Source organism: Pipra filicauda, unplaced genomic scaffold (genome assembly GCF_003945595.2).
Source record: "Pipra filicauda isolate LSUMZ 115617 unplaced genomic scaffold, ASM394559v2 scaffold67_size6003252_pilon, whole genome shotgun sequence".
Classification (NCBI taxonomy): domain Eukaryota; kingdom Metazoa; phylum Chordata; class Aves; order Passeriformes; family Pipridae; genus Pipra; species Pipra filicauda.
In genome coordinates, this window is record NW_024104842.1 from 5,652,356 (window position 1) to 5,724,444 (window position 72,089).

General features: G+C 36.1%; 1 protein-coding gene and 1 long non-coding RNA gene across 4 annotated transcripts in view; one reads left to right on the top strand and one right to left on the bottom strand.

Moving 5' to 3' along the window:
- The first annotated feature begins 6,040 nt into the window (after positions 1-6,040).
- HPGD (15-hydroxyprostaglandin dehydrogenase) lies at positions 6,041-30,430 on the top strand. Of its 3 annotated transcripts, XM_027741585.2 has the most exons (7): positions 6,041-6,201; positions 6,376-6,499; positions 10,307-10,413; positions 20,413-20,509; positions 26,612-26,688; positions 28,574-28,737; positions 29,805-30,430. In XM_027741585.2, exons 1-7 carry the CDS (start codon positions 6,109-6,111, stop codon positions 29,941-29,943), a joined length of 801 nt encoding a protein of 266 aa, XP_027597386.1. In that variant the 5' UTR covers positions 6,041-6,108; the 3' UTR covers positions 29,944-30,430. The 3 variants fall into 3 exon arrangements, with proteins under 3 accessions (XP_027597386.1, XP_027597388.1, XP_027597389.1); XM_027741587.2 differs by lacking the exon at positions 28,574-28,737 and having other exon boundaries at positions 6,061-6,201; positions 29,805-29,916; XM_027741588.2 differs by lacking the exons at positions 6,041-6,201; positions 10,307-10,413 and having other exon boundaries at positions 6,449-6,499.
- A 28,809-nt stretch (positions 30,431-59,239) lies between these two features.
- LOC113998636 overlaps positions 59,240-72,089 on the bottom strand; it is a 16,077-nt gene continuing 3,227 nt past the window's right edge. The window contains exons 2-3 of the long non-coding RNA XR_003544530.2: positions 67,545-67,717; positions 59,240-59,338 (exon numbers count right to left, since the gene is read on the bottom strand). This is a non-coding gene — a long non-coding RNA (uncharacterized LOC113998636). The remainder of the gene's footprint in view (positions 59,339-67,544; positions 67,718-72,089) is intronic.

A 72,089-nucleotide genomic window follows, 5' to 3' on the forward strand; every position in this document is an offset into this window, starting at 1 on the left:
AACATACATATAACAATCACTCTGCAGCACAAAATAGTCTGCCCCAGCTCAAAAAAAACTCTGTATGAGACAGATTTTTTTTCTAAAACAGAACATCCAGAAATTGATGTACCTAGATAGAGATGTGTATAGAAAAAAAAAAGGAAAGAGTCAAAACACTAGCTGGAAAGACAACTATCACCATCAGACCATACATAAAATTGGAAAGCAGAATAAGGAGGGCTCATTGGATTCATACCTCCCTGCTAATTCCTTATTTTTCAGAGTTGGAATGAGGGTTTTCTGAGATTTCTCTTTTTTTTTTGTAATATTCTTACTTTTAAGTGTTAAACTATAATAAAAAGCTTTTTTTCTCTCCTCAACTGGATATTACTCAAAGAAGGCTCATTAATAGTATTTATCAAATAAAATAATTAATCAGACTCTAGCATTTCAACAAATATCAAAACCCATGACTTTTATCTCTGTGGTTTTAATCCTGAAAGGAAGTAAACAAATCACTTGCACTAGAATTACACAGCTCTAAGAAACACAAGTTACTCTGCTGGGTGGCTGATCTGATTTTGATTGTTCACACTAGATTTTAAGAAGCCCTTCACAATTTGAGTGTAAGCCTACAACATTTTCTTTCCAAATGTGTAGATATTTGCACTGCTTGATGGGTTGATAATCAAATTAACAGAATAGACAGTCAGTCCTGCATACAGTGTGTTGCCAAAGTTGCAAGAGGCATGGGAGGGGTTCACATATTTTTGTTTCGTTTTTGCTGCCAGCTGCCATACTGCTGGGGTGTTTAAAGAGAGTGTCAAATACAGGGTTTTAAAGGTTCTCCTATAATTATATCAGATAGAGAAAGGGCAGGGCATAGCTTTAACAATGAATCCTTCCTTATTCATTAAGAGCCTGGCTCGAGCCTTGAGAAGTTTAACACCTTGCAGAACTGCCTTCCTTGCAAGGCCTCATGCTCATGTTCTCATTCTTCCAGCAGACTACAATTTTTTTAAATGTGTTATCTCAGGCATCAGATTAAACCCAAATTTCCTACCTTATCTAGTAAGTTTTTAAAATTTATTTTAATAGTAATGTTTATATCCTCATTGAGCATTGTGTTACATTAATTGCTCTGAGCTTTTATTTTTCCTTGAAAGCATTAAGTATCTACGGTGAAACACAAACAGCTTGTTGATCCTCAGTTATTTGATCTATATGCAGGACAATGGATGAAAACTTTACAATTGTGATGCCTAAGACACAGGCTGAATCAATATTCAGCATGACAGAAGGAATTTGGTCAAGGAAACACATGCTGGAGAGCTAGAAAGCCTCTCTGAATAGGTATCCAGGACAGGGTTCCTAAATCTTTTGTCCTTAGCTTCCTAGGCAGCTATTTTCTTCCCCTTTTCCCTAGATATCTGTTTACTACATTATTTTCTGTATTTCAAAACTCTTCTTTCAGTAGTAGTAGATACTTCCAAATGGACAGGAAACTCTCCCTCTTAGCATTCCTTCTCTAATATCAGTTGAAGGCAATCTAAAAACCAGTCATTGCGTCTCTTGCCTCTCATTTACTGTAACATCCTCCCACATGCTCTGACAAATCTTTTCACAAAAATTGTATACTTTTCAGATATTCTTAAGAATCAGGAAATTGCACTATATGAGTTTCTCATTCCCTTTTTTAATGTCCTCAGGGACTTCTCTTTACTAATTTATAACACAAAGTGGTCTAGTCTTCACTGTATGATCCTCATTAAGCTACTAAACCAAGCCTTTTTATTCTCATATACTGCTAAAGCATGAACTGTCATTTCTATTATGACAATAATACTAACCTCAATTTCTATTTCTTGTATTTAAAAAAAACCACCATATTGTGCTGTCTTCTATCCAGTCTGCTATTTTTGAAAAGACAGACAATCACAGGACTGTTTTAGTGTCTTACTCCAAATCTCACTATGGAAGTCTTGACATCTCAAGCATGTAGCATGAGCACCATAAAAGTAGATTTTTCGCAACTATTTTCTTGTACTCTACTCTGATGTATCCTGTTTTCACTTATTTTCGCCAAGTACATTACATTTTTGTGCATCTACTGCTGTTGTCCTGGATGAACAAAATAATTTAGCCAATCACCTACCATGAGCTGACATGATGTTGTGCTTTAAAAATTCATTTTGGCAAATCTCTGAGCCTGTTGTTCATTCAGTTTCTTGCCCTCTGAGTTAGTTAGATATTTCTGGCAACCAGTCTATGTCTTGAATTATTTTATATTATTTTATATTATTTACATATAATATCTGAAATAAAGCCTAGCTGCATAACCTCATCTTCTCATGCAGTAATTGATGCCTTTCAACTTAATACATGCAAAGAGATCACACAGAAATTTCATTATGAAAAAGCCTCTTGGACATGGAAAACTGTTTTATACTTGCTGAACACTTAAGTTTCTTGTTAAGGAAGGTTTGGTTACACCAGATTAAGTATGTGACCTGAAATCAGTTTTTTAATTACCCCATGCAAAGCTGGACATTTGTGTCATTTCTCTATCTTCATTTTCCACCTGTTCTTCTCAGTAGAAGCTGGGGAAATGCACTAAGCTACATACCAAAGTGCACATGCTACCTAACTGTGTTTGTATATCCTGCTATATGCATTGCCTGATAATCCATTCACAGGTATGATGTCACTTATTTAGTTTTCATAGCAACTTGGAAAATATCTTGCAGAGAATGAAGAGATGGTAACAAAAATGAGGCATGGGTTGCTTTTTTGAAAAACCATTTTTGAATGAACAGGACGGCATACGTCTCAGAGAGATCATATTCCTTTACAAAAACAGATTAAAACTACCTGGAGTCTCTTCCCACTTTGATGCCACTGTGTTCTATGAGGAACAGTGCAGCATAAACCATGGACTAAGTGAATGGAGGGAAATGGAAGAGAAAGCACCACAGACACGAAAGAAAAGCAAAAAAACCAGACATTTTGCTAGTGATTTCAGATAGTAGTTGTTTGTGATATGTTTGAGTCTAACTAATGTATTGGATAAGAACCCCTTAGGGCAAGTGTTAGTGCACATTTCATTTTGATGAAAAAAATCATAAATGTGGTAAGATTTGGTTTAACTCTACCATTGAATAATGCAACCTCACATTTTCTTAAATGAACATACCAGCTTAAATCAACATATCAGTACACAAAGAACAAGGTACCCAAAGCATATACTCAATCTTCTGTAAACTGGCCATTTAGGAAGACAGATTCTTTATAGTATGCTACTGTCTGCTGTGACAGTTCTTCCAACTTTTTATGTGAACTTGGGTACTTTTCTTCCTTAAGGATGGGCTATCTGAAAAGATGGACCATTGAAACACTGACAAATGGAAGTCCTCATGCTTTTAAGAAAGTTTTCCTGAAAATTGAATGAAAGGTTCAAAAACTGTCAATTTATGAACCACAGAAGAAAAATATTTCATAACTACCTCCCCCCTCAGATTTCACCAAGAAGACTGAGATGCTAACTCTGGATTTCTAACATGGCAAATGTCTACAAGGAGCTTTTTCCTGTGGACAGTGTTTTGTCCTTATTGCAAACTTGAGGCAGTAAAGGACTATGTTCCAACAAATTTCTTAAGAGTACCTGTAGTGAGTTGGCAACAAATCCAGTGTGGTTTGAATGAGAAGAGTGTACATATCTCTTACAGTCAAGCTAACTTTGCTGCCTGCAGGGGTAAGTCATCCTTCTATTACTTCTGCCTAGATCTGGAGGACTGGCACATACTGTTTTAGCTAGGAACACTGTGTCTTATTTCAAATATATTTTTCCAAATTTACTGGTATCAATGTGGAACCTTTTTTTCCGCCATCTTGCAAGATGTGTCATTTAGATTCTTGAATGGAATAATGGAAAGAACCTGTTCAGCAACAAAAACAGATTAGAACCCTGGTTTAGTTTATCACAATACTTCTAAACAATTTCAGTCTATGATACCCAGGACTATATTCAATCAAGCTGATCTTTGGGATGCAGACTTACAAGCTTTGTTTTATGGAAACAGTGTGTGCACTCAGATTTTAAAACATTCCAGAATCTCTAAAGAGTCCAGATTGTTCTTAACATTCATGCCAAACTATCAACAATTTAAGAAATGGTTGCCAAAGGTCATTCCAGCTACAGCTGTTTGGAAGTGCAAAGGGCTTTATTGATCTTTTCCCTTGCATAGCTCTTTAAAAAAATATTATTACATCACAGAAATAAAGACCATGACAGATGTTGATAATGACTTGGTCATAAGGGGTGGAGGAGAACAGGAAGGGGGAGCTAATCAGCTTTGGGTTGAGGGTGAAAGACTCCACTACAATGCTATTGTTAGGTCCCTGTGTGGTAATACTGCTCTCATGATGTGACTTTGACCTGGCACTGTACTTGTCTCCCAACAAATTAGGGAAGCTGGCTCAGCTGGTTGGGAAAGAAATCATTAGGCATGGCACTTTAGGTGGCACAAATTTCACAGCTCCAAAGCAATCTGGAGTCCTCCCAGAAACATGGGTATCATATTCAAACAACTCACTAACCCCAGAGGCCAGCTCTGACTGCTCTTATGAAGTACTGTGAATCATGATCTTTAGGAAAACTAAATGGCTGAGATCCAATTTAGCAGCTGGATTATATTAGTTCACATTTTTAAGGACAAAGGTTATAATAACAAGATCTTGCGTTACCCAATTGACTCAATTTACTCAATTAGGTAACATAGTTACCTTAATGGTTCTGTAATAGTTTGCTGGTGTTAGGAACAATGTAATTTCTTTCTTCTAGGTAATACAGAAGAGGAGAATTTCATAGATGAAGGCAGACTACTAGAAAATAGGCAGTTGGGATAAGAGAGAAGGCATGGTAGGCACACTGTTGCTGAGAAGTTAGGAGAAATGACAACAGACATTAATGATAGAGATGCAGTCTGAGTCAGAGTACTTCAGGGCCTTGAAAGCATAAGCGAGAAGTTTAAACCTGATACACCAGGCAAAAGAAAACAGAGAACACAAAAGACAAGTGTGTGTGTGTTAATACACACATGCACTTGCATGATGTACATGTTTAGAGAACTTAAGACTGAAACAATGGAATTTTTTTGCCTGCCCAACACTCCACAACATTGCATTTTCTATGGGACAACATTTGTGAATCTCATAACAGACTATTAAGCAAGAAAATTTATTTCAGCTTTCAGATTGTTAAGGTTGTTCTTATTTCTAATGTACAGTGATATACCTTGGTATTGAGAAATTTTAGTTGCATACAGTTCACATTAATGTAGCAGACAGAATCTGGCTTATAAACTGTAAAAGTGGTTAAAAACATTTTAAGGTATAAGCTACTTTATCCACAGACCTGCAAGTTTCTAGAAAGCACTTACCTTGATATGTCTAAAAACCATAACATTTAATGGATGCTTTTTCATGCAAATAGATTCTGCTTAGTAGCAGAATAAGAGGTAGAAGGCTGGTGGACTGTTTTGAAGTGTGAAAAAGAGCCCTATGTTTGTTTTTTTCGAGGCTGAACTCTTAATTCCTCACCCTGCTGCTCATGCAACTTGGGCCAACCAAAACTCACACAGCCCGAAGAGCTGCCAAGAGCCCTTATCAAAGCTTGTAGCAGCTTCTCACGCGATTTATGGAGTCTCAAATACTCTAATACACACACATGCATATCCCCCCCTCCACCGAGCGGAGCTGTAGCTGGGACCCGTTCTTGGGAAGACACAGCGAGCCGGTCCTCTCCGGAAAGTCCGGGAGTGAGAAGAGGGCATGAATCTGGTCTCCACTCTGGTTCTTGATCTCTGGGGTTCATCCAGGCACTCGGGAGAACGATTTAATGACCCGCTCCGCCCCTACTCCCCCCGCCCAGGCAGCTCCGGGCGGCTTTCGGTCACACGAGAAGGGAGTGGGGGGGAATGAGCCACAGCGGCGGCTCCCCCCTCACAGGAGGGGGAGGAGGAAAGGAGGGAGGGCAGGAGGGAGGGAGAAAGGAAAGCGGGCAGGTGACACCGCGCTGGGTTGCTCGGGCTCGGCGGGCGCGGGGCGGGCGGCAGGAGCGCGGCGGCCATGCACGTCAATGGGAAGGTGGCTCTGGTCACCGGCGGGGCGCAGGGCATCGGACGGGCTTTCGTACAGGCGCTGCTGGGCAAGGGCGCCAAGGTAAGTCTCGGGAAGCGCGCCATCCCTCCCCTTCCCTCCCCTCCCCTCTGCCTCCAGCCAGCACCCACGGGCGCGAGGTGGCGGCAGCCCCCGGGGCTCGGCTCGGCTCGGCGGGGGACCCGTCCTTCTGTCCATCCGCCCGCCCGCCACTCGTTTTCCTCCCTCCCCGCTCAGGTAGCCCTCCTGGACCGCAACTCCGAGGCCGGACAGGAGAGCAAGGCGGCTCTGGACGAACAGTTTGAAGCGCAGAGGACGGTGTTCATCCAGTGTGACGTGACGGATCAGGAGCAGCTGAAAGGTAGGGAAATTCAGCGCTGCGCTCCGGTGTAAAGCGCAGCGACCGGAGCGAGCCCGGTCTGCCGCACCGGTAAGAGTGCACCGAAAGGTTCTGGGGGACAGCCTGCTCCCGACCGCTTCTGACAGTGACTCAAAAAGGATTTGTTTCCGAACCTGCAGATGTGAAATATTACTACCACAATTTCACCCTTTTCCTTTGCACATGGGAAAGAAAAGCCAAAGAAATCCTTTCTATTGAGATTTTGTGTGTGATATTTTTGCATTAAAGCCTCTGTAGAAGATAATTGTTATTTTATGAGTAATATATATAAACTTTAAAGCTCAGACTTGGTTTTTATGAGGCTTCAGTACAGATTCCAAGCTGCATTCCCTCATAATAAATTCTGCGCTGTGTTGCAGTGCTTCTTCCATCCAGCACGCTTACTTTCATTGCATGCTGCCACAGCTGAAAGCAGAACTGCCACAGTTGAAAGCAAAAAATAGCGTGCTACTATACTGTGATGTTATCTGTGGGGTGATAACACCTCACAGACATTTTGCAGATGCAGGGAATGCAAGGAGCTTCCCTCATGAATGATTTGCACTTCTGTTTTCACTTAGTGAAACAGTGTACCCTACTGAGTTCCTAGAATATCATATAATGTTGATGCACACCCTTCACAATATTTCATAACAGGCACATCACTTCATCAAAGGTTCATTATTAAATGATACAATCATAGGTAGTGACTCAGATACAGATTTTGACATCCCTTTTTTCAGCACTCTTTCCCCAGATTAATTTCTGCCAAACTAGATGTGAATATTTTTAGTTCTGTTTTTGTTCGCTAAACTTCACTGGTCACTTTCTCAAGAGTGGTCATTGAGCATATCCATTCCTCTTTTAGAAAACATTACAGTTATTCCAGAATTCAGCGATATTGTTTACAGTTCCAAGCTAGCATGACTATGCCTAAGTCCATAGCTTTACAGGGCCTGTCTGTAAGAGAGATGCTGGACTTTAAATATGAGATCTTCTCTAATCAGCAAACAAAGTCTTTATCAGCTAGGTTGATTATTGACTGTTTCTCCAAGTGGGAGGAGTAACCTAGGAGCAAGAAAAAGCATCCTAGGGGTAGGAGTAACATCTGCTGTAGCAGTGTGCCTTCTCTCCCACTATTCCTCCTTTCTTTAGTGCCAGGGTAGTGCAGGACCAATAGGGTGTGAACTGGGAGCTGGAGTGAGCAGAATGGGTCAGGAAGGGAGGTGTTAGAACCAAATTAGTAGGAAAAGAGTAGGATTGGAATGGGCTCTCACAAACAGAAAGAGCAGCTGTTGTATATGCTTCTCTGATAATCATATTAATCCTGCTGTACATTTCTTACCATAAATTTGCAACCATGTCTTACAATCTTTTTGGGTTTCTGTGTTGGTTTTGGTTGTGTTTGTTGTTTGGGGGTTTTCTGACTGCTTTATTTTCAATTTTTTTCACTTGTAATTGTATGCTACTTCTTAATGAATTTAGATTAATTTCATACCTAGTATTTAAAGGTCTTATGGGATGAATGAAGCCCTGTATTTTATGTTAAAGGTCATGTGCATGAATGCAGCCTCTTTTTATAACTTTAGCCCTTACAGTAGGAAACAAGTCCCAATACTAGAACTTGTATCTGCAGGTACACAAGGCTTATGGGTAGGAAATCAGCTGCTTCATCTACTTTCAAGTCTTACCTGTACTCTCTTCTCTGGTGGTTCTTTCAGTCTCCTATAAAAGTCTTCTATTTTGTCCTACTTTTGAAAAATCACCATACATTTACTTTTGCTTTCCAAGGATATCTAAGAAGCTCCTCTATAACTGCTGTTTGTGCTTGGTTTCCACTGTTTTTCTTACTTTTCCTTTAAAATGGAAACTCCTCTTCATTTTTATTTCTTCACTCAGTGTTTCATATGATCATCTGCTTTTAATTTTTATGGTTCCATAAGCACTAACTAGCGTGCAATGTAAAGGAATTGTTCTACATTTGAAAAGGTAAAAACAAGTCAGCTTATACTGATGTGTGAGAACTTTACTAAGAATTTACAGTGAGTTTCTTCTTTTTGGGGATAGGTAAGAGATGGGATTACTGTAGACAAACTTTTACCAGAAATATTCCAAACATACATATGAAAACAGCTGAAAAGCATTTGGCTCTTTTCTCAATGGGTAAACTAGAAAACTACAGTCAGTCCGTGAATCTAATAAACAAATAATTAGCAAAATTACTATTATCCCTGGTGGGTTTTGAAGGCAAAAGATTCTATTAAGAATTCGGCTGATGAAAGATGTTATTTAGAGAAGGCCTAAGAGGGAATCATCCGGTTTCCAAAATTTGGAAGTTAATTGAGGACCCAAATGGTATTTATTTTACTCATTGAAATTAACTTAAATACTCAGTTCTGCTCGTAATAAAGCCAAAGGTTTCCATTTACCCTTGTTGATGCAGGATTGGTGAGATGAAAAGTGATTAAAGAGTTAAGTTGAGAAAAGAGAGAAAGAATTAGCAACAAACATAAGAAAAGCCAAAAAGGCAGACAGCCAAAGCTAGAGGATTTAGTAATATTACAATATTCTAGTATGGAATAAGAATATTAGAAAAATCTGTACAATAAAGGCAATTGGACAAATAAAACCATTTCCAAGTACAAGACAGTACTTCAACTGCTGTAAAAATATGTAGGTGTCTGAAAGCTGCTGCTATGCTCCTGAATAGCCAAATACTAAAGATCAGAGAATGAAGATGTTCCTGGGATCATCTTTCAGTGAAATAGTTTCATTAAGACCTATCAAGCATAATTTCAGTACACCTGAATCACTGTAGATTTTCAGTCAGTCATCAATGTTTTTTAAAATAATACTGTGGAGGTGGTGTCTTGGTTTACATAATAATAAATATTTAGTGATAAGAATCAAGGAAAAACCAAACAAGCTATATGTACATGTCAGATAATGTCTTTAGTCCTGGAAAATCTTAGTTTGGAATGAACATCTGGAAGTCATCTCATCCAACTACCCTGTCAAAGCAGAGGCAGGCTTGATGAGTTTGCTCCTCGCTATGACATCATCATGTTTTTCCACAGACATCTTTTATCTCAGTTCTAAACCTTGTCACCTGGGAGAACACAATGTCATTGTGGAAGTTTCCCAGTTCTTTATTTTGAAATTCTTTGGAAGACAGGTCACTACTTTTATCATGAAAATGAAGAAGATTTGAATTTGAGAAACAGATTATTAAAGTTAGCCGACAAGAAAGATGTATTACATTGTGTCCATAAATATATACATTTAAACAAGAATAATGATTAATTATTTGTATTTGAAACATTCATATTCATTATTCATTAAATAAAAATTGGACTGAATGAAGAAAATTATTCTGAACACATGAAGCTTTTTACTTTTCATTTAAAATAGATGGTGTCAAATCTTGAATTCGCTGTGTCAAACTGTTACAAATCAAGCTGTAAATCCTTAATTTACATAATTAGGGTGTCAAACATCCTATCTAATGTAAAATGTATAGATGATAAGAACTTTTATTAGCTCCTCTTATCAGACATCATAAAACTGAATGAAAAGGCAACTATGGTATCTTAATCCTTTCAGTTTCCCTGATTATGTCTAATATTAGTGCATATTAGATAAAGCATTTAACTGCATGTTGCTCATTAGTGGCTAAGAAAACAATGAAGACATTTTGATAGACTAATAAAGCATTAATTTGTACGCATGTACTTTTATGTCTTACTTTCCACAAATGCTAAGAAATTTCACCCTTGGATCTTCCTATAGATGCTTTCAAAAAAGTAATTGAACATTTTGGAAGGCTGGATATTGTGGTTAATAATGCTGGAGTGAACAATGAGAAGGACTGGGAAAGCACTATACAAACTAACTTGGTAAGCATTATCTCCTTTCACATGTTCATATTTAAAGCTGGAATACACCTAACAGCCTTGGCTTGTACAGACTGTGCCATATGACAGAGCATTAATTATCGGATTGGTAAGCACAGCTATTGAAACAATAACCATGTAACTGCATGTGTACTAACCAAAGAAAGGGTGTGTGGTGGGTCCTTTAAACTGTCTGAGACATGCAGCACTGCGTAGAATTACTCAGGCTATCTATCACCAGAAAACGTTCTCTTTCTATAAAACACAATGAAATTCTAAAGAGGAGTAACAATAGACTGCCAAAGCAGTAGAGCTGCATCCACAGCAGGCCCAGTCTCTTTATATGAAGGTTTTAGAACATTTTAGTTACTTGTGAGACTCAGCTGGCCTGCATTAGAGGATAAATTGCCATTTGCCGTTCAACCAAGAGCTCCACATTTTCTTCACCAACAAAGCAACCATATAATCTGAGCCATTTCACCATTGTCACTGGTAGAAGCACACCTCTTAAGAGCACTTACTTGTTAAAACCCAGTACGTTCAACGAGCTTGTAAAATTCATTTTTGAACAGACTATTACCAGTTCTTTGATATAAGAACCACAATATCTGTTTCTCAATTGAATTTTTTTTTTTAATTTAGAGTATATAGCTGGGACATCTAAGCTCCAAAGGAAAGACCAACTTTCTAGGTTAAAAAAATTCTGACCAGCTAGTATTCTACCACCTGTGAAGTCCTAATTCAATGGTGATTCAACAAGTCACCCCATGATCATACTTACTGTAAAGGAAGTAGCAAAAGGAAGCTTTGAAGAGTGAAATGTGAAGATTTCTCATTTGGAATTTGTCAGGCAACAAGAAAGCTCAGAATAAGAAAACTGAGTTTGTTTTTGTCAAAAATTTTGAGGACCAAACTACCTGTCTTTGAATCCTAATGTCTCCATGAAAACAAACTAACAAAACAACCCCAGGACAAGTAAGACAAACTGTATATGAGAGAAGTTACAGAAAAATTAATGTCAAAATAGGTATTTGGGAAAAAAAATTAGGTTTCATACCACCTTTCTCTTGACCTTTTATATCTGTCTATTCTTCACATATTCTTCAAGATTTAAGTACATGTATTTCTTCCTCCTTCTCTAATTTCTACAATGTGCTGAAAAATCAAACATCAGGAAACTTCATATTGTGAAGTAACAGTACTCTGTCATCCTCAGTGATATGCAATAACAATATCTATTAATACAGATCCCTTGAATTTGAAAGAAGACTTTATCTGTGTTCTAGACAACTTATTTCTCTCTATTTTTGTGCCTGGTTTTAACACAAGATATAAGTTACTGTAGACATCCATTCACCTATCAAATTTGCAAACACAGATAGTCATCACTAGAAAAAGCAAAGTCCATGTGGGAAACATATTTGATTGTCACCCACCTTACAGTTTAGCTCAAAAACTAAAGGCACTTCTGATCATGAAATCTTGAAGATATTTACTGTCTGGGTAAATAATGTGGTGTCTTAATAATTTTTCAGTGACAAGAGCTTCAAACAGAAGACATTGAGAACCTCCTGCTGTTTTGCAGACAACACCAAGTTGGGTGGGAGTGTTGATCTGCTGGAGGGTCTCTACAGAGGGATCTGGACAGGCTGGATAGATGAACCAAAGCCAAGTGTCTGGGGTGCAGTCAGGCAAAATGCCCAATCCTCACTTTGTTCTCAACAACCCCATGCAGAACTGCAGGCTGCAGGAAGCATGGATAGAAAGTAGCCCAACGGAAAAGGATCTGGGGGTGTTGGTTGACAGCCAACTGTTTGAACGTGAGCCAGCAGTGTGCCCAGGTGGCCAAGAAGGTCAATGGGCTTTTACCAGAAATGGTGTGACCAGCAGGAGCAGGGCAGTGACTCTCTCTCTGTATTTAGCACTAGTGAGGCTGCACATCAAATTCCATATTCAGTTTGAGCCCCTCAGTACCAGAAAGACATTGAGGTATTGGAGAATATCTGAAGAAGGGCAGCTAAGCTGGCAAAGGGTCTTATAAGGAGCAGCTAAGGGAGCTGGGGTTGTTTGGCCTGGAGGAAAGGAGTCTCAGGGGAGACCTTATCACTTTCTAAAACCACTTGAAAGGAGGTTGTGAGGTGAGGGTCAGCCTCTTCTTCCACGTTAGTGATAGGATGAGGAAATGGTTTGAAGTTGTGCCAGGGGAGGTTAGACTGGATCTTAGGAAACATTTCTTCACCAAAAGTGTTGTCAAGCATTGGAGCAGGCTGCCTAGGGAAGTGGTTGAGTCACCATCTCTGGAGGTATTTAAAAGACCTATAGATAGGGTGCTTGGGGTCACAGTTTAGTGGTGGCCTTGGCAACGCTGGGTTATCAGTTGGATTTGATGTTCTTAAAGGTCTTTTCCAACCTAAACAATTCTAGGATTCTCTTTTTTTTTCTTATTACAAGTGATTGAGCAAAAGCAGACCCTTGCTTCTTGTTGAAAGGAAAAAAATATGTCTGAAATACATGTTTTAAAAATGTCTCTATTTCCCTGATGTGGAATATTTTAAGTATTCTTTGTCTTATTCCTAAGAACAAGAATAATTGCTACAGTCACACATTGTGATACACATAATACACATATTTTTTATTTTAAAAAGGGAAAATAAGCCCTCTACATTCCAGTTGTTGTCTTAGTGATATCATTTATATATTGAAATGACAAATATTCCTTGCCCCAGTTTAAAGTACAAAGTACAAAAGTAGAGCAGTACAGAGCAAGATAAATCAGAACAAACACATCTGGGGTGTGTTCTTTATGGCTAAAACAGTTCACAGAACCGGTTGGTCTTCAAGAATATTTTTAAAGGAGTGTAAGGAAATTCTCTGCTAGTACTACTTGAGAAAGCATGAAGAACAGAAATGAAGAAGCAAGTTCAAAAACTGGGACTTAATTCGCAAGGAAAAAGAGGAAATAAAACACAATTCCTACTTGTATCCATTACAGTTTCCCGAGAGCAAGAAAAGACAACTTAATAAAGATGGGGATGGGGGGTAGAAGGATTATCAACTGCTAAAAAGGTATTTCTCTTGCAGCGTTTTCCACCATTTTGCTCCATTTTGTGCTAAACATCCATATTTTCATTACTTTATAAATATTTCTGTTACTTCCTTTTGTTAAGTATTCCAGAAATACCATCTATTTGTCACCTCAAAACTCCAAAGCTCGCAGTGTGAACTTGATCGATATCAGCTTAATCAACAGCCACTTCAACTGCTCATACCTGTACGAGTGTTCACTCCTGTTACTGTGGTGCAAAAGAAAAAATTCATACAGGAATTCCACTTTAAACAGATATTACCAGTGTAGTTTCAAGAGTTCACCACACACAGACATACTAATGCACAGAATAGCACAGGGGCATATGACACATACGTTCTTATCAAGAGTCCTACCTACAGCCCTCCAGTATAAGAATAGTGTTTATTGCATTCAACTTCATATGAACTTTTACCTTAGGGATCCAAAAATTTTATAATCTGACTTTTTTCTCTTCAAATCCCTAAAGCAAGAAAAGAGCCCACATCTTTATAAGCCTTGAAAATATATGTCAGTTAAACACAATTGGGTATTCTAAGAAATTTCGGTAATTTTATCTTGTGTTGATGATGTAGGCTTTCTGGAACCACTGTAATTAGAGTGACCACTATAACTACAATATCTTTTCTGTGTACAAATGCACTTAGCACATTTTATATTAAAGACAACTCCCCAAATTACATGCAGATTCCCTTTCTATGTTCATGTCACAGGTTTCTGAAAACTGACATAGCTTGCAGTATACAGTTCAATGTAGCAGGACTGGTATCACATTTTCTTGCATTTTAAGTATTACCTTAAACAAAAATTCAGAAGCACTTTATGTGACATTTTGACTACCTCCTTGTTTTATTATACCAAAAAAAATTAATTTTGTAGATATATTTAAACAAATTTCCCAAATGTAATTACACAGATTTATGAAAAAAATTGAATGCAAAATCACAACTATCTCCTGTTTTTGTGATGATTTTGTACACTTTAATACATTCTGGCAAAACTTTAAATTGCAGGCCAGAAATTGGGCACATCAAAAAAGAACCAGTCACATGGGATCCAATTATTTAAGCATTCCCCAGAAAGAAGTAGAATTCAAATGCCTTACTAGACAAAATGTAGCAATACCCAACAATTCCAAGATTTTACGTTTTTTACGGGTTTGCATAAGTTATTTCCATAAATGAGAGAGGTAACAATTTGCATAAATTTAGAAAAGTTACTAAAAGAAGTCTACCAAATTCATGGTTTGTCCCTGCAAAATATTTGGATTGGAACTATAGAGAAGATAATGCAACACTGTATATTTATGTGTGACTCCTTTCAATATAGCTCACGGTGCAATAAATGTTCCAGTAATTAGCAAACCTTGCAAAATCAGTTTGCTCATCAGTAAGGAAATTCCTCAAAAGGGCAGTTAATGTCTTGGCAGAAACCAGAAGGGTAACTAAGTAAACATCAGAAGTGATTAACTGAATTTATTTTTGGGACAAAGACTTCATGATCATCACAAGGCTGTTCCACTGTGCAAGCCATATAAAGGATCCCTTGGGAGCATGCTGCAATCTTCGTCTGGTCCATACACATTGCTTGCCTTTCCCAGTGTACCAGGAGAAATGACAAGGACTGAACTTTCATCCCAAAATAATGTCACCCAGACACATAGCTGGATTCAGCAGCTGGAAATAACCAGTGGATCCCACAACACAGACAAAAGCAAGCACTGTTTCTTAATGCCACCAAACAAACCAAAACAAACTGCTATCTGTAGAAGATAAAATGGTATATGTGACTGGTTTACCACGCTTGCCTTCTAAGACAACTAGAAATTCACTAGCTTAGTTGCCTATTCTTCAGCATAATTTTATATCAGGGGACCAAGTATCTATGGAGAGATGCAGCCAAAAAGAGACACTTCCTTTGAAATTAGTGACATGAGGGTCAATCCTCTAAGTGCATAAAGAAGCATATAGGTATAATTATTTTTGTTGTTCATATTGCATTAGGAAGGACACAGTGACCTACCTTAATCGCACAGTAAGTCAATGAACTTTTTAGCTTACAGTTTTAATGTATGTTTATAGCAACCACAGTTGAAGTACAACGAAAAGCAAATGTCTTTAAACTAAGAACTTAAGCCTAGCTATTCAAAATGCAATGCTATTCAAATGTCCTTCGCGAATAGAGGTGTGTGGAGTGGAAAGGGGGGAAGTAAAGAAAACTACCATAAAAAACCTAAAAGATAGTGTTTCACTCCAACCTTGTAAAAAAAAGCTATGGATTTGCAGCAAATGAACAAATCCTACTGCACGTTCCTTTCTCCTTTTTACCTCTCCCTCCTTAGACTTCTTGTTTTCCACAGTTTGAGCTGGAAATTCAAACTCAAGAGCCTCCAATTTCATTTCATAGAAATTAAATTAACCTCTACATAGCAATGCCAAGGGACTTGCATGCTTGCTACAACTTGTCTACTTCCTAGAAAACATACATTAAAAAAAATCAGTCCCACCTTTCTGTCCAATAGCAAAATGCTAAAATTTTCCATGGGTACCACTAGCAGCACTTAGTTTCAGACTTTTGAACTCTGTCTTACACAGTTTTCAAGGTACTTTAAATGTTTCCTTATAGATAGCCATCAATTTACAACATCACAGTATGAAAGGCAAATGATCTTGGGTCAAATTCCAGCTCTGTGCTAACCTGTTTTATGAAACCACAAGTCCATGGCTCTTTCATTTTTGTTCATTATCTCTAGCACTGAACTATGTTAGCTCAGGAACCTATATAAAATGTTAGGACTGATTACCTTTTTTTCCCTCAAAATTTCATATTGCTGTACCATCTTAATAGCAATACAGTACTTATCTTCAACACTGAAGGTGCTAATACATTTTCTCAGCATGAAATACTAGCATGCATAAGGAGACAGCAGAAGTATCAGACAGAGGTGGAAGGGAAACCTTATTAGATAGGTAAAACTCCTGTTAAATAGCAGAAACTGTGTCAGTTGGAACACCTGCCTTGAAACACTAGAAGAAAGCACTGTGTAGTAAGTTACCTTCAAAGAAATTGTCATTTGCAAAAGATGATGATTAATGATGTTCTGAGTACCATCACTGAAGAACCTTTTTTTCTTCTTTTTTTTTTTAAATGGATAAAGCTAGAATGGAATACAAAGTATGAAAACTGAGTTAGAGGTATAATGTTGGAATGCAAGAATTTGTACACATTGGCTGGCATTGGTTCCCAAAAGAGAAAAAAATGAATTAGTGCTCTATTGAAGACTTGGAGTCTAGTTAGAATCAGAGTTTCAATATATGTTTCCTTTAGAATGATACAATTAAAGCTATACAGCCCTGGGATACATAGAAATGTCAAGAATCAAGGATTTTTTTAAGTTTTATTTCTGACTTTGACACTGATACCTAAATTGCCATTTAAGAAATCATTAAATAAGTTAGCGATTATTGATATGATACTCTCAAAAGCAATTGCAAATGCTCAGAGTATTTGCATAATTATTTTACAATGTTTATCATGCTGTCAGATACCACTTTGAGTTTATTACTTTATAGTACTTCAGAAGGTCTGATCTCTACTTTAAATATGTAATTTATGAAAACTAATGCTCATATTATAACTTTATTGGAAAGAATCCTAAATTTTCCACTGGCACTTGAAGATTAAAATTGCCCTCTTGGGAGACCACTTAGACTTCTAGTGCACCTTGATGGCCTATCTTCATTATGTGCTATAGTAAAACACTGTATATCGGTAAGAAAATAAACAGCAGTGTTGCTAAATCACACAGTTTTCAACAGCTAGAAGGACAGTAATTTAGATTATTTTCTGATTTTAATGATACTAGTTTTCCATAGCCAGGGTCAAAAAAACTGTGTGAGATTCATCTGTCCTAACTCTTGGTTAACCTACATTTAATTACAAATCTGACAACTTTCATACTCTTTGTTCTTGACATGTTTATGAACAACATCCATTCCACTAAATGCAGCTTTAGACAAAGGAACTGTAAAAATTTCAGCTCTGAATTGCTTTCCTGTACAGTTTCTCAGCATATTTTTATCTTAAACCAAGTCAGACAATTTTTTTAATTAGGTAATTTTAAAATTAACTTTCCCAGAATTTCTATTTGCAACAGACAAGCTATGAATTATTGTTGGTTAAGAGCATGGAATTAAATTATTTTAGAAGTTCAATTAGAGAACTACACAATCTGAAGAGACCTTCAGTTTCTTTCAATTTATGGAAACGAAATGACAGACATTTTTAATCATATCCCAAACCCAGAAAACTGTGCCGAAAACACATAATTCTTTGCCCATCTCACTTTCTATTGCGTATTTCATGGTATAAGGAAGTAACAGATGATGATCTTTCTTTTAGAGTGCAGACTAATCATTCTGACGTCAACAATTAGGAATCCAAAGTCACATATGAGAGGAGGCCTGAGGCTGCAATTTGTGCACTTGCGAAGATGGATTTCATAACAAAACCAAAATCAAATGTGCTATTGTTCTTTGGAAAACAGTAATCCAAATACTGTTTTTCTTTGGGAAACCTCTTTCCCATTTGAGTGTTTGACACCCAGATATGAGCAGCCAGCTTCCCTTCATGAACTCAGCTGGATCAACAGGTTCAAATGGAAAGTGGCACTAAGTCTGCTAAGCACACATTGTTGACTTCCATAGTAAGTTCTGCCACCGCTGTCTTCCTTGGGAAACTATTGAGAGAATTTTCTCTCCTGGAGAGAGGTGGATTCTGGAAAGAGAATGGGAAATCTATCACGCAATACTTTTCATCTGAAGTGTCACCTCCTGAGTATGCAGACAGATAGGTTCTTCTCACCCTGGATATGAGGTTCAGAGTTTATCTATCTGCAGAATATAGTAATTCTTTACTTTACCAGCCTAAAGATCATAAATAGCCACTACGCCCAAAATCAGCCACACTCAATGAGGTATTTGCAAGGATTACAGGTAAGGACTACAAGGATATAGCAGGTGTAAGGGGCAATATCCAAAGGGAAGTCTGTCTTTATTCTGAAGACTACCTCTCACAATACCTTTGTGTAAAGGAGAACATGTTCCCAGCCACTTGAATAAATACTAAGTTAATGGATTCTAGAGAGAAAAAAAGAACAATACAGTAATTTTCATAAGAGAGTCAAGCAACCCACTTTTTTTCTTGTTTTATAATTGTAGTTTGTACAAGGACTAATCTAGCTCTATTATCTCTTGGAAGGCTGGAAGAATAGAAAAATCCTTAAGGAGCCCCAAGCTGCTTTCTTCTTCAATTGATTTATGTTCTCTGATCATCCTAAGTGGAATTCTCTTTTTCTGCTCAACAGGCTGAGCCACTGCTCCAGGGCATGACAGGACCTGCACCTGCTCTCATAGACAACATACATTAACCCCTTTCTTTCTAAAATATCTTTTGTACAACCCCTTTCTTTCTAAATATCTTCTGTACAGCCTATCATAAATATATATTAAAAAATACCACCCACCCTTAAGTCCAAATCTAATTTCAATTGAGGTGCCAGTTAGTTTATGATCAGAATAAGTATACCTTATGGCAACACTACTGGACATTAACAGTCTTGGGTTTAATAAATCAAATTTATATGTGACAATCAACATTAAACAGCACTAGATTACCTTTACAAGGGGATTTGCTACCTTCCATAACATGTAAGAGAAATCAGATTTACTTTGGTATGTTTCAAGACTGAACAACACTGAAGAGAATTTTGAAAAACAAAAAGTTTCTGTTAAAGCATCTGTTATAGCATCCTTTCGATAATAAGCAAAATATTTTTAAAAAATATGTTAGCTGAAACAAAACTTGCCAGGAGAGAAACAAAAAAAAGCTTTTCTATGCCGTAACACTGTTTCACTAAAGTTACTGTCTTCCAACAGGAGCCCTTGCTGCTCCCTTTCTCTTACTGTTTGTTTAAATCTCAGGTAAAGTGACTCACTCTCTGGGAGAAACTCTCTCTCATGATTCATCCAGGAGGCTGATAACCCCAGGCTTGTCTGAAGTTCAGTGAGAGGAATCCCAGCAGAATTTCTAACTGCATTAGGGATCAAAACCAGATTTTAAGGAATCAGGATTATATAGGTTTCAGAAATTTTCTTTTTCCTCAAAATACTTTCTTAAAAAAAAAAAATTGTAAAAGTCACATACTGCAACTAATATTAAGCTAACAACATTTCACATCTCTTAGAATGCTTTTTTACCTTATCTGTATTTGCCTGTTTGGGCTAATTTTCTTTTGAGAGGACTAGTAAAGCTCCCATAACTTTAGCCAGAAAATAATACAGATCTTTAATATCCTGGGACCAGAAATATATTCTTAATCTTAAAAACTGTAAACTTCTTGTGACTTGAGCCAAATGCAGTTTTAAGTGTTAATGTTATTTTCAGATACAGTCTGTACAGTTTTTTATTATGTATAACAGTGCGTCTCAACAAAAATTATGGGATATAGATCAGTTCATCTGCCGCTTACATTTTTAGATAAGGTGTGTATTTGATCTATAATTTACTTATTTAATTTCTTTCGTGTCTCTTATTTCACTTTGCAATATTTTAGTTTGATTATTGATATCTTCTTAAGAAAAATAAGTAAACTGCTATTACTTCTATTTATTGCAGTCCCACTTCTGAAGTTATGGAGTTGCAATACTGTGGAGTGTCTTTTGTGTTTATAATCTTCAAAGTATAAATAGGATCACTGGTAAAGCAATACAGGTTCTAAGCACCACAATAAAAGCAAGTTTCAGTTTGTAGGAGCACAATAGAAAGATACTTTGTATACCATAAATAATTCAGTAAGATATTTTAATAGTTTCAAATAATCTTTGAATATCTTTGATAATTCCTTCCCCTTATACCAGACATCTGTGATTAGAGGAACCTACCTTGGCCTAGAATACATGAGAAAAGGAAATGGAGGCAATGGAGGAGTAATCATTAATATCTCATCCTTGGCAGGTGAGAATATTTTCTGCAAAACGCTTCCTACTACTTTTTTTTCTAAAGTAAATGAATCATACTTATCAGTTGTATTTTTTCTTCTTTCTTATGGCTCTTCCCTGTTTATTTTTCCATGTTTATACTTATTTTGACCTGGTTTTCATCATAGCAACAGAAGCATATCAAATCACTACAACTTTCATTTGCTTTTTTAAGCATAGTTCAACAGAAAAATCAGTAATTTTCCTAACCTATTGGTCTCATATTTAAAATCTTGTGCATGATATAAATTCCTCCATTCAATTCCATAGGAGCACAGTTGTAGGAATATCTAAGACTAGACTGTATCTACTTTACTAACGAAGATTGTCATACACCATTCTGTTCCAAGTCCTCTCAAATGTGATCTACTTGAGCTTGAGAAGCCATAAAATTAACATATTTCACTGAGCTTAAGCAAGTGTTTTCTTTGCTCACTCTTTGTCTATGCTATAATTGTGTTTCAATTTATCAGCATAAAAATAGCATTATATGGGTCAGAGTTATTGCTGCTCAGTTGTGAGGCAGAATTCTGCACCACTTCCTGTGGTACACTCAATGTTGCAATGACTGGGTTCACAGCAAAAAAGCACAGCTGAAGGGGAAACTATATATGGACAATGATGTCATCTGACAACCTTCCTCAAAAAATGTGTGGGGAAGTACTTGCATTCTCTCTTTTTCGTTTGAAGAGTTTGTTCTCTCTTTCTACTGTTATACTGTCTGGGAAAAATAATATATATGCTAGTTTACACTTGGATTGTCAGAGCTTTCTTTGGTATCTGTGCAGGTTACCAAATTAGAGCAATTTTATTCCAAGATATTCCTATCTGTCTTAACAATGAAAAGCCATTTAAGAGCACTGGCCATAGTTACTGACTGTGGATAGGTGTGGATGTTCTAAGTATTAAATTCTCCTGTAAACCTTAGCTTTTGTGATAAAAAGTCTAGTTCACCCTATTAAGATAATGCATATGGATCTGGAGGATCTGACTTAATACATGCACATATCTCATACGGGTGAGAGGTTCTTTATTAAAAGCCTCCGTGTACTTTTAAGTCAGCATTTGTAATACTGCCTAACACATTGCCCACTGACACCTCTAAGTTTATCCCTATTGGCTCGAATGGACATTGTATGGGGATCAAATTAACCTGAAGGAACTGCTGTTGCAGTACAAGAGTTCATCAGCACAAGTAAAAGATTAAACATTTTCACAGGAACACTGGTGCTCAGGCAGTGCTTAAAAAAGGGCAGAGGTAGCAAGTAGTTTGATTCCTTTTCTAAATAGTCTCACATAAACACAAAATGACTTTGTTTTTAAGACCTAAAAGCTTGGCTGTTCTGTTTGTAAAGAGCTTGTAAGAGCTGTTTTAATTATTTGATTAAAATTTGCATTTATTTACTTAATTTTTTAACATTAACATTGTGCCATTATGATTGTGGGTATCTGACAAAACAAAGTGTTCTTTGTTTTGTTTTCTTTTACATGGCTTGTATTTAGGAATTGTTTCCAAGGGCATAAGAAGAAACACACTTTAAAAGCTAACATATACTAATATTTATTGCTTACTTATTTACTACTACTTGTGCTTTATGACTCTAATTCTCCTTTCCAGTTTGAAGGTCTAGGTCCTGTAGTTTATTCCATATATGAAAGGCAAACTGCCATTGGCTTGCTTACTATTCTTTTTCAGTGTTTTCTTAGGACTAGCTTCTGTTGATCACTAAATTTTTGAGTGGCTTTGATCCCCCCTGTGCAAGTTCTCTATAAGATGCAGACAGCAACTATTCCTGTGCCTTGATGAGCAACAAAAAGAATTGTATTTAGTGCTTACATAACATTCAATAATATTTGCTTTACACATTAATTAGTTTCCAGTTCTCCGCCATGGAAATTTTCCCAATGATTTGGACTAGGGACAGAATTAAGCCTTACAGTTTTACATTTTCAAACACCCATGGAACTACTTAAATGCTTCCTATGAAGTCGATGCTTAAAGTGTTCATTCAGCTGGATTAAAGCCAGTGTCCACCCTGTCTTTCCAGTACTGGGTCTTCCTTTCTTTAGTCTCTCCACAGGACAGGACTAGGTAAGAGAGGGAGGCAAATATGCAAGCACACGCAGCAAGCACTCAGCTGTGTCTCAGATCTATAAATCTGATTGTTATTGGATTTGTGTATTCATATCAAGAAGTAATGCTCCTAAACTGAAATAATGAGAAATGTATTTTACTTCTAACTTGGCCCCATAAAAAATAACTCTAATGACTGCAGGGTTTTGTACTGAAAAAATTATTTCAAATTTAAGGAGTAAAATGTTCTAAAATTTCTTCTGTAGGAAGCTACACATTACCTTTATTTTGTTTAATGGAATAGTTACAAGCAACAGAGAAACCATACAAAATTAAATTTAACTCAAGAGATTATTTACCTGATTAAATTTAACATTGTCTTCTACCTTGTGGTGGCTGGTACCTTACACTTTTTGCAAGTAAAGGGAGAAAGAAAGTCATGCATACACTTTTGTCTTGGTAGCTTTCATATTTTGAAGAAGGTATTTTATAAAACTGAATTTGTATCTGTCTGGATTCTAGCAGACAAAAAAACCTTCAGAGTTTTCATAGAGGCTTAGAAGTGGTAAAATTTTTAGCACATCACCAAGATTGAGAGGTTGTTTGATATGCAATGAATCTGGTCACCTTTCTGTTGTACAGTCATATAAGTGCTTTGATTGTACTCTACTTTGAGCACTCAGATTCCACAAGCAGCTCATTTGTCCTCCTTTTATATGGAAAGCTTCAGCCCAAAGAAATACTTAAAGTACCCATCATAGCAAACAGGCTTTAATAGGACCTGATTCTATATATATTACAAGAACAAAACTAAGAATATTGTTAACATCACTGAGTAAGGACTGTATCACAGTGGTACAGGGAAGCAGAAGTGCCAATGGCTGCACAACCGGGGCCTTAATTTCACAATCATGAAAGAGCTTCTGGTCCCTCCGCTTTATTAAAAGAAGGATACCGAGCAGAATCCAACACAATGAGGTTAAAAAATTTAGAAACTATTCCCTTGAGACTTCAGTTCACTATTAAAGGAATCATAGAAATGGCACAGCTTAGAATTTCTGCTAGGATTGCTGAGTGTCTTTTGTTTTGGCACTCAGGAGGACTGCTAGGATGTCATGAGGGTATACAGGGAAAAAATCAGAAGGGCCAAAGTCCAACTAAAAACTAAAAAGGTTAATAAATCTTATTCAAAGAGACTTGTTCAAACCTCTGAAGGCAATATGTGTTCAGCGGGAAAGTATAACTGGGGAAAAATGCTTAATTCTGTTTTCATCAAAGTTCTTCAGCAGACTGAAGGGAAATTTCAGTCTCAACAAAGCTTACTGATAACAATACAAACTTATTGATACAACTTTCCACCTCCAGTACTAATTTCTCAAGATGTGGATATTGAAACTATTGACCATGATAAATAAGGCATTGGAGTGAGAAGCCTGACACCATGTCTCCAATGGTAGAATGATCTTGCCACTCTAATAACAAGGGGACTAGAGTATAAGCAAGGGCAAGAGCTGTCTCTGTCAACCTGCCAGCAACTGAGAAAAATAAAAAAAGAGCAGTTAACACTGGTTTTGGTAAACCAAAGAGCATCTTGAGTCAACATGAAATCATTTGCAATTCACTGTGCAGCAACATCCAGAGAAAGAAAAACGTAGGCATAGCTGCCCCCCCTTGTTAGGAGAGATTAAAACACACATATATCACTTTCCAGAAGTACACTAACCCATCCATTTGAACACCCTCCCCTTCCTCCCCCCATTATTTTGTGCATAATGTTCTCCAGTCTGTTTCACAGCTGTTCTGCATTGCATAAGATAATTAAATATTCATGGAAGGAGCAAATAGAATCCAGATATTCTAACAAAAGGATGTCCTAAGTAATATGTTATGAACTCATCTTTTCTCACTGCTTGAATTGAGCAGGCTCAATATCACACAGTGGTTCATCACAAAATACTTGCTAAGAAAGTCCTTAGGACACATCACTAACAAGTTCAGCTCTTTCCAGTGCAGGGAAGTGGCTCAGAACTGGAAAGCCCACACCATGGTTCTCAGCACCAAACTCAGGAAGAAAAGTAAGACAGGGGCTGTCATTGTTTTGTGTGAGGGGTGCTAGGACTAGTCTTAGCTGCTTGGGCTGAAAATGAGTCAATTGATTATTTCTTCGTTCTCCACTTCAGCAAAAATAATAATTTCAATTAGAAAAGAACTGGCTTTTTAAAAAAAATTATTTGTTCCTCCCTTTCTGCTTAGTTATTCTTGCTGTCTTTGCCATTTAAGTCTTTGAACCTTATTACACTTCATTATTGTGAGCTGTGCCCTTCCTTTGTTTATTTCTTGACTTTGTTTCTCTTCCCTCTCAAGTAAAAAGTAATTTGCCTCACTGGGCTTAAAAAAATAAAAATAAAATTACCTCTAAATTCCTCCTCTGTGTCTCTCACTAAATTGTGTCAGTTTTATTTCTGTTTGCTGCAGCCTAATTGGAATTTTTTTTATCTAAAGCGTGTAAAAATACTTAAGAGTCTTTTTAAAAATAGTGTTATAATATTTCTAATGTGCTACTATTCCAATGCTTCCAATAATTTGAAGAATGGTGATGATCATCAAAATTCAACAAAAAGAGGAATATTAAGCCTGTGTTGTGATCACAACCCACAGGAGACAACACAAAAGCCATTTTCATAAAGTGAGTTCTCAAGCAGAAGTTTAACACATTAGTCCAAACTAAGCAAATAAATACAAGTTAAAGAGAACAACCAGCCACTAGGTTTAGTTCTTCACTTTGCACTATTGAACAGTGCTAATAACAGTCTTGATTTCACTGGATCACCAAGGTAGCATATAAACCAAGATAAAACCTTGAAACTTTCAGGTTCATAATTAGAACTTCGTGCTGTCTTAGAAAGTTTTTTTCTTTAGACAAAACAGATTCCAGAGCAAAGAGCCCATGCAAGTCTCTGGCAAACATATTTTTTCTGGCAAATCCATATTTAAAGCTGGGTAGTGAATTCCTCATCTCCACTGAGATAAGTCCCACCCCTTCTTGAATGTATCACTTAAAGATATGAAATATGAAAAATGAAAGTAACCATACTAGACGTGAGTTATTAATTGAGATGACTTCCAATAGAACCAAACACTAAGGCATCAAAATCACTATCCAGTTTTACAATGGCACATTAAGGAACACAGACTAATTTTATCCTCTAATTTTAGGACAGGCTGAAGTTTGCTATTCATAAGGACATAGCTTTCAGGTGAAACTACAGTATCCATATGGTCCAGTTCAGCTTTCATTGTACAGTGGAAATTGCTGGCATAATGGGCAGGAATGAATATGCACTCATGATCTGTCATTTCTTCTTGATTAGCTTCTTTGGCCATCAAACTCAGTCCTACTAGAACTAAGTTCTTAATTTTCCTTCAAAACCTCTGTTCTCTCTTCTTTTTCTATTATAAATAAAAATTTCTGCTCTCCCCCTCTCACCATCAAGATTCACAATGTTAGCAGTCATTTTTTATTTTGCTTCTCCTTTTCCCACACTTCCTCTCTGAAGTCACTGTAAATAAATGCAGGTGTCCAGTTCACATCAGCTAGGGTGTTAGAAATCAAAGCTTATTTAAAATACTTCACAACCTTTATATGCTTAAATACTTTACTAATTCATAGAACATGACTTAAAAATCTCATTCTTGAGTGTTTTCTTCCAGATCCTGTCCTCTCTTCTAAGTCATACTTCATAAATAAAACTTTTCCTCTTAAAAGTTACACTTTCTTTTATTTCTTTTATTACTGTTCTTTTGACTCTTTGTGTTTTTATCCAATATCTGTTCCCAGCCTGTCTCAGATTATAAAATATAATCTGCACATTTTTACTACTCTATTTTGTTGTATCTCTATAAATATATCATTTTTTTTTTACATTATATACCTATATGTGTGTTTAAGGTAATCATAAATGGGAGTTCTCAACATCTTTATTCAGCTATCTTTTTATTTTAAAGGACTCATGCCTGCTGCATTTCAACCTGTGTACTGTGCTACAAAGCATGGTGTAATTGGATTCACACGATCGATAGCAGTAAGTATGTGTTTTGGAAAAGAGTATCAGCAGCTCCTTCGGAACATGCTGAAGTTTTTCACATTCCTTCTTATAGCCACACAACTGGAATTAATTTTCTGAAAGGAAACAAAGTGTCTGAAGCAGTGGAGGTTCCCTCCTTTCACAAAGGCAATCCAAAGATGAAATAAGTATGGCGGCCGTGTGTTTATGACCGATTTGAGGTTTTGGGAGCATGGAAGAAAGATGTTGCAAAGTAATTTAAGGAGAGAGGGAGGAGCCCAAAAGCCAAATTCTAATCCAAGCTTTAAAAATTTTTTCAGAACCCCATCCCAGTCACTTAACATTTTGTTTTCCTTATTTGCCAGTCAGGTTGGTTACATTTTTTAATGATAAATAGGCACTAAAGTTTACAAAAGTGACTTGGACTCACCATTATTTATTCTTACTGAGTCTCAATACTCCAAAAAGGCAAAATGACACATTCAGGATGGGACATGTAAGATGACCATAAAGTAAGTCTCAGGCTCTGACTCCAAAACTTCCTAGTAAAATTGAACAAGCAGTGTAATAAAGTAACTTGGAGGGAGCAGATATGGTTACTTTCAATAGATTAATCTACTCATATAAGATTTCCAACCTGATTTCCAGAATTATTCACCTAAAATAATACTTTGGATATTTTATCCATATTTTATGCCCCCACAAATTTAACTTCTTTTTCAGATTAACCTTAAGAGAATAGTATGGATAAGTGTTTCATATACTACATTAAACACATCAAGAACCTGACACCTAGGCTTGCATTTTGTTTTTCTCATTATAAATATAGATTACACCATCTAAGTGCAAAAGTAAATTAGAGGAGACACTGTCTTTAAGTAACATAAGAATGTCAAGAATAAGAAGAATAATGAACATAGCGAACTACAGTATTTACCAGGGAAGGCAGTACAGCCTAATGTTGGGCTGGTCTGATACATAACATCTAGGACTTGATTTACTTTTCTCCCTCAGACCAAAAGGGCAGACTACCATACCATGAAAATGACATTGAGACTTGCATAATACCTGAAAGGATTCCTGTTAAATATTAAAATAAATAGAATGTAGCGTTAACATTTATGGTTATTCTTGAATATGTCATGTATAGTTCATAAGTTCTGTGCTAAGAAAGTTCATCCAGCATGCAACGCATGCCTGAATGCTGATCAGACTTCTCTGCTACATACACACTTTGGTAGAACCACAAATGAGGGCACAGAACAACTTGTGCGTCTTGCTTTCATCATGTTCCTGAACTACTTCCTGAAAAAACTAGTGCCTCTTTCCTGGAGTTCACAGGGACTTTCCTGTGGAGGTGCTCAGTGATAGCTTCATACATTGGCAGGGACAACAGAGCAACTGGAAAGGTTTAACATTACAGTTCTAGGCATAAAGACTAGATCCTATTTCTGTTGATGTAGCAAGGCAAATACAATCTTAGAGATACTGTTTCTTTATTGCAGAGTTTTATTTTAATAAAAAAGTTCATATATGCGGGAGGTTTTTTTTCTTGGTTTTGCTTAGAAGAGTTAACTCATCACCCTAGAATACTTTTAATGACATGCTAAGAGCACTAATAACAAAAAATATCAGGAAAAAACAGCTTCATGCAAATAAGAGTGTTGATTTCTTGTAGAATTGTTCTCCCAACAAAACAAACAGGTTTTTTCCTAGTAATCTAGTATGATTACTACAGGAAATGTGCTTCAAACTTAGTTTGAAACAAAACAATCAGTAGTAACAAAATCTGCTTACTAAGCAAGGCTGAAAAGTACTTAGTGTTAAATCTCATTATCTAAAAACTTACACAATACTGTCTCAAAATGTTGATGACAAACATCTAACCCTTTCTCTTTTCTAGTTAGCTGCTAATATGGACAACTATGGTGTAAGACTCAACACAATTTGTCCAGGATTTGTCAACACACCAATTCTTCAGTCCATAGATAAAGAAGAGAATATGGGACAATATTATTCATATAAGGATGAGATCAAAAATATGATGCAGTTCTATGGCGTGATGGAGTAAGTCAAGTCAGATACAGGCTTTTTCCCTTTTGTTCATGAGGAACAAAGACACACAATAGCACTTTTAGAAAAATTAAAATAAAAGGGAAATGCTGCCTCAGACAAAAGACTATCAAATGTGTTATCCTATAAACAAGGAAAAAAAGGAAGACATCTAAGGCTATTTTAACAGCACCACCCTCACAGTAATATATCCCCATATGCATTCCCAATTCCCAGCAAAATGCAAATCAAATTCCTAAGTTAAATACATTGTGTTTAGTTTTTAATAGACCTAGGCGTTCCCTCATAAATTTCTTTAATCAAACTTCTTGTGAGATACAAGGTATATAATTTGCATTGGATTTTCACAAAATTTGCCAGTGAAACAAGACAGAAGACCAAGAACTGAAAAAACTGGACTAAGTTCATAAAAGCACAGTAGCAGCCATTGTGCATCAGATCAAAGAGTTATCTGACCCATTACAGTATTGCCAACAAAGGCCAAAAGCAGACATCTCGGACAGCCTGTGAGAACAACACAAGCATAAAGTGGGTTTTTTTAACACTTTCTTAGTTTCTAACAATTGGCTGCTCAGATGCTTCTGCACAAAGGAAATGCTATGACTGTGTTGTTTCACCCATACTTTTCCATATGTAAAATACATTGCACCTATTGACCACAGCAAACTGCATGTGAAATTATCCTTATGCTAATTTGTATGTCAGTCCTGGTACAGAAACAGCAGAGCTGCAGATGATTGTGTAAGGATTACTTCTGTCCTTTTCCTGGCAGAGAAAACTTTGATAGGAAGTCCAGTAGCATTTGGATGTCCACAGGCGTTTATCAGAAACTAGAGCAAACAAATGATGATTTGTAAAGCAGCCACTTTACATGTATGTCCTGATTGAGGAGACTAAATATCTTTCCTGAAACACTCATACACCTCTGCTTTTCTTCAAAGTAAATTTGCTCAAACAAAAATTTGTTTAATTTTCAGGTTATATAGATTTACATTGAGTTTCTTTACTTGTCCTTTTCACATTTTATTATATCATGAATCTGAAATAACTTTTTTTTTCAGCCCATCAACAATTGCTGAGGGACTGATAACAATAATTGAAGATGATACTCTAAATGGAGAAGTAATGAAGATTACAGCATCCCAAGGGATTCATTTTCAGCAATACGGCCAAACACCTTTTCCATCATCAAAGAGATAAATAATTGTTTTGTGCTAATTACTCCTGGCTTTTCTTAAATATAAAAAGTTTTGAAAAGAGTAATTTTGGGGAAAAGGGTTAATGTTTTATCTAGAGCAGTAACAGTGTTCAAACGTTTGCTATAACAAAGGAATGGGCAAGAAAATCTGGTGTGGGAAGATGTTACCACTCTATTCTGATTATAAAAACACTAAGAAGATTATTTATTTAGTATAATAAACACACCGCTCTGAAGACTTTTTTTTTTGTTTAGTAATAGGAGCCACTTTTTTCATTCTGGTAGTTCTGATCTACAGACTCCAAGTGTATTTTGGTGGACCTGACTTATTTCTTAAAATTCTTTTCACTGTTGTGCCTACTTACATCTTCAATTCTTCAGACCAGGAATTCAATTCAGGAATCTAGCCCATAAGCTCTGTAAGGAGTTAAGAATTAAGAATTTACTTTTTCTTATGAAAATTAAGCAGAACAAGAGGCAAAATTCAAATTCCTCATATATATATACATATATATATGTATATGTATATATATATATATACATATATATATACATATATATAAGTATGTTCAAAATTAAAATTCCTGGTGTATATATGCACATATATATTAGTATGTTCCATATCATATAAGAAAGTACAGATTTTTATCTTCTTAGATTTTAGGTATTTATAAAATAATCTAGAAATATTTTTGTTTTCTTTTATATATATATATATTTGTGTGTTTGTGTGAATTTTCTCTCTCTGTATATAAAAGGATGAATACTTTGGCATTGTTTGAAATGTCTGCTTACTCATTAGATCATATTTTCCAAATGTTTAAATCTAATTTCTTTCCTGATTGATTAAAATATTAATTCAATCCTGAATAATCTGGGTCTTTTTCATGTTTTATACATGTCTGTTTTGGTTTCACAATACATATTCTGAGATGCAGCATGTCATATAGTGGCAATGAAAATAAAAATTGAGCTTCCTACCTCCTGAGCGCTACTGGACCTCCTGAATCCAGGTGAATCCCCAGCTACATTTATCCAACAAACCTAGGTACTCCATGGGTTACGTGCCTGACAAAAATAATTTTTTACATGGTAATTTAATTAGGTGATGACCTAAAAAGATTTAATAGCTCCTGAGAAAGCTAGAAAAAGTTAAAATTTACCCTTCTTAGGAGTACAGACTTTAATTTCACAGATCTTTTTTTCAGCATTGTATCTGAAATAGTGGAAATACTAGCACTTACCTTCTGTGAAGCTGGGGGGGAGAAGAAAAGAAACAGACACTCATACTTTGAATTACTCATTCTCCCATTTTTTTGGTTATGTTAGCACTATTTTTAAAGCCCATTTTGAATGCACACATGATGCTAGCCACACCTTTAACATCCCTGGCAGCATCTGCATATCCATCTGGACTGGAAAATACTATCTGATTTGATAGTATTAATTTCTACTTTTGTCTCAATAAAATGAGAGCATTTCTAATACGGGGCAGACTAGTGTAAAAGATGCGATGTAAACTTGAACTCAGCATGTGTTAGTTAGGTCCTAAAGCTGATAATTATATACCTCTGTATGTCTCCTTGTTAAGCAGTATTTCAAGATAGTTTATAAACAAGTGAAGGCTTAATAATAGTGATACTATATTCAAAACATGTAATGAGCAAACACCAGGCTAGGAGAGTAACTCAGCAGCTTCTCTTAGTAACACACCTCAAATAATGATGGGAATATCGTTGATGATATATTGCTGTCTTGACTGTTTCTGTTCATCTCTGCTCCTTGCTGCCCCAAAAGAAATATCTGTTAAATAGGGTGGGTTGACTTTCCCAAGGGATCCATGAAAGCACATGTAATTTAAGAATGTTAATAATAAGAGGCTAGAAGTCCAATATATGCTCCCTGGGAGAATCAAAAACAGAAAGATATGTAAAGTTAATTAGAGCTAATCACTTTAGACATTGCACAATTAATTTGTGATAATGCACTTGTAGAAAATTCTAATTCTATGAATCATCAGTATTCTAAGAGTAGATTCCATTTATGTGGTATATCAATAGTCACACAAGAAAATAACAGATTCATAAAATATACAATTTGACTCCAGGACACCTGGAAAATCTAAACCGGTATCTGGGAAACAATTTAAGTCACAACTTTTTGTATGTATAGGTCTTTTCTTCTGGTTTAATTTTGTAGCTCAAAAGACAGATGTTTTCAAATCAAAGCCATACAGAAAACTTCATGAAAGGCACATACTGCACTGATTTCCATTTGATAATCTGATAAGGAAGTCTCAGAATGCAATACATGCTCATTTGATCAAATAAACATTTAAACTAAAATAAATCTCAAATCTTTAGCACATCTGGAACTCACTGAAAGAAACACATACAATGAAGCAAAACCCTTGGTGCAAATTATAACGGAGAAAACCAGCCATCAAATTTCTACCTTTTAATTAAAAAGTGCCCCAAACCAAATATTACAGCTTTCCAGTTTCAGTTAGTCTGCATTTAAACACATCTGAGGGTTTTATCTGCACAGGAAGAACAAGTCCTACATATGTTTTGGAAGGGTTTCCTGTAAGACTTCCCCCCAACCTTTGGAAGTCTTCCAGTAAGAAAGAAAAAGAGCATATGTTTGATTTACAGAGAGAAACACCCAGAGAAGTAGTACGTAGAAAGATGAGTTAAAGGGAGAAAGTGAGTTTCATTTTTGCACAAAAATAGTTTTTAAACTTCATCTTAAGTTAAAAGTCTTGACATAATTCCAAGACTAAATTTATTTTGCCTGGGAGACCATAATTTTTAGAACAACTGTTCCAGTTTTGTAGGGAAAACACAGCCAAAAGGAAAAATAAATATTTTAAATGAGATACAATAATTGCCAAGAACATAAAATAACAAGTAATATTCTAGACTCAAATAATGATCATTATTTGGAATGAATACTCAATCCCATGTGACACGAGTTTACTTTTCAGTGGGTCCTTACAGTTTCAACTAAGATTTTTTTAAGGGTAAAGGATAAATATGACTAGTGAACTCCATCTTTTCAGTGCTTATGATCCTACACAAAAGTCCAAATCATAAGGCATTTCAAATGCTTTGTTACATGATAGTTTTACTTTATTTCTTTGTTTAATGCCTTGATTCAAGGCATTTAGAAGATAAATAACTACAATCATCAACATAATTATGTAGTAAATAAATTACATTATGTAGACATCAGAAGGACATGGAACTAAATTGTATTATGAGTATCATAAAAGCATATGGGTATTAATTTTATTATTGAGGGGGTGAGCCATGCAGTAACAAGTCCTACTTGTAGTTTCTTTAAATTAAGGAAGTCCTGATATGAGAGACTAGACTTTCCTCTTGTTTGGGACATAAGCTTTGCAAACAGTAAATCAAAAGTAAACTTTAATACATCCAAAATCTGATTTACTCTGAAATCTTGAATATGAGACTAATCTTTAAAGAAACAGCATTAGATGCTTAATGCTATGGCTTTTGGGCAGGATGAGACTCCTCTGAGAGATAATGATTTCCTTCCTCCAGTGTTGAACTCCTCTAAACTTTCTACACGCTGATGCTCCAGCTTGAACTTCCCTTTTAGCAAAGTCTATTTGCTTTGCATCAAGAGACGTTGACAGTTTTCAGCTCCAGAATGGGGCTGAATCCAGATGGTTCAATGAAAGTGAAGGATAGTACCATATGACTTGGATTTTTTTTCCCCTCCAGTACAGAAAGGAATAGTTTAATGTCAGGTCAAATTTTAAATTCTAGCTGAGAGAGACAGTAAATAAGAGTTTGTTCTTACTCTGAAGGGGACAGTAAACAGGAAGAGAACAGGTCAGGTAAAAATATATAAGAGGAAAAGAGGCTAAACCTGAAACATATTTAAAATAAGTAAATTAACCCCACTCTTTAAGTGGAAAACCATTACTATGAACTGTGGCCCAAATTTAAACCTCAATGTTTTTTGACTTGTATAGAGACAGTCTAACACAGTATTCTCAGGGACTCAGAAGATAAAATCAGGATCTTCACAATAAAAATTAACCTTAATGAAAAAAATCAATCTATTTCAAGCAATCATTCAGCAGTGAAGCATTTGCAACAGTTATATATACAGCTCCTTTTATTTTTCACAAGCTCTGTGCTAATTCACTGCTGGCACTTGCTGGGCAAATCTTACAGAGATTATTACTACTGCAGAGGTGGAATTGATTTCTTGCTACAAGAGTTGTGCTTTTTCAACTTTCAGTTTCATCAGAGGGTTCCTAGCCCTCCTGCTTTCACACAGAAAAGAAGCTACACAGGACTTGATGATCATCTGGTGACAGGTCTGACATCTGGTCCCGGAATTCTGGATGGTTGAAGGCTCTAGATTTAGCATCATGAAGCAGAGATTTATTGTAGTGACATCCAAGAAGAATGCAAAAGATCTGTCTATTCCCTTATATGTCACCCTGGCCACTCCTCTGCATCTTTCCCCTGGACTACCTTAAACACAAACATTTCAGCAGTGAATTACACTCCAGCTACACCAAAACACAGCTGTGCCTCTTCATCAGTCACTGAGGACATATTCACATAAGACATCACTGATTTCAGGCAAATCATAAGGCCAGTTTATTAGTTCCTATGATGCTCCATGTCACAGAAGTGGCTCAAGGTATCTCAGTAGTATTTTTGTCTCCACAATGAGACCTTTCCTCAGCAGCCACAATCTGGAGAAAGTCAAGAAAGAATAGGAAATCAGGCTCTCAGTTACACAGCTTTGAACTCTTTACTCTAGGACATGAGAAAAAGCACACTTCTGCTTGCTTTCAGAAAAAAAAAAAAGAAAACACAAAGACAACTTTTAGTGCACTTTCTCACAGTTGCAAACAAAACCCAAAGAAGAAAAGAGGAAATACAGATATTTCTGGAACACAGGAATGTAAAACTTCTCAGAAAAAATAGTTTTATTTTAGCTCATCTAGCCATTTCTATTTACATAAATGACTAACACTTCAGAATTTTGAACAGCATTTGACCTTGAAGACTTCTTTCTGCAATTAACACTACAAGCAGTTAACTTCAAATACATATGAACAGTGCAGTTCTCAAGAAAGACCCAGAGATGGGCAGAGAATACTGAACTCTCTGCTACTTATTCTGGAACAGTTCTTACAAAAATGAATAAGCTTCCTTATACAAAATCCTTCTGGCAATTTCACTTCAAAAAGATATAGTGTTCTTTTACGGAGCTTTTATCTTTCTGTGCATTTGTAAATACACTGCCCTCAGCAATGCTTACAAATTAGCTGACACTTATCAAAACTACTGCTGCAGTCTTGATTTAAGTGAGTTACTATACTTGGCATGTATTAATGTAAGGTTAGGGAAAATGCAGATAGCATTCTTTTGCCTATCTATCTATATATATACACATATACACATATCTTCACATATATGTATCTATATATCCACACACTCACAGACCACACATACAAAAAAAAATTATCATTTGTTCTAGAGCAACATTCACTATTTATGCATGTGCCTGAAGATAGTAACTTTTATAAAATTGTAAAGCATTATTTCTCAGTTTAACTCCCAAATCTGGTATCTGAAGTTCATGGAATATGCTTAAATCTGTATAAACTAGTAGGTTTTACCTAGTCTAAGTCTAATTTGCAATTTCATTTTTCTTCTCAGTTTCTGAAATATACCAAAATTAGATTTACTCTTTAATTTAAACACTCATACATTAGCTGATGTATAATCTTTGACATATTACGTATCCCTAAAATTCCACCTGTTGAGGTAAATCTATTGTCTTATCTGTTATAATTTCTTATATGTTATTTTATATATTATTATAGATAATCACAATCACTGAAATGTTTGCAATGCTACACACTGGACACTTCCCAGATATTTCAGGACATAGCCTTTAGAATCATAGAATCACTTAGGTTTGAAAAGACATTTAAGATCATTTAGTCCATCTCTGTGGAAGAATAAATTTACTTTTTTTCATATCTGTTTTCCTCCTGTTTAAACTGCTAGCATTATTAAGTTTTACTTGTAGAAGGGGAAAACAAAATTAAACAATAACCCCAAAACTCAAAGAAAACCCAGTTTTTCTTTGAAAGCTACCCATCTAAATAATAATGACAAGAAAAAGCGTAAAAGAACAGACATTGCTATTACATTTATTAAACAGAACCGTCCACTGAATATAACAGTGGGTTCTACTTAAAAAAGAACAACTGTGCTACAATGTGGCCAAAACAAAAAACATGATCACCTCTGTGACTGTGTTCCTTGGAAAACTAGAAAATATATCATCTGAGTAGTCTCATTATTACTTGTCATTTCCCATTTTGTTTAATATGTCAATCATTCAAAAAAAAACCCAAAAACAAATCACAAAACCAAACCACCCCCACAAAAAAAATCTCAAACATAGAACAAAAGGTTTCCATAAAGTATAAAGCTTGTGCTCCTCGACTGAACTGAAGACAAGTAGCCATATCTTGCAGTACAGATATTTGTCTATGACACACACATGGTGCAAACTCTCTGGCTGAAACAGTAAGGTTCATTTCTATGAATGACAGAGTCTGTATAAATAATGGTATGAATAGTAAGGTTGCTATTGGCCATTAATTTTCCCTCAATTTTTCATTGTACCATACTTTTGGAAAAATAACTATTTATACAGCTTAAGGACGAAAAATGGTCCAGTAATCACTCTACGCACTGAAATGAAATTCAAAATGAGAGTTTCTTAAAACATTTGACCATGAAAACACATTGGTAGCATAAATTAAAATACTACAGGGTACCAACAAAGATCTGTGGGGCAGATCTGTTTAACAGACATAGGGACTAAACCCATCTTAGACTTCGTTAATAGCGTTTTCAATTAGCAATAGCTTAAGCAATCATAGTCATTTAAATAAACTGAATGTGCTTCATTTCTGTAAATTTCAAGCCTTGGTGCTGCAATTACAACAAAGCATTTTTGTTCTCAAATTAAATGAAACTTTAGCAATGAAACATTCGTGATTTTGAGGAAACATCTGCATGCAAAGCAGTATTTGAAAATGCATGCTAAGCTTCAGGGAAAAGCTTAGATGTCATCAGCTTCAGTGAAACTGAACCAGCCTACAAGTCAGCTGAATCTGTGTTCAAGTCTCTGTGCTATAGACAAAAAATAAAGACATAGCATATAGCAATGAAGCATTAACTGCACTACCTGCATATAGGTCCTGAAGGTATGAAGTTTTTTTTCTTTGTCTAATTTTCCTGTGAAGACACCTTCTGTGAGCTGCATTAGCTGTATTAGTTTGTTAGCTCTTTGCCTCCAACTTCCCTTAATTTCTGGATATTCTGAGAAACATTCAGTTAAAAGTCATTTTTGGCCTAATGCAGAAAACTAAAGTTCATATCCAAAAGTATTGGGTCACAGCTTCCGAGCTGCGTAATTCTGGAGAAAATGCAGAAGAAATTGTTAACTTACATGGACTTGGGTACTAATGGTAAATGCTGCTCCAGATCATGTGACAAACTGTGAAGATTTGATAACAGTATTTGAAAATATGCATTAACTGAGTTCTTGTTCAATTTCTAAATGAAATGCTAATGTTAAACCAAATTGACTAAAAATACTCTTTCACTCCTCTGCAGGCATAGGTGATCAAGTCCTCAGTTCTAAAAGTCAAACAACATTCCAGAAGAAATGAAAAGAGAGAGAAAGAGCTGTCAATGTCTACATCTCTGTAAACAGGCAAATAACTGCTAATAAGCAGCATGACTATCCTGTCTTGGAACTTGGCTACCTCTATAATATTACAACTTTGAGGAAAAATCTGACCTGCAAAATCATTGTTATTTGTTTCTATTTACTTTACTTTTTTCTTCCATGTATTCTGGTAGGTTTTGTATATTTAAAGCATTTAGAATATATGAATAGGCATCTAATCACCTGTAAAGCAACTTAGACTACTGGATCCTCAATATTTGCCTGATATTCAAAATTAGGTTTGTGGATGATCAGAAGCTTTGACAGTGGTATTCGACACAGGAGCTGCAGTCTGACTTCCAAAGCAAAAATGTAAATTACAGTAATACAGAAAGCAAATGCATTTTGATTTGCAAATCTTTGTTTCAGATTTAGCAGCTACTCATGTCTGATTAAAACCCCGAGACTGAAATACAACTATTATAATAGGACTTCTAAAACCTAATTTTTCAACTCATTAGCAATTCATGTGTTTTGATCAAATTTTCACTCTCTAGTAATTCATTAAAGCATATCTTTGAAAGACAGTTGCATAAAAAGTTCTACAATTAGGCAGATTCAAACCAATTCAGTAGCTTTGTTTATAGGGCAGCTGCCAAAACTTGAGTCACTAAGTCAGCCTGTGACATGCCCGCTTGTATAACTTGTATTCTTTGGCAACATTTGAGGGGTTTGCATATCTCTTGTTGGATACATAACTCTACTCACATATCAAAAAATGAAATGGAGTGATAAATTTGTATAAAATTAGTTTTCAAACTGTACTCATTAAATCCAGCGGAGATCAGTGTATTTTTTTACATCCTGCACCACCCTCTTACTTGGTGGCCAAAGAAAGGGCAAAAACTTGAAGCTGGTAAATGGCAAACCTCTTGCCTTACATCACAATTTTGATTAAAAGAAAGCTTTAAAATCCACCAGGATACTATATCTTCTCTGATAGCAGAGGTTGGTAGATATACAAAAAGAACAAATGTAATGAATTCGTCACAAGCACCACCGACTTCAGCCTGCTGCATATCGATAGCCACCTCTGTGTGGAGAGAGAGAGCACATTCTCTCTCGCTCTTTCTCTCCATCTACTTAATTGAATTAGGGAAAGGACAGGTGAAAGAGTAATAAATTTCAAGCACATTTGTTAGCTTTTTAAGCTAAAATTGGATTCAATACTGAAATAATTGGTCTCCGCCATTCAGAAATCTGTTCCACTATTCTTCTGCAAATTTTATGCCTCTGAGAGTTGTTTCCTAACTAAATGGCTCAAGCAATAAACATTTTGGGAGTTGATTTGCTTTGCTTCCTTTAATGTCTAGAAAATGGTTAGGCTTTTTAAACCATCAGTTTTTAGCTCGATAACCGCATTTCAGTTCTGGATTAAAAGAGTCTCTGGTCATCAACAGTTACTTTTTTCCTCCTAAACAGGTTTATTTAGTGGAACAATCAACTCTTAACAATTTGATGACTCTGGCATCCTCTTCAGGTGGTATAATACAATCCAATTTCATAAGAGATTTCAAAGCTAGTCAGAGCTTGCTTAGCAGTTCCTATTTATCTTTCTCTGGAAAAGAAAGGAAATGTTTTGTTTGCTTTTTTGTCTTGTTTTCCCTTGAAGGATTCCAGTAGGCCAGTTTGAAATCCAGAATATTAATTACTTTATATACCATTACATCAACATGATCTGAAGGAAACAGATTTTTCTGAGTTTCCTGTTCTAAATGATGTGAGTTCAGATAGAACATTTGATAGTTGAGGACTGGGGCCTCTCTACATGCAATCAGTTCTTCCTTATCTAGTAAAGCATTGTTTTTAATTTCATGTTCTGTTAGTGCCAGGTTGAAACAAAATTACATTATTTTTCATAGTTGACCTTTCCACACCTACAACTTTACCTCTTTACACTTTGAGGTAGGGTGTCTGATGGTCAAGGATGAGAAGGAGAAATAAAAGTAGACATTAAGGAAGTGAATCTGTGGAGCCTGAGGTCACCTTAGAGGATACAGAATCAGTGTTTCTCCACTATCTAGAATCCGACTCGTATTGTGTAAGTTTTGCTTGAATTCTGGTGAAACACATTCATCAGATGACTAAACAGAGAAGAACTTGAAGAGGAACTTGTCACCCACTGGCTGGAGATGAGTACACAGCCTGAGAGGTGAAGTGTCAAAATTCCTATGAGGGAAGAACATGAACCAGTTCCAGTCAAGAGAATGAAAGGTAAGGAGGGAGACAAGAATCCACACAAGCTGCAGGAAAGCCTTGTCAGAGGTATCTCTTCTGGGACAGAGAGCTGCCTCTCTGCTTTAGGTCATCTATGATGTTTTAGGTCACCTAAACACTCTCATCTATGATCCATTTCCCATTAAAAGTTGGACTAGATGATTTTTCAATGTCTTTTCCAACCTTGCCTGTTCTGGGGTTGTGCACATTACTTTTTTAACACCCTCTATAAGGGCCATATTATGGCGCTCCTGGAACTAGTCATTTTCAGACCACCATAAAACCCCACAACCAGGCTGAACTTTAATTTGTTGACAAATAGTTTATATCAGATGGTGGCAAAATGGCATAAAGACCCATTGTAGAGTGTACAGCTAGGAATTTCCTTCCTAAAAAGAAATCGTTCTAGGCTTCGGGTCAGACGTAAAAGAAGGTCAAAATTACTTTATGGATGCGTAGTTTTTGGTTTCTCTTGAAATCACTGGGTGTGGCTGTAAAGTTCTACTTCCCATGCCAGATCCAGAGGTTTAAAAATTATACACAGAAGAATGGGCTTCGGGATTTTATCTTGTAACAAGTAATTGATAACAGCAGTGTTAATTGTAGTGTAATAGGAAGAAAAAAAAATACACAGAAACCTGAAACCAGTTGGGAGGCTGGCCACTGCCTGAAACAGCAAAGCTCTGCTTCCATGTGCACAATCTGATGAAGGAAGGGAAATATCTGTTTATAGTAGAAAAAAACCCCAGTGCTGCTGGCAACATGAGGGCACCTCACACAATATCTTCATTGTTTCTGAGTTACCCTTGATGGACAAAAATAAAACATCTAATTTAATAGAGAAAAAGAGGGGTTTTTTCTTAAACTGGCCTGGAATTGGCTGTGAAGAGGAGCTATCTAACACATCAAAGGGCTTCCTGGGCCATGATATGCTGTTACTTTAAGGAAACCCCAGACATGACAGATTGGGATGGAATGCTTGTACATTATTCCAACACCAACTCTGCCAAGGAGGAGGTCTGGGGTGTTTACTGCACCTGCTTTCCTCCCACCCTTTCTTGGATTATGTGTCAGCAGGAATTGATTAGCTGATCTGGAGTATGCAGCAAGTGCATCCCTCGCTGCTCCTAATTATACAGCAAATCATGGCAAAAAACCCCACATTTCCAAGCTTGGAAAGCAAGTTGGCAAAATGGATTGAAAGGCTAAGGAGGGAACTTAAACTCATAGGTCCCTGCTGCAGTGTTTACTGAGATATAGTAATATTTGGCTTTGCAAAAGCAGACAATTTTCAAGATGGAAGGCAAATTATAGAATCATAGAATCATTAAGGTTGGAAAGACCATCAAGATCATCAAGTCCAATATCAACCCAGCACCACCACCATGTTCACCATTAAACTATGTCCTCAGGTGACACATCCACATGTTATTTGAACACTTCCAGGGGTTGTGATTTCACCACTTTCCTAGGCAGCCTGTTCCAGTGCTTAACAACCATTTCAGTGAAGAAATTAAATGTGATTACTTTCGTAAGGCAGGATTCCTCACATAAAAACATCAAATTCTAAATTAGTAAAATATTCTCATACCTCTGATTTCCCTGTAATCCCCTATCTGTAAGAAAATATTTTTGTCTGCGCTATCCTCATGTTGAAAATGCTTTTAATACTTTCTTAGCATTAAGGGGAAAAACAGAAGTTTAATTTTATCCAAAAGATAAAAAATGTTTCATATGAAAATTTTAGCGTCAGTGATAAGTGCAATCCTGAATTTGTTTGATCTGTTTCAGACTACGAATATTAGATGCAGTTACTAATATTATTTCCTTTGCAGGAAAGCTGGGGACCTCAGAGCAAAATATTCTGTTTCAAAGCTAATGTGTGCTGTTTCACCACAGAAACCATTTCCAGTATTACTGGCCTTAACTCATACTGTTTGTTCTCAAGAATCCTTCTTGGAACTGAAACTCACCTTGACCCTGCATAACTAAGTGCTGCAACTACTCTATTGTGCAGGGGTAGCAATTTTCTTTTTTAACTAGTAACTGATACTCAAATATGATTTCTATTTTCTCATGAACACTAGTTGCCATACATTTATCATACTAAACTGCAAATGGATAAGCCTTCAATATACAATATATTTTAGAAGGAAAGAAACTGATTGGGTAAAGAGTTGAAAGATAATTTCTTTCTATTAATATTTAAAAACCTCTACGTAACAGCACACCACACCTTCCCTACTCTGTTGTAAACACTTGAAGTAGCCAGACAGGTTTTTGAAGGTCACATTGTATTATTATGGATGAAGTTCCATAAAAAGGCTGAATTACAATGTTTCTGCTATCATTTGTGGCAATATGTAGAAATAAACATGTGACCTGTACCACAGATGCTGTAATTTGTAAGTTTTTTCAAAAAGAAAACATATCTTATAATGTGCTTGATGGTTTGGGTCTTTTTCCAACTTACATAGAATCACTTCTACTACACAAGGCCCATGACAAAAAATGGAAAAAAGTATACCACCTTCTTTTTCTTGCATTAAAAAAAAGTGATGAAAGTAAGCTTATTGAAAAGCAACAGCTTTGGAGGACATGCTTAAATACAAAGATAGTACAGAAATTTAGGATGACAGGTTAAAAGGGAACAGAAAGTGCAATCAAGAACCTGCCTATACCCGTGCTGCCTCTGTTCCTTCTCTGCCAGACATTCATCCCATTTGGTCCTGTTACAGGCTTTCCCAATGAGTTGTTCCTGTAAACAAGTTAACTGCTGACAAGGTGCCACAGTAATCCAACAATCTTTGTATCTCACAATATGTGTGACAACTTTCAGAAGATTGAGCCAGTTCACATCACTAGAGAGCACTAACATCAGCACTGCTGTGAGATCATGGAGGTGCAAGGTTGACTAGCAAACCCACATCCTGATCATGCAGGAAGATGTTTATAAGTACATGACCAGGTTTGCATGTTTGTTTTTCTTTCATAGAAAAGAAAAGCCTACTGGATTAATTAAACACTTCATTTCCAAACTATACAATATACTTGTCAGTTTAGAGCTGCTGAAATTTTGAAGGAATTAATTTGAACATTTATAATTTTCTCTCTTTCAGCTCCAGTTTTTTTTCTCCTCCTTTTAGCTGTCTGCTGCTAGTTTGTTATTAAAAAAAAATAAATCTTTCATTTCTCTGCACTTATATGTTTTGAATCACAGGATTACATATATCACTAGTTTCCAAACAATTTGCTATTTCTGGTACTCTATGAAACCATTTTTAATAAATATGAATGTCTTCCCTCTCACTGAAACCTTGCACCAGCAAATGCTACAGAAGAATATGAAAGGTGTATGAATCAAATATAAAGAGAAGATGGAGAAACACATTGCAAGTAAAATGCCTTGTGAAATTCTTACTTTATAAGACATTTCTATGGGAAGTTTATTCTCAGAAGAAATAGTAGAGTGTAAAATCAGTAGCCCTAATTTAAGTTAAAAAGTGTTTCAGAAAAATTATATTAATTATAAGTCCTGACTTTCTGTTAAAAGGTTTGCAGACACAACCTTTATAGAGTGCGTATGGAAAACCAGGGAAAAAATTACGAAGTACTACATTGTTGACAGGCAGTGGCAGCCTCTCTTTGTCTTTGCCCAACAAGTTCTTCTCAAAGTCAGAACTAGAACAAGAAAAATGGTTAATATTTACAAGGAGCAGGTAATTCTGAACCTCTTCTCCTAGTTTTCTGCTAAAGCACACTTAAGTGCCTCTTTCATCCAGGAACTTGTTGGAACCTCTTACTCTGTCTTGGATCTATCAAACTACTGACATAGATAATAAACCTCTTTCTCAACATGCCCTTACTGAAGAAGAAGAACTTTCAGAAGCTAACAGCAGCTTCTGGCAAAGGCATTTAAAAATCAAACTAGAAAACAAAAAGTGAAAAATGGAGGTCATAATAAATAAAACTGAAATTCCAAATAACACCAAAAGTTACAATAGAAACATTTCACATTGTTTTCTGCTTTCATCTCTTACTCAGCTCTTGTTTTGACATAGCCTCTAAACATTTATATGGCTAATACCACAGCAAAACCAGAAGTCTTTCTCTTCCAGAGAAAACACCAAGAACCTCTTTTTTGGAAACACAGTTTTTGCTGAACATGGGTTATGTAGGTGAGCCTCTACTAGGAAAAGCAGCCTAGACTTAACTAAGTTTAATTTTTAAAATTAACTGCTTCAACTTAAATATTTTGCTTTCCTTGAGACAAAAACTGTAAATTGCAAACTTTTGTTCGCATACTGTTCAATGTAATTTCTAACCGCAAATGAAATGAAATATGCACTTGCATGCTTTTTTCCAGAGTCCACTCTATGATTTCTGGAATGCTAATTACTTCATAATTTTTCTCTGCCCTATCCATAATCCTGCTGGGGATCCAGACAGAGAGAAATTTAGGCAAAATTAAATAGATTGTAGAAAGCCCAGTTTTGGAATTGCATTCTGCACTGCTTTGTTATGTTTTACTACAGTTTCCCCTTCTCACATGAATGAAGCATATTCTTTATTTTCTATGCTTGATTGTGCAGAAATGAATGACTAAAATTTACAGTGGAGCACCTGAAACAGGGAAACATTAAAGATTAAGTCCTATCTTCAAAAAGTCTTTTACAGTTTTCCTTAATGGAGATAGCATTTTGTATGGTAAAATTCATATGGGCATTTGATGGCTATGGACTATTGAAACAAACTTTTGGGTTTGTTTCTGACTCTTTAACCAATTTATGTGTCCTTTTTATACAAATCAGAGCTGCGCATTGCACCTAGTGAGCATTTAGCGGAGAAACAAAATACTTTCTCTGGGAAACACTAAGAAATGAAACAACCTGCAAGATTACCACCAACATGACCCCCTTCTCAGCTACCACACAGAAGACTATTTCACTCTGTGTTGAAATGTCATATTCTAAGAACTTTGATTTGCAGATTGAATTTTGAAGGAAGAGTTCCTGTAATGTGCAAACTCTGTTTATCTCACCAAAACTTCATTTCTGTTTGTTCTGGAAGCTGCTTGTCTGAATTTAAAACGGAAGCTCTTGGTTTGCCCTCAGGGCTTAGTACAAACAAAGATTTGGGAAATAATTAATTTGAATGCAGAAGAAGTAGTAAGAGAAGAGTATTTACATGTAAATATCTTTTTTTAAAAAATTCAGAAAAAATCAGCGAACTGCAGGAAATATGCAACTGGGAAATGAGATGGCCAGATAAGCAACAAACTATATTTTTTTGCTTAACATGATACCAATTTGAATTTGCAAGTATTAACTGCGAAATGAAATATAACCGGAAAATGTAGTTGAGTCAAAAACCCAACAGCAAGATACGTAACTAAAATTTAGCATCAAAAGAGTATTTCTAAGTAATATATCTATAGAGAGAGTAAAGAGTATGTGTATAATATACAAACATGAATGTTAACAAAATTTCATGAGAAAGCAGTGAAAGTAGTGTTGGTTTAGCTGTAAATAAAAGCTGGTTAAAACTACTAATCATAGAAAAAAACCACTCATAGAGATAAACATAAAATGTGAATGCAGAGATAAACGTATATGCTATTTGATCTGTACTAAAGAAAAAGATAATGATCTGGACATTTTTTTTCATTTATTTATTGTCTCAGTGGGCTTAATTTGTTTCATATACATGGTGTTGGTTTGGGATTTTTAATCAACCCTGACAGTTCTCCAGTTAATTATTAAAATGCCTAAAGTTTCTGCTTTAGAAACTTTAGAACTTCTTGTAGCTGACATAATGGAAACAGAATTGAGGAGTTTCTAAGCCCTTCTATGAACATACTGTTCAGAGCATAAGAATAGGGACATCCTACCACATTATTTGACTGTTAAGAAAGGAAGTGCTGTTAAGAAGTTACATAATATCATCACAGATGTGGGTGTATTAGTGGTAAATTCCTAAGAAATTTAACAGTTAGGAGTTATGAATTCATATACATGCACCTCCATCCTATTGCCCAGACATCTATATGACCTTTCAGTATCTCCCAAGTACCATACCTACATTCGTCAGACTTTTATTTTGTTCCTATATTTAAAAAGGATCCAGGAGGAAAATTACTTCCTTGGTTTATGGCCACAAGTCAGAATAGCCCTGAGCCACATTGGTAATGACATTCCTTATCTGTCGCAATCTTGGCTTCCTTTTGTTTGCTGGGCTTTTTGGGAACACTTTGTATAGTAATTACTCTAATCTTGTTCTCTTTCCTAATACATTTCCACATTAAAAAAAAAATAAAAATGGAATGTAATGCAGGATAATTAATTTATACTGTTAGAAAGAAATCCAATAAACTGGGAAAATCTATCAATTTCAGTCACTGTAAAAAGGGCAGACCTGAGCACCAAAACTGACTACAGTCGGGCAGAAGACACAAATGGGAATATTCAGCAGCTGTTTCACAGTGTTTGGATTTTTTTAAACAGAAAAAGAGGGATCATAATTGTTATGAAATCCCTGAAAGTGAGACAGTAAAGTCTCTTGTGTTCCTTCCTTCTGCAGGGTCAAGAAAGAAAAAAGTTAGTGAAAAGAGGTAGTAAAAAAAATTACATATCTGAAATGCATGCAGTTTCTCCTGCACTTTTCTGGCACACAGGCTTTTCATTTAGTCTTTTTGGATGTTTTCTCCATTAAAACTACAAGCAATGTAGAGTGAAAGTATTTCTCCCTGATTTACGTAAACAGTGAATGTATCAGAGAGTACACAGGAATTGTCAAACTTCCATATCCTGTCTCTGATAGCAGTCACTATCACTGTAAGAAGAAAGCAAGTAAGGGTAACAAGATATCCTTATCAACATGGAAAGCTGTTCCCACCCTCTGAAACTGATTCATGTACAGAAGATAACTAGCCTCAAAACAACTGTAAAAAAAATATGAATAATCTTGCTACCTCTACAAAGTGGCAGTCTGTCCTTTAGTCATTTGGCTTTGATGTTACATAAAAATTCTTGACCTTCTAGTGTATTTCCAAGAGAACATCTCATTTCTCCATCACAGCACAAGATCCCATCTCATGCTCGGTTCTGTTGCCTAATGATAGACGACCGTTCTTTTTCCCAGCCAAAACACACACACTTCTAGCGCAGGATTGCCAGTGGCAGCATACAAAAACAAACTGTACCAGGCTTCTACTCTACAACCACCCTCAAGATATATCAATGATGTTCAAATTATGCCATGCATTTGGTCATCATAAGAATTTAGAATTTATTCAGATATTATTACACAGCTTTCTATGCAATTTCTAGCAATATTAAAGTAGATTTCCCTTACTCTCTCTACTTTATCAGTGTCTAACTGCAGGACTTCTGTGAACCTTGTGCTGCTTCCCAGCATCAGACAACATAATTTGGAAAAGTCATTGACACTTTCCTAAAATGCATCTAATTCTTCAGGCATGATGTGAAACTAAGGAAAAGAACAATTTAACTTTTTTTCCACAGATTTGGTACTCTGTTTACCTGTAAGAAGTCAAGTCTTCTTTAAAATAATCTCAAATGTGAATTGAAAAAACGAAATGAAAAACCAAAAAGGAGCTTTTTCAATGTGAGTGTTGAAAATTTCCACTGGGAAAACTGCAAAGAAAATTCGGCATAAAACAAGTTTAAATATGCTTTATAATAATATTGTCCTTTGCAAACTCATTTAACTTTCTCTATCAAAAACTTCAAAAATGTTATTCATCAATATCTGATATTACACAAATAAAATTTCTTGTGAAAAAGTCAGTTTTCAAAAAAGGTAAACAAAAGTTACAATGAGTAATATTGTTACTTAACAAAGTCAAATGTTCTTGAATTGAGAGGGATATAAACAACGTAGTGACTAGTAAATCCTAGTAGAAGGATTTAGGTGAAACTTTGGAGAGAGTTTTAATTTAGCAGTTCACCTTAATACCATCCCGTGTTCCCCTTGTTGCTGGGTATTATCACATCAGATAATTAGAAAAATAGTATAAAATTTCAAAGTTAATTTTTTTCCTTATCTTTTGCATCCAGTCCTTCTATGCCATTCCAAAAAAATGGAAGCTGCTGGATTAGATCATCTAGCATATCTCAATACAGACTGTTCTTTACAGACAAGATTGCTTGTTCTAAAAAAAATCCACGATGTTGGGATTTCCACAACTTCTATCCAGTGTCCCTTTCTTCAAGGTTTCACTCTCAAGAAGCTTTCATATATTCAAATCTGAATTTTATTTTAGAGATTTCATCTTGTTGTATCGGCTTCCAGCTCAGTGGATTATTCTAAATACTTCCTAATTGTTTGCATCTGAACTAATAGTATCAGGACAGAGATGCAGGCCATGCCAAAGATGACTGTGAAAAAGAGAGACAGCAAAGATAGAGGCCACTGAGTGCTCTTAAAGTGAAGGTAAATTGCTCAGAGTTAGTACAAGATATTCTGGGAGCCAACACAGAGCTGCAAACTTCCAAAATAACTTACGCTGCCAACTATGCTATTTAATAAATAATTAGTAACTGACTAATCTACTTTAAATTTCCAAACTAGAGTAATGTGAGGACTTATTATACAAGAGAAAGAGGGGAAGTATAATGTTTACATTCTTTTCACATAGCAGTATCATTTTATGAAGAATTAGATAAATAAAAATAGACCACATAAAAAGAATTTGAGCAAAATTGTTCAGTCTTTCAGGATGTTGGATATCTGCATTATTTTCTCTGTAAGTATGTTAATTAACTCAGGTTTCCCACAAAGGAAAGTCTTATTATGAATCACCTCAAGTCTGGCTGAATTTCACAAGGCCACAGGAATGTTCCCACTCTGAAATGTACATTTAATTGGAAGGAATTAATCAACTGTTTAGAGTAGAAGAAAAACACAATTGACTCCATATGCCTGAGAGCTCAGTAGTAAACCTTTCCAAAAATGAAGGCTTCTACCCCTACACAGAAATGTAGTGGTGCCTGGCAAACCCCGTTATTTCCAGAACATGAATGGGTTAAATTTTAATGTGCTATGATGGAGGCCAGTGCTGCAGAGTCATCCCACAATGAAAAGAAACACCACATTGCAACACAAAGGTCTCTGAACAGCCTGTACAATCATCAGTTGGTAGCACGTCAATGCTAATTAAACAGAGTTGACACAACTTTTGTAAGAAGGTGTGGAGAAAGATGCCTCAACCTGGGAAAACTTGCATAGTTTTCTTGAGTAACTTACAGTTTTAGGTAGTATCTGATTTATATAACACTTAGCAGTTCTACCTGGGAAAAAGTATTACATATGTGTACTCAAATAAGAATGGGAAAAAAAGTTAATCTGCCTGAATGCCATTGAAGTAACATGCAATAAGTGGAAAGTGCGAGAAAGAAAAATAAAGTATTGGTACAAAGTAATTCAGCTTGCAAGGTAGAAGGATTCCTGATGCTTATGGGGGATAGAAATTCACTAATGTTATGCACATTATTACAATAATACAACTCTATTTTCTGAAGAGTTGCTAGAAGAGACAAAACTATTGATTTCATAAATCTGGCAACACAAATGCATAACAATAATGCACAAAAATATATTAATCACTTCACTGATCAGAAAAGTAATGTTTTCCATTTATTTTAAACAAAATAATATTTATATACTCTTAATTCCATCTGTCTTTTAGATAAGTCTATTGTGCTATTTTGTGTGGTAGCTATACACAGTCATCTGAATATTTTCCATGCAAAAAGATTATTCACTTGAAACCAAGAAGTACCCACTTGTGAACAGATAATAGGAACAGACTTATTCTCTTATATAAGACTCTTCACATGCAGCACAATACTCCCAAATTCATTAGGACAGAGTGGATAAGAAAACTTTGGAGCAAGACAACTTACTGTCATGGGTTACCTGCTGTAGGCAGTCAAGCTCCACCCAGCCAATTGCTCACTCCCCCGACAGCAGGATGGGGGAGAGAATCAAAGGGCAAAAGTGTGAAACTCAAGAGTTGAGACAAAGACAGTTTAATAGGTAAAGCAGAAGCTGTGCAAAGCAAAACAAGGTATTAATTCACCACTTCCCATGGGCAGGCAGGTGTTCAGCCATCCCCAGGAAAGCTGAGTTCCATCACGCATGATGGTTACTTGGGAAGACAAATGTCATTACTCCAGGTATGCCCCTTTCCTTCTCTTCCACCAGCTTTATATACTGAGCATGGCACCTTATGGTATGGATTATCCCTTTGGTCAGTGGGGATCATCGGTCCTGGCTCTGTCCCCTCCCAACTCTTTGTGCACCCCCAGCCTCCTCACTGGCCAGATAGTGTGAGAAACAGAAAACACCTCGACCCTGTGTAAGTGCTGCTCAGCAACAATACAAACATTCTTGTGTTATCAACACTGTTTTGGCCAAAAACACAAAACATAGCACCATACAAGGTACTGTGAGGATTAACTCTATCCTGGCCAAAATCAGTACATTCACACACAACAACAACAAAAAAAATGTAATCAGAACAAATAAAAATTTTTAACAAGGTATAGGTCAAATATGCAAGCAGAGTCAGCTCAACCCCATTTATAAACCAGGTTGTTATAAGCCATGAAAAGAGAAAAAAATAAAAAAGGAAGGGTAGATGCAGTCTCTGAAATCACTATCTATTCAATATTTTCCACTTAAGGAAAGTAAAACATCAGCAAATGCTAAGAGCAGGAGTGTACATTACAGTATTTTTTAAAATTATTTTTTTCCTGTGAATGCGGACATATACAGACACAAGCCAAACAGCTGTCTGAAGGTTTTAAGCCAATCATTTTTTTAAGAGAAGGAATTTAATGAACATTTAACAGAGCACATATTGAATTTGAGATATCTGAGCATTGAAAGAGAAGATAAATTGCAAAAATATTTCTGAGTGTTTTCCCCTCAGTACAGGCAAAAGGAAGGCTGAGAAAAACATTGCACTTTTTTTTGTGTAATGGTAGTCTTAAAGCAGGTACACAGTCAGTGAGAAACCAATAATGCAGAAGAATCAATTGCAATGAAAATTACAGAGCTTTGTTCTTCTTGATAAAAAAAAAAAAGAACAAAAAACATAGTCAAAGACCATGTATTGAAAATATTAAGTGACCCAGATAAAAAGAGTGCATGTTTGTTAAGAAAAACGCCTGTCATATCTTTTTTTGTGAAATAGGTCTTGGCCCAGTTAAACACCTGATACTGGAAAAAAATTCATAAATAAGTTTTAAAAAATGAAGGACATAAACAAGTAAGGCCAGTGAAAGTATTGTTTGTGCTTTCTCTCCTGTCTCTGCTTCTAAAAGAAAGATAAGTTATTAGTTTACACAATGAACCTATTTTGGCTGAACAAAGGAAAAGCAGTGGCCATTATTGTCTGAGGCACTGCACAGTCAGCAAAAGCAGCAGTTTTATGTGCTTTAAATACGCCAGGAAAAGATGACAGTTTGTGATGCACCGGGCTTTGAACAATGTGTAGGGAGGAACAAAATTCCTGAGGACAGAAAGCTCTCTACCACACTGGATACCAGTTGGAGTTTATCATGATACTCTGGAGTCTGGCTCTGACCTGTATCTTTCCTTTGACCAGATAAAAACAGCCCAAACACATGCAACGATTAGAAAGCATAAAAAATCTCTTACAAGTGGACACACCAGCAAGGAAGTCAAAGACATTGCCTGACAGCGGAGCAAAGTAAGCATCACACTGTTTTTTGCCTGAAGCCAGAGAGTTCTCCATGAGCTAGAAGCATGTGGGACAGCAGCTGGGTACAGCTCAGCACTGAATTGTGAAGATGGCTTCAAGGCAGTAGGGGGTTCAGTGACTTAATGTCACAGCAGGCAGAGTAGCATGAGGTCCCAATTAAAATGATTTGGCAGATATGCAAAGACTACTGTTAGTTGGAACAGCAAATACATTTACTCTGTGGAGAACAAATTCATTCTCATGTCCAGTGAATGTACATTAGAATGCCTTTCCTGTATCTGACTCATTTGTCACTTTAAATACTATAAATTAAGCATAATTGTTGTTGATATGCACTTGCATACAGAAATTCATGGAAAAACCCAGAAAATCTGCAGTGTGAAACAACAGCAGTGAGGGCTGTGAAAAACAAAGCTGCTACAGTAGCAAAACCAGTAAAGTTTGTTGCTGTATCTTGACACTACAGAGTGCTGATATCTCAGCAGTGACAAATCAACATGCATGTCCTTGATTATAAAACAGCTGCTAGTATGACATTCTCAGTTCCTCGTATTGCTTCCTCAGGATCTACAGTGAGTGCTACACTGCAAACAAAACTGAAAATGTCTATTAATGTTTATTAGCAGCTTCTCTTTATTTGAAAGGATGAATCACCTCTTGGCTCCCCGAAACTCTGAGTTAATCTTAGCCACTCCTGAACTGACTCATACTCACTATTATTATTATTGTGGGGACTCCAGTGAGATACTCCAGTTCATATTACTAGTGCCATAACGCATCTGATTCAGGAAGATGCTATGACCCTACCACTATCACATATGACAGGTGCTTATAACAAGATCCAGAGCAAGTCAGGATTGTCAGGGCTCCACATGTGAGTCTTTACAGAACCACCGTACTAGAAATGTGTAAAATAAAAGGTGCTATTCCTTAGAACTATTAGTCAAACACCTGTTTGTTAAGGATTTCAGAAACAGTAGATGCAACAATGCAGTAGCATGATCCCTTAATGGACTGTTTACCTTCAGGTTACAAATATCCTACTGTGACTCCTATCAGTACAAAGTTAGTATCCAGGTCACAGATAACACAGCTACAACTGCTACCCAGAAAAATTATTATGTGGTCTACTGCCTGTACTCTAAAGCAGCCTCCCAATCCTGTAGAGTTGGTTTCTTGAGTTTGTTGATAGTCTTGTTGGGTTTTTTTCTTCTCTTTCCTTTTTTTTTTTTTTTTTTTTTTAATTCAAGTGACATTTCCCTTTCCTGTTCCTGCCACTAGGTTTTGCGACCAGGAATGAATGGGAGAATAATACATGGGTCTATCAATCTGCAAGCTGGGGAAATCATCTGAACTAAAACATACTCCTGAGTTTGCTTAGACTGTAATGCACAAACCCCTTGGAACTGTTATTCTAATTGAAGTGATCCAAAACAACATAAGATAATATAATTCTATTTTATTGGGCATGGAGCTGGTAAGGATAAGACAAAGTGAAGAAATAACTTCTTATACTTAATTAAAAAAAAAACAAGATACTTTTCACTACCTCTCATACCTCCTTTAGTAAATGAAAAGTCAAGAATTTTGTTACTGAATTTAACGCAGAGTGTGATTACCAGACAGGATGGTTCACCTGCATTATTGTATTCAATATTCACAAACATAGCTGCTGTGGAGGATAAACCTAATTACTAATAATCATCCCTCTTTCCTCTCACAGTCTAAACCGGACTTTATTTTATTCCAGAAAATGACCTTCATTAAGTCTGATGTCCTCTTCTGTGCTAGGACCATATGCGTATTCTCTCGTGCTCTGGACCACTCAGTAATCATAGAATCCTTTAAGATGGAAAAGACCTTTATGATTATACAGTCCAACATTTAACACAGCACTGCCAAGTCCACCACTAAACGATGTCTCCAAGTGCCACATCTACAGATCTTTTAAATACCTCCGGGGATGATGACTCAACCACTTCCCTGGGCAGACTGTTCCAGTGCTTGAAAATCCTTTTGACGGGGACATTTTTCCTCATATCCAATCTAAACCTCTTGTGGCACAAATTGAGGCCATTTCCTTTTGTCCTATAGATTGTCACCTGGGAGAAGAGATTGACCCCTAAATGTCTACAACCTCCCTTTAGGTAGCTGCAGACAGTGATGTATCATTTGTGACACTTCTAATATTCCTCCTATCCCCACTTTCTCCTACTCCATACACCATGTTGTGTTTTTGAAAAGGTTCTCTAAGACTTCCTTCTCATCATTTTTCTCCAGTGCCTACTTTTATTAACTATTCTGATGGCTCTTCCTCCTACTTACCAGTTTTTAAGTGGGTTCCTTTTGCCTTTTTAAGTTCATGTCATCAAAGCTCCCGACAAAGCTAGTCTTCCAGGTTTTAAATCCAGAATTCTTTTTACAAGCTCTTGACACTGGGAAGATTATCGCTTCTTTCCTTACTGTACATAGCTTTCCTCTTAAAATTTTTCTCTTCTTTGATGAAGCTTTTGCCACCTGAACAAATGAAAACATTTGAAGATAAATAACGTAAATCTGGATTTACTGAATCCAACTACCTTATTCATCTTCAAATTTGAAATTAAAGAAACAAATTATTTCTTGAGTTTATCTTTTCCACCTATCTGCAAAAAGTCAATATAAATCTATTCAGTAAAACTGAGCAAGAATTGAGGTAACCTTGACCATGAATCTGTAACAATCATGTTACATAGATAACTATGGTTTTACTGACAAGACATGTGCAGCAATTGTCTTGTAAGTGATTAAACACATCACTATTAGAGCCGCAAAAGGACAACTTTAAGTCTGATTAAAATTCAGTGGCCTATTTTAGCACACACAACTATGCAGGATTTGCACTTGAATGCTCCATGAAGTACCGACACTGATGTGATGAAGAAGTGTGTTCTGAAATAGAGAAAACTGAGAATCAAGCAGGCTGGCACTGAGGCTGCCAAGAAATTGACACATTTCATGACTCAGCCCCACTGACCCAATAAACTAAATGAGACAAACTGTTTTCAAAAAAAAAATATTTTCTGAAGGCAGTCAGAAAAATAATTTCCCACACAAAGTTCATATCTGTTGTTTTTTGTTCAAAACACTGAAGAATAATTGAAAATGTCTTAGTATTAAGCCTTGATTCTCTCACTCTGACTTTTACGTGTATTACTGAAACTCAACCCTTTCCGGGCCACTTATCTATGTAAACAGTTTCCTCTGAAGAATAAAATAATCCTTTCTGCAGCTTTTATATTATTTTTTTAACATAAAATTCCACTCCTTTTAAAGCTTCACTGGGCAATGCAAGCTACCTCATTTTCCACAGTATTCCTCCAGTCCTAATTCCAATTTAATTCTTCCTGTATTTAATTTATATATTTGAATTATTTTTCATTGGCTTAATAATTCTGGAATGCAAGGTATATGTTATCCATCATGCCTGATGTGTCATGTTTGTCTAACAATTTTCAGCCAAGTAAACTCAATGTGGGTTTCTTATCTCTACTTATCTTTGATTGTAAATTCCTCAGGGCAGTGACTGAGACCTCAACAAGGTACTGAAATATGCTAAGCAAACAACAGTAGTTGACCTGTACAGTAAATTTCCATGACTTCACTGACAAACATATTGTCAAACAGTTTTCACTACAATAATTGCCAGTCAACTAGCAAAGTTCACGAACATCATACCAGCTTCAGAAGCTGATATAAATTTAAGAAGCACATTGAAGCTGTACGATAACCTAGGTAATATAACATAAATCCTACTGGGCACTAAAATAGTAAACATATTTGCACCAAATATGTTTGGTTGTTGGGATTAACCAATCATATTCTTTGTTGGCTATCTTCCATACACTGGCAAGATGTTCTTTCCATCTTATCTCAATATACTTGTGGAGACATACGACACGCAGAACAGCTGCATTTACTAATCAGTAACGTACCTGTGTAAAGAACTAAAAGCCTCAACACTTCCCTGAAGTCCACACGGATGTGTTTGTGCCAGCCAGATAAGAAATAGGCCAAAAGGACAAAGATAAACTTCTTAGGCCTCCAAGACTGTAGCATAGTTTTTTTGCACTGCTACAACACAGCAAGGTATTCAATACAGATACACTATTACATTTGACATGGTGATGAAAGATGGTTCCTTCTTAATGAAGCTCCTCTCAATTTTTGACACTTTCCCATGGCTGTAGTCAAATCGAGTTGTAGGAAGCCTAACTCTTCACATTCTGGCTTTTCATTATAGCTAAACTTAATTTGGAGCAAAGCAGCTTAACAATGAGTTAATGGCATTTTAAGATACAGTTGAGTTTGTTACACTGTCAGATTGCATTCTGCAGCAATCATATGGTACCCATACATTCCTCAAGAAAAAAAACAACCAAACAAACAAAAAACTTTCTATCACTTCTACTTCAATGATAATTCTACAAATTGAAATCAACAGAAATTATACACTAGAGATTTTATATGCTCCTAATTCCCTATTTGGGCAAGGAACACTGACGTGGTTAGACCTTTATTTTTTTCACATGTATATTTGCCTTTTCAGGTACTTGGGAACAGAAGTGGGGGGGGAGCACATTTGCATATTTTAATCAAATTCTAGAAAATTAAATAACTAAATTATTTTACAGATAAGATCACTTACCTTAACTGAAAGCTCTCAAGCACTGTGCAAAAGCCATCTGGAGCACTTATCAGTGGACAGACAATTTTTATTATACTGATTAGAGCAAGATATCACTGGATGCAGAAATTCTTAGATGCCAGAAGACCTCATTGTTGTAAGGTAATGCTGTTTTTTCTCCTTTTGTGGGAGAAAGAGAAAAGTCAGCAAATTCAGTTTAACTTTTAAACCTTTCCTGCCATTTACTGATTCCTGATGTGTATAACAAAGCATTCAACTTCCAAAAACATGTTACAGTCATATACATTGCTTGATAAATGTTTAACCTCCAACCTCTCTGCCTCTCCACCTACCTTGTTTTGAAGTGTTTTCATTATTTCTCATACAATGATAACATAAGTATAGGCAGAACTAAGTTGATTCCACACATCTAGTAAAAAAACCAGAACAACATGCATGGAATACTTGTACATCATAGGTTTTATTATTTAAGAGCATAATCCTGCCTTGCTTCTAAGCTCATAACATAGATAGCAGTCAATAACAACTAGAGGACTGAATGCACTACGAGGCCTTTAAGAATACACACAGGTAAATGGGTATCCAAGACAAGGACTACACATCCTATACATAGAAATTCTGATTGTACAATAATTCACAGAAGTCCATTCTCAAACATTTGGTGAATCAAATTCAAACAAAAAACAGTATTAACTCTCCAGTTTGCAATATTCTATTTTTTCAGTCCAAAAGTTATATTTTCAAAATATAATATGCTCATTTTCCTGCTTTGTAAGACATGAAAACTCAGTTGCTGACTGCTTATGAATAGTAGGAGTTCCCTTTCATTTTCAAAAAAACTGAGATAATACAACTATGTTTAATTTTCAGCCTTATATTCTCATGATTTGTTGTTTTGACTGAAAAATTAATTGTTTTTTTTCTGCTCTATATCATAAGTATCAAATACACAGTGTATTACAATAATTTGTTTTTCTGTGATGTAGACAGTGACCTAGAAAATTTCTTTTGAGTGCCTAAAGATGTTATTTCATCTAAATTTTAATAGCTTATTTCCAAGACTTCAAAATATTCTATAGTCTATAATATCCTAAATACTAGGACTTTAAGAGTCCTTCATTTTCTTTTGAATGTGTGCACTTGTTTTGTACAAATGAAAACAGTCAGATCTCACAAACAAACAAACAAGAGAGAAAACTCCCTTCTTTGGCCACAAGAAAATACAATTATTCCTGATTTTTTCAACTGAACAATCTAAAACCAGCTATAAAGCAGTGTGGCAGAACATATATTAACATCTCATAATATCAAAGAAAAGGCTCATGGCTCTTTGGTTGCCTCCCAGCTCTGTTCAAAACAATACCTATCTAAGCCCTTTTTGGGAGTTCTTAGATTAGAAGACCTAGCAGATATCCTGTGTAGCTCTTTCTGGAGAGCAGGGCTCCCAGCCATCTTCAGTGCCTCCCAGTTGTGTTTCCCAGTCCTTTGCAGATGCACCAGCTGCTCATGTGCACAATGAGCCATTATGCTGGAGACCCTCTAAAATGGCATGGATGAAAAGCTGGGGTTTTGGCAAAATAGTTTTGTGAGGTTGACATTCTCCAAGACACACTGCTACAAGTAGTATAGACTAGTATTTTCTTGTGAAGTTTGCACTATATCTCCATGATTAAGGAGTTTTAAAGATCAGAATATGTATTGTGGGTGCACATGAAATTCGACTCTGACTGGCCAGAGAGAGATCTGTCTGGTTGAAATACACCGCAGCAAAATTCACACAGATATAAACACTTATGGAAGACACCTTTCTACGTTGAGCAGAGGAATTAGGTAAAACCCTCAACTAACTTATAAGTGGAGGGAGTGAGGGGGGAACCCACAGGGGGAACTCACCTCCCCCAAAAAAACCTATCAGCCTTATCTTGAAAAAATGTAGGACAATTAAAAGCCAATAATACTTATGAGGGAGGATTTTGTTTCTTAACATCAAAACAAAATATTTTTTCCTCATAGAAGCTTTTACTTTGTATGTTTTGATGATAAACCTTACCCTTGATTTTACCTTTGGGCTAAAAGGTGTAAAAGTTTCTCATCATCTTTTGTGTTCCTTCACCGTGCATTATCTAAACAGACACTTCATTGCTCAGAGCGCTTATGACTTCTAACCACAACACAAAGGGTAAAAAATAGTTATATGTATTTTAAATAAATCATACTAAAATGCAGGAGTAATGGAAGTTACTGTGTCACCCAGGATCTGACTAATTACAATAATAAAACACATAGCAATTACTTGCAGCTATAAGTTGTTACGTTACCTCTAACATTCTCTTGGGTTTTGCAGAACAATTTATTTTAGCTCAGAAAAGTTAAAAAAATGCACCTACACCGCCACCTTGTGGAATGTATCCCTTTTCCATTTATTGGATTTTGCTGGATCAAACACCATTTCGAAGGGAAATTTCTGTTTCTTTAGTATGCTGCTCTTACCTATCAGACACGTAAACTTTTATTTTTTTTTAAATAAAACAGTATTAATTTAACTTCAACTCATTTTCCTACTCTATAACATAAAAAAGATGAGACAGATTCTGCACCGAACTTGTAGTTCAAAGTGCAACTCAGATAAAACCAGCAACTTGGAGAGAAAAATCATATTACACTGAATGCATCTCAGCGACCAATTGGAATATTCTTATTTTCCAGAACCAGATTTGTAAAATCCCCCTTTCAAACACATCTTCCCACCTACAATTTATCCATCACCTGCTCAGCATTTCCAATAAGGCCACCAATAACACCTGTACATTTCTCACCCTCAGAGGAGCTGTAATGGAGCAGAATTCATGACCAGAGTGGGATTAGCTGTGAATATGAAGGAAGCACTTCATCATCCTTTCCAGGTTAAAACACACTTCCTTCCCAGTGTAGCCTGTAAGAACCACAAGGTATGTATTTTTCACACAGGGCTGGTAAATAATCATTAATCAGTTACAATTAGTGTTATATAAGATAGACTCGGAAAAAGGATAAGAACTTGCCTAGTTTTCTAGTCATTAAATGCTTTATATTGAGATAGATAATTTTGAAGGAACTACCCATAAAAGTTAAAAAGCAAAATACCATAACATAGGCTACAAAACTCTTCAGCATGAACAATAATTGCAGCAAAACTACAGTTGGGATACAAGTCTGGAGTTTTGCAAACTAATGCCTCTTTCATGGGCTGTCAGTCTGATATATTTAAAAAACATGTATTCAAGTCTTTCACATTTTTACCTGGACCTACTCTATCTTCAAGTTAATCTCCCTTATCCATCTCTACCATACTTCCACAGGCCACTATGAGTATGAATACATCTTTATGCACATCACATTTCCCAAAGAGGTCTAAAAAAATACTTTGGCATTCTTGAGCTCAGGAAGATTATACAGCATTTTCTTAGCAGTGTTTCTCTATTGTCACCAGCAGGAAGACTACTGAATTCTAAGATCCCGAATGCCAAAAAAAGAGTCCATTTCAGTCCTGTTTGCCCTCAAAACACAAACAAGCCAACCTTTGTCCATCAGGTATGGGGCAAAGAAGATTACTGGGCAAAGTGGGGTGGGAGATGTGGAACATTTTTTACTTGAGTGGAAATTGTAACAACCAGTAAGACCCCTCTCAGTTATGATGAACTACCAGATTCAGAAATCCTCATCTCCCCCTGATTCAGATCCAGTTGTGAGAAACAATAACAAAATTATAAGAAATTTCTATTTAATAGGTTTATTTTTAAAAAATAAATACTAATCAATAAATAACATGTACGATAGTCTTCCCCATCTCAAGACCGTGAAGTTATTTTCTCAGAGATATTTTGGGGAAGGTACCATTGTCCAAGTTAGGTCAATATTCATAAGAGTCTGGGATTTTTGGCACAAGAGAGGAAAGTGAAGGGGAACTAGGTTCTGGGAAAGTTTCAAATGAAGATAGGATAAATCCAGGTACAAGTGTGAGAAATTCTGAACCTGCCTGTTTATTAAATTTCAATAAATTATAACAAGCATGAAAATAATTACTTAGAAACATTCAATCTTTTCTTACACATTTACACAAAAATGTATATGCATACATTTGGTCTAAGACCAAATATACTGTCTTGAACAATGTATAACATACTTTAATAGTGTACATAAAAAAAGTCTTTGTCAAATAATTTCCACTAGACTGCAGTACTTCAGTCATTTGCAAAATGCTGTCACAAACTAATCTCATTTCTATATAAATTAAACAAATATATGTTGTCATATGTATATTTTCCAATTGTGTTATCACAAAATAAATGCTGTTTTAAGGCTGATCTAAAGATAAAGGATGAAATTATAAAATAGCGTGCTAATATTTTTGTCATTGTTCTAGTTTTTGGAGAAATAGGTATCTGTCATGGGAGGAATGACTGGATTATAGTGCTAAAAAAACAAAGTTCCTCTCACGTGAAATTTGATTGCAAATAACCAAAATGCATTAAGAAGGGAACTAATTCAATTCTCAACGAAATTAGAATGGTAACAAGAGTTTTACATTTAACTATTTGTACCCGGTTACAACTTATTCTTTGAATTCCTACTCTTTAGAAGATGTGATTATTTTAGTAGAGCTCAATATGTTGTGAACATGAGTGTCTGTATTACTGCAGTGATAGATAAACATATAGGTACAAAATATATGCACAGAATTAATATTCTTGCCAATCATTTTGTATTAATTCTCATCTGTCAGTACCAACTGACAGATATCTAATTGGAGTAATGGATGTCTAACTTTCTGGAAAGCTATTCATCACTTTCACATACTTAAGGTCATTCAGTCATTTCTTCCAGTGTTGTTGAAAATGCAGAAATGTTTTGGAATAATTCAGTGTGTTGATGGTAAATATGCTGCAAGGTAATAATCATCTGGCATATCCTGACAGTAGACCAGATGTCAGTTGTATCTCACCAACTGAACTGAAAGTAAACTAGAAACATACAACGCTACTGTGAAAGGTGTCTCAATGAAAACAACTCAAAGAAAAATAAAACCTGTTCTCAGAATTCAGTTAAATCCAAAGAAATTCCACCTTGAATTTAGCTCAGACAAATTTGAAGACTTTCAGAATTCATCACATGCTGTATGGATAAATACATACAGTGCTTCTTAATATATTTGATAAGAAACACATGACTGGAATGTTTCAAACCTTGGGGATAGGCATAAACTTAAATCTACATATCACATATCAGAGGTCCCTCACATGTCTAACAAAACAAATAAAGAAAAAAACAGCCAGCAAACAAACAAAACCCACAAAGAATAGTTCTTGGCTATTTGTTAGGCAAATTCTTCAGATCCTGCAGTTAAAGCCACAATACAGCAGAACACCAGAACACATTTTTACATATCTAATTACATGAAGTCCCTGATAGCTGCACTTAAACTCATTCCAAAAAAGACAGAATTTTCATTACATATAATGAAATTAATTTTCTGTCTTTTCCAGTGGAATAGCTGGGTTTATTGTTAGTTTTCCCTTTATCAGGGAGTATGTATAATTCCATAGAATATTACAGAAACCATTATATAGGTGCTACACAGGGGGTAAACTAATTTAACATAAATTAGTAATTATGAGGAAGCAGATAATCTGATCTATAGATGACCATATATTACACATAAATATGACTATCTGCCTTTCTTAAGAGTTAAATTATTTTATCTATTTAACTGCAGATGGAAGTACTTCACTCTGTTTTGTGCAATCCAGTACTCATCTACTCATATGAGTAGATCTGTCTCTCACTTTATAGAATACATTGGTAAAATTGTTCCATACATGCTAATGCCAAATATCCTAGATGTTTTGGTTTGAAGCTCCCAGGAACTAAAAGGAAACTGGTATCCTGAAAAACTAGAGCTACAGGCCAGATTCACCAAAACTGACTCTATTGTCAATTCTTAATATTGACTGTATTCTTAATAGTTTTCCAGTGTCTAAATATCAAATTACTCACAATGTATTAAGTAGCAGAAACTGTTTTCCAGCTTCAGCTTAGACTTGTAGGCTCTATGTCTGCTCAACTGCAGAGAATTAGAATCAACCAAAGAAATATTCTGAGATGATAGTTTAGCTCTATTGTTGCAATAATACTTTCTACTCACTCAGTTAACATTTTCATGGCTAGGCTTCGCGAACGAAGATTAAGGAAGGCTCTATCCACATTTATTACAGGCATGCTGTCAGTTAACATAGTTATCAGAATAACTGTCTGAATAGGAATTTCTGGAGAAAATAGGTTTAGGCCCTAAATAATGAATCATTTGTAGGGCATCTCTAAGGGCTCTGCTCTGCAAAACTCCCTCAAATCTATCAAATAGCTTGCTTGGTTTTAGAGAATAACAAATTCAGGGATTGCACTCCTCTGTAGTTGCCTACAAAAGTTTATCTGATGTTAAAAAGCAGGTGCAAAGTTTCATGTTCCTAGATATATATTCTAATATTTTTTGTCAGGCTGTATAAAATGGAAAGCTGATATTATGTAATAAAGGCAAGTTGAGAACTAAGTGTCCTTAAAATTAATAATAAAAAACTGCAAGCTATAAGTCAAAACAAATACCACCCTTCAAGATTTTGACAAAATCACTTCCAGTTCAAAGAATGCTTCTCAATCCTCATGTTACCCTTTTTATTTTTTTTTAATTCATCATTCATTCGTGCAGAGATAATAATAAGGCGGGTTTGTCATGGAAAAAAATCTACTCTAAAAAAATTAATTTTAAAAACGAGCATCTCTGTTACTACATTGCCCTTCTTCCAAAGATATCCAAGCCAGGAATCAAGCATAATGCCACCTGTTATGAAAGGTCTTTTTTTTCCCTACTTTTAAAACTACTTCAAGACACTTTATGCTTTCCTTTAATTCAGAACAGAACAGAATTAAGTTGCTGTGCCACAAAGAGCAAACTGTGACAGTTGATTTCAAAGCAATCCTTCAAGACAAGTCCTGACTGCCATGCTTGTACTCAGCTGAAGAAGATTACTCAAAGGTTGGATGAACAAGAGCTGCTCTTATACAACCTCAGTGGTCTCAAAACTGCAGAAGGAAACATATGGGTAGCATATCAGCACTGAAAATGGCAGGTCTGCAAATGTGCAACATCCTCCTGATGGCCATTATTATCATATAAGCCCAGTATTCATACATAAAAATATGAAGATCCATTTTTATTGCTTTAGAGCTGGACATCAGAAATCACTTTAATATTTTAGAGCTCTCAACTCAGTGTGTCTGAAAGGACCATGGCTCCATGCCCTGTTCAATAAGGATTTGATTTCTCTGTATTATTTAAACATCCACCTTTAGGGGATTTTGTGTCCTTTTTCTCCACAGTATACTTGCATAATTTCTCACAGATTCTTGAAACTCATAAAAGTTTTATATATGTGTGTCAAGGTAAGAATAACCACTTTCAGGTAAGTAAAAGTAGTGTCTATTAAGAAAAGCTGTAGACATCAAGAGAGCTAAGTAATTCTGAGTTGCTTTAGGGCTTTGACTTTGCATTTATTCCTACGTGTATCTCAGGAAAATTCCTACTTTCTACATGTTGCTTGTATTAGTGGCACACACAATACCTTCAGTGCTATACTCTTGGACATTGAACAGTTTTTCAGGATGCAGAAACCAGTAACCTTCTTTAAAGGATTTATTTTTTAAGCATTCCTCCTAAAAGTTACAATTTTGTTCTGCTGAGATTCCCAAATATAGTTTGAGCCTTCAAATTCTCCTAAATATGAAATGACTGTGGTGTTCTTTTAAAGAGAAATTGTACAGTTTATTCAAAGTTAAGTGATTGGTGCACAAGATAATATTGCCACAGACTTCGGTGGTACAGTATCAGGCCTTATAAGAGCAGTCATTCCTGCCTTTTCTGTGACTTCTAAATTCAAATTATTTTACTGGCAGTTTTCTCAGAAGAGTTGCATTTTTGTACATTAGAGAATGTTTACAATGTTCAAAGCATTAATTAATAAAGTAATTAACTATACCCCACAATGTTAATTTAGTTAGACACTATTCAAAAGACATAAGATCACAGTATTTTATTAAATATTTAAACTGTCTAACTGCTCATTAAATATTTAAACTGTCTAAGCAAGACAAAAGTTTTCATAGACTGAATTGTTTTTCTTCACATATATTATTCTTTATACTTTCTACATATGCAAATGTCTTTATCTATTTATCTCTCTCCTTTTCAGTACAGCTTGAAACAACAGAAAATTATGAATGAAAAGACAAGAATAGACCAAGCAGCAGCATTAATTCTGTATCACGATCAATACCCCAAAACAAGTTTTCTTTCTGCCTCCCTTCCTTCTTGTTATAATTTCTGCAGGTGTCCAGAAAATGTATCACACCAAACAATTACAAGTCTGTATCTCTGAGAGAAATTACAAACATGTTGACTGTTTTGCTAACACTTTGCTAAACTTCCTTTGACACAAGGATATTCTCACACAATAGTGATACATATCAGACAAAAATATTGCATAAAAAATAATAAATTAGTTGAATTAAGGGCTGTACAGGAGGTCAGACACTTTAAAGAAAATCCAACAAGCCATTTCCTCAAATAACAGGACTTTAATATTCTCTTAAATACCATTCACTTATTGTGCAAGGAATGACCTGCTCCAGACTTCTTTACACATAATAAAACAAAGAGTTAAACTTGTGAGTATTGATACTTAAACAACCTTATAAACGTGTGCAAGACTGACATGGCCATAAAAACTCTGTTCATCCCTAATAAATCACTCCTTTTATTTTAATAGCATTGGCATAAAAACAAATAACAGTTACCATCTAGATTGCTTGGGTGCATGTGTTTTAGTGAATGGTTACTTCTATGCACACTTAAAACTCTGAACCATATAGAATTAATGAGGCTGCAAACAAAGGAGAATAAAGTTCTACTTATAATTTGTCTATATGCCCGACACACAGCACTCACGCACAAACAGAGAAACCGGTCTCTCTCTCTCTCTACAGCAAAGCTAGGTGAACTTTATATTTAGAGGCTTATATTAAGCAGAGGGAAAGGAATTGCACAATATAACATGAACCAACCAACTAACTTTCACTACTGTCCTGTTCTGTCTCTGTACAGGCAAGTGACCACTAGATTGCGTAAAAAAGAAATATGTGTGGTTTCAAGTGGTCTGTTGAATAAAAAGTAGAGGACTCAGTAGCTCAGTTCTGGAAAGAAAATCAAAGTCATACTGAACACAGACAGATCAATTCAATAAGCACTGCAAACTACAAAACACCTTTGAATGTGCACCATCAATTGCAGAAATGCTATTGCTTAATTTAGCTGGGAAAAAATGCTGTGACTGTTGGAGTACTGCATTTCACTTCACGTGGGATAGAGAAAAGAGGACAGAGAAAGCAAAGGAGACCAAAACTGTTTTTCTGTCTGTACTCTCTGGTAGGGAATTGGGGATATGCTCTCTATGCTGCCAACAGAGGCATTCATATCACGTGCCCTTGAAAAAGCCCCTAAAAAGATAACTGTTTTTATAGCTTATTTCACTCTCCAGCACTGTACTGCCAAGCACTGTAGGACACGTAGCAGAACTTCAGTGAAACTGAACTGACAAATCCCTTATAAGTGTTCTGGTTTAACTTAATAGAATCATGCTGGTGTGCCACCAAGAAGGTCCTCCCTCCATAAGTTACAGTCCAACTACATTATTGCAACCAACAAATGGAATTCACAATGAAGAATGCAACTGACTTTATTATTTCACATCACTTAGATTCTAAGCTTGTTTTGAAAGCCTCTACTTTCCTTTTTTGTATCCACAAAGTACATAAGGCAACAAAGCCTGATGCATTTAAAGGAATCTGAGAACACTCTTGGAAGAAAAGGAATGCACATGAAATTATGATTTCTGGAATACTTATTTTTGTAATCAAATCAAAACTTCTCTGCGCCTTTCTTAAAGCCATCTTGCCCAGAAATTTCTTCACACATCTAGAAAAATCTCTGTAAACTCACTTCTCACATATGGAACAACAAGAGAACAGCAAGCATCAATTGCTTTCAAAAACACTTTTGAAAAAATATAAATGCCGTTCCTTTTGCTCTCAAGTTTACACATATGATCATGGTATCTCTATGATTACCATGTCACAGACTCAAGACACTGCACTCAAGGCACTGCACCACTTCTTCACAAAATTCATTTTGTTTGTATAGAAAAACAAACCAATGAACTCCTAGCCCTTCAATGGTCTCTCACCAAGCTGACATGCACCATTCCACACCAGTTTCTCATAAGTTGGAAGGATTCCACAGAATCTCCAAGGACAAACTTTAGAAGGAGGCTTGAGTTAAAAGATCGGCAGCACATAAACCTGTCTTTTTAATGGCAACCACTTTACATTGTTTAGCACATTTAGCAGGATTTAAGGATGAATCTAATACAGTCACAAACTTTCAGAAAAAGCCTGTGAGGTAGATGGGGAAAAAATGGTGAGGGATGAAATATATAGTCACTGCCAACAGGTCTTGAGCAAGCACTGCATGAGCAGGTGAAAAAAAATCTAGTGACTGTGAAGAGCTTGATGACAGCTCTGGGTCTGCTTCCCTTATTCAACTGTTTCCACTTATATTCACCTCTGCATCTGTTACATATTTAGGGGTGTTTTTCTTAGTAGCTTTGGATCCATTGAAGCAGGTGAGTACATATTCAAAAGACAACTAAAAAGAAAATAAAACATTAAAAAGAAAACATTAAATAGTTCAGAGAAAAGTAGAACGATAAAGTGTGCTCTTTGCAAATAAAGGCAGCGAACTCATTTCAATTGAGTTTATGCCATTTGAATGTAGACAAATGAATAAAACAGTTTAATTTTAAATGAAATCGGGGGAATGTAATTTGATGCATATAATCTCTCTTGGCAAGGACTTCTCAAGAAGGACAACAGCAAATACATGCACATACCACCTGCAAGTATCTATCATACACTGATCTTCCTTAAGCAACTTTCCCCCACGTTCCCACCCTTCTACATTAAGCAATTATTTAAAACTCACTTTATAATCTTACCTGTTTTCCTCCGTATTTATGTGCTGACAGAGGTCCCAGGTCAGGAAAGCATGTGGTACGCGCTTGAGATCCAAGTGCATAATGGCAGGGAGAAGGGTTAATTCCCCCCAAAATGCCTTTCTGAATATGAACTCTTTGGCCAAGGGTGATGAATTTATGCTTTTCTTTTCAAGCTGTTCTCAGAGGGAAAAGGAAAAAAGAAAAAAGTAACCCACAGACTTGTCTCCAAAGTACTTAATATCTTTTGATTCATATGTAAATAGGTTTTTGTTAAGTTTTGGGGTTTTTTTTCATATATAACCTTACTTTAATACCTTAATTGCTGGGTAGGACAATATACAGCTGTGTTTGGGACTATACGGAAAAGTATTAAAATACATTATAACAATTCATTTTGTTTGTACTGGTGAGTCTACGTAATTTTGACAGGGACTGTGAAGGACTCAACAGTCCAATAGATTGTAATTTCACATCTAAAAAGTTTAGAGGTGTTGCAGAACTACTTAAGCACTTGACCAGCTCCTCCCTCAAAGAAATACAAAGGAATCCAAACATCTGTATTAAAGTGCAGTTACATGATACATTGTCTTGTCTTCAGACAGCAAAGCCAGTTTAAGATGTTCCCATGCATTTCCTCCCTGACACCAGCTATTCCTTCCTTCCTTTAAGCTGCTCCCTGGAATAAGCCAATTATATAAAACCTTCTTTGTGGTTTAGATGTTTTACCTGCAGTAAAATACCTCTCTCTATTTTTGATCACAGATGAAAACACCCTCCAAATTACAAGTACCTACATACTATTGGAAGGAAGACACTTTTCTCATATAAAACACCCACGGTGATGATGTTTATAAAGCAATCCAGAGGAAAATGTCTGGATCATAGTGACAAAAAAATCCATGAAATTCTGGTCTAGGCATCAGGGAGCTCACAGAGATGCAGTTTACATTCCATTTGTTTTTGCCAAGACTGTTTATCTTGTAGTTGTACATATGATGAAATAAGAACCAGAAAGTTGTGAAGCGGGAAAAAAACAAACAAAACAAAACAAAACCCCCACTCCTTATGTGAACTACAGATTGGTGGCCAAGACAGTCCCTGAAAGGGAGGCACATATTTGCATTCCTACTGCTGAGGAAAATACTACATGTCCTAAGCCATAACACAAAAGGCAAGTCACAGAATCACAGAATCATTTAGATTGGAAAAGACCTCCAAGATCATTGAGTCCAACCACTGACCGATCACTACCTTGTCAATTAGACCTTACCACTAAGTGCCACATCCAATTGTTTCTTGAACACTTCCAGGGATGGTGACTCCACCACATCCCTGGGCAGTCCATTCCAGTGTTTAACAACCCCTTCCATGAAGAAATTCCTTCTGATGTCCAAACTGAACCTCCCCTAGCACAACTTGAGGCCATTTCCTTTCATCCTGTCGCTAGTTGTCTGGGAGAAGAGGCCAACTCACACCTTGTTACAATCTCCTTTCAGGTAGTTGTAGAGAGCAATAAGGTCTCCCCTGAGACTCCTTTTCTCCAGGTGAAACAACCCCAGTTTCCTCAGATGCTCCTCATATGATTTACTCTCTAGATCCTTCACCAGTTTTGTTGCCCTTCTCTGGATATGCTCCAGCACCTCAATGTCTTTCTTATAGTGAGGGGCCCAAAACACATAACTTTCTTATAGTGAGGGGCCCAAAACACATAACAGCGTCATCAGTGCCGAGTACAGGGGGACAATCACTTTACTAGACCTACTGGCCACACTGTTGCTGATACAGGCCAGGATGCCATTGGCCTTCTTGGCCACCTGTGCACTGCCGGCTCATCTTCAGCCACTGTCAACCAGCACTCCCAGGTCCTTTTCCGCCAGGCTGCCTTCCAGCTACTCTTCCCGCAGCCTGTATCACTGCAGGGGGTTGTTGTGACCCAAGGGTAGGACCCAGCACTTGGCCTTGTTGAACCTCAGACAACTGGCCTTGGCCCATCGATTCAGCCTGCCCACATCCTTCTGCAGAGTCTTCCTACCTTCCTGAAGATCAACACTTCCACCCTCTAGTATCATCTCTGAACTTCCTGAGGGTGTCCTTGATCCCCTCGTCCAGATCATCAATAGATATTAGACAGGACTGGACCCAATACTGAGCCCTGGGAAACATCACTAGTGACCATCCTACGACTGGATTTAGTTCCATTCACCACCACACTCTGAGCCCAGTCATCCATCCAGTTTTTAACCCAGAGATGAGTGCACCTGTCCAAGCTGTGGGCTGACAGCTTTTCCAGAAGAATACCATGGCAGATAGACTTTGCTGAAGTCCAGGTAGAATACATCCACAGCATTCCGCTATCTTACAAGCAGATCAGTGCAGTAAGTGGACTCCAAGGATGTCTAACAGACCAAGTCTGAAGGAAATATGTGTAAATGAGCTGGTTGGGTTTGGATGCTGACAATTTGAAATGCTTCTCAGTACTGTTTAGGACTGGACACAAACATATGTTCAAGTTCGTGGAGCTCTAGATTATATAAATTTTAATGTTTCTTTCAAATTCTGGTGGCTCTTAAGAGACAGTTTTGTGCTTAGGCATCCTAACTTAAGTTCATGCCAACTTTTTTCAAACTTAGTTTAATAACTCCTTTGAACAATCCTGTTATTCTAATTCATAAGGCAACATATTTCTCCATATTCAGATAAAATATATCAGATAAACCACAGCTAACGTTACAAAAAAAAATTAGATGTATGTTTTCTTAAAAATAATCATCATAAGGAAGAGAATATATGATGATTTAATCAGTGAAAAAATTTCAGTTCTTGAAAAATATATGAATAATAAACACACGTCAAAAAGAGCAAGGCATCTATAAGCATAAAATTTTGAGAAATAGTAGAAAATATTTCTCTCTGAAAACATTTTCCAACAGTCTGCAATGTTGCAAATTACATCAATGCTTTTCATTTTGTTCAAACTAGTCACAGTGTGAAATTACAAACCATGATAAGATGATAAAGTATACTATCAAACTAATTTCCCACTAACAGCATGGTAGCCTCACAAGAGGAATTAGATTTCATTTTTTGTCACATATTTGGCACATTTACAGACACCTTCGGAACGTTAAATTCATCAAATTTAAAAAAACAACAGTTTGTCAACTGCTGAGTTTGGGGAACTAAAACATTCAAACTACTCACAGGTATTCAGCCTACATGGCCAGATTGGGTCTAATCCAAATCAAAGCGTGCCAAGTAGGGTCACATTGGCAGCAAAGGAGTAACACCTACTAATAGCACAAACTAGGCTAAGGGCAGAAAAGGATACAGGGAGAGGAGACAAGAAAATGCATAAATGAGTCATGGGGATTTAGGCAGTAGAGAAGAAGATAGTATAGCCTGTTTAGAGACAGATTAGTCAACTTTCATTAGTTCACTCTAATACTTGAAAAAATTTGGTTTTCTCCAGAACATATTTAGGGAGGCAGATAAAAATAATGCATCACAGTGTCATAGAAAAAAAAATTTAAAAAATCAAATATGTGACTTTCATTTATTCTGTGGTGCTTTTAATAGAAAAAGTTTTATCCTTCTCAAGAAAGTTACAAACCTACTTCTGCTGACAGTCTTAATAGAATTTGCTTGCCCCTTTTGTGTAATCATAATTGATCACCTTCATTTTTACGTGCAAAACATTTCACACAGCTGCAGAAATACTGGAAACGCTTGTTGCTTTCAAGTTTCTGAAGGTATTTTAAACAAGTATATCTCAAAATCCCATTTTATAGAGAAAAGAGCTTGGATAGAAGAGATTATCCCAAGATATATTTCTTTCTCATTCATGAAGTAACCAATCTTTCTTAGTCAAAAGATTCAAATACATGAATAGACACCTCTAAATGGTGCTGTTATGATTAAATCTTCAAAATTCTGCTGCATGGAAAGACTAGCACTATATCCTTAACAGATGTAGTGCTGGAATGGTTTTATACTCTTCAGAGAAATGGCAGAATATGATTTATCACCCTAACTCCAGTAAAATGATACTGAATGGAGTGCTGTCAGTGACGAATGACAATTCCAGCCGATTGAACTTTTCTAAAGAAAGTAAAAGATGGAATCATTTCACTATTTTACAGTTTGGAAAAGCAGCCTGGAGTGCTGAAATGTGCCAGAATTTCTATAATTAGTGGCCTTCTACTATCTACTTTAAGCAAGGGAATTATATCAGGTAGATTATGGGATCTGAGGCCACACAGAGTGTCATTTTCACCATGTCTGGAGGAGGATTTAAATATGAGTACAACTTTATGTAGATACAAATTTTCTAAATTATAAAACATTACTACACAAAACCACTAAAACCAAAGTTAGATGTTTTCAAATCCTTGCAACTTGAAATCTAGGTTTCCAACATACCGGGTCTGAATCTGCCACAAGAAAAAGCTAAGCACAAGGTAACGTTCAATGTGATATTTCAATTGAGAAATAAACCAGTTTCCAAGTTCAGGACTGGTGTACATAACCTGTGAGGATTTAAAATCT

What these genes read in the sequence shown, in the direction of transcription:
- HPGD (XM_027741585.2), top strand. Translation starts at nt 6,109, where the DNA reads ATGCACGTCAATGGGAAGGTGGCTCTGGTCACCGGCGGGGCGCAGGGC. An exon ending in TAATATCTCATCCTTGGCAG is followed by an intron (nt 20,510 to 26,611) that starts GTGAGAATATTT and finishes TTTATTTTAAAG; the next exon opens with GACTCATGCCTGCTGCATTT. An exon ending in GATTCACACGATCGATAGCA is followed by an intron (nt 26,689 to 28,573) that starts GTAAGTATGTGT and finishes TCTCTTTTCTAG; the next exon opens with TTAGCTGCTAATATGGACAA.